Source organism: Vicia villosa, unplaced genomic scaffold, assembly GCF_029867415.1.
Source record: "Vicia villosa cultivar HV-30 ecotype Madison, WI unplaced genomic scaffold, Vvil1.0 ctg.000951F_1_1, whole genome shotgun sequence".
In the NCBI taxonomy this organism is placed as follows: Eukaryota; Viridiplantae; Streptophyta; class Magnoliopsida; order Fabales; family Fabaceae; genus Vicia; species Vicia villosa.
Window position 1 is genome coordinate 6,730 of NW_026705426.1, and position 72,089 is coordinate 78,818.

Here is a 72,089-nt window from a genome sequence, read left to right on the forward strand (position 1 = left end):
TGAATGAATGACTCTATTTTATGTGCCTTGTACAAAGCCCAAGGTTGTGGCTGACTCTAGCTAGGGAAAACATTATTTTCTGCCTTGTACAAAGCCCAAGGTTGTGGCAGACTCTTTTTTAAATGAATTGAGTATGGATGACTCTATGGGAAAAGATCCTAAGTGTTAGGAATCTTTGACACATGAAAGTATGGTTTATCTGCCTTGTACAAAGCCCAAGGTTGTGGCTACTGAGTGATGAAGAACTCACTGGGGAGACTCTATTATCTGCCTTGTACAATGCCCAAGGTTGAGGCTGACTGTTGACAGGGGAGTTTTATTGTTTGGGTGCCTTGTATGAAGCCCAAGGTTGAGGCTAACTGTTTTTGTTGGTTTTGACTCTACTGAGGAGATTTTATTTATTGAAAGACTGTTTTTTCCTTTGGAAGCTAACCCTTTCCAGGGATTTTGACTCAGCTGGAGAAATTGTCTATTAAAAGACTGGTTTTATCATGTTTTTTTTTTGGAGGCTGACCCTTTCCAGGGGTTTTGACTCTTTTGGGGAAATTATCTCCTAAGAGAAATGAATCTTTATTTTTTTGACATTAATTATTAATTGACTTTGTAGGCTAACCCTTTCCAGGGGTTTTGTTGAAATGATGGATTGGTTTTAATTGACTTTGGAGGCTAACCCTTTCCAGGGATTTATTGAAATGAAAGAATGTGTGGAAGCTAACCCTTTCCAGGGATTTTGTTGAAATGACTGGCAGAAAGATTATCTAGTGGAGACTTCTTGTTTAAAGCCCAAGATGTAGGCTGACACATGCTGAGGAGAAAATAAACATAGATCCTAGACTCTGCTAAGGAAGATTGATGAAGATAAGGGTGACAGAGACTGTCCATGTCTCTCATTCCAAAAATGTACTCAATGTAGAATTGAGACAAACTTAGCTTGTTTAAAGTCTGGTTTAAATTGGAAGAAACTCACCAGGGCAGGCTAAAAGGTGACTAAAGACCTGTTCCTATGTTTATAAGAAACCTGATGGGTCCTTGTATACAAGCTCAAGAGGAAGCTGGAAATGCTTTTAAGAAGCCTGTGGGTCCTTGTACAAAGCCCAAGAGGAGGCTAATCGAGGGTCCTTGTTATAGCACAAGAGAAAGCTATGTGGTTTTGAACTTATTTTGGCTCTAAGCAAATGGGTAAGAGGTTTCACCGGGAATAATTCCTCTTTGGGTGGATGTGTCCTATTATTTGTATTCTAAGGTTTTTACCAAGATGTTTCACCGGGAATAATTCATCTTGGGGTTTTGAACTACAGATCTCTAATTAGGAAAGAGCCTTCACCGGGAAGACATTCTCAATCCTAGGCCATATTCCTATAATATATATATAGTTTAACTGTCCTAAGGTTCATACTCAAACGTAGTTCTAAACTAATATATGCACAGTTTATATATTTGACAGTAATTTAAATAAAGACTGTAAATTGAAAGCTTGTAAAGCCTAACCTGGATGGAGTGGAGGCCTTTGAAGAAGTATGTACAGAGCCTCAACAGTAATTTTGTTGTTTTGTTGATAACAGTTGAATATTTATTATAAACAGTTAATGGTTTTTGAAAACAGAAGAAGTGAAGATGGACAAAGGTCACATAGGTATCTGAAGAGTTTCACCGGGAATAATGCCCTTCAAATACCAGAAGAATGTTTTGAAAACAGAAAGAAGATTTTGAAAATACAGTTTTGAAAACAAGCTAAGAAGAGAAGGTTTTTGGGACTTACACTCTATTAGAGGCCCAGTACTTTACAGTACTGGTGTAAAAGCAATTTTGAAAATGATTTGTGATTTTTGAATGATTACTGTTGTGAAAACAGTTGATTATTGATTTGAAATGATTACTGTTATGAAAACAGTTTAAGAGTTTTAGGCTTACCTCGAAGAATGAGAAATTGGATTTCTGAGTTTGAAGTGTTACCTTGATCCTCAAATGATATGCTTGGAATAAATTGGGATCTCAACAGTTATTAAGCATCCACACCAGGAGAAGAGAAATGTCGGATAATCTCACAGCTTACAGCATTTCATGATCTTCCAGTGATTGTTTATGGACTCCTACAGCAAATGGAAGACCAAACAAACAGACAAATCCAAAAGACAACAGAGAAATAATCTCTAAGTCTTGGATGAAGTGAGAAAATTCCAATAATATGTGCAACAGTAATCAAAATAGAAATTTAAATGATTAACCACACAAAAATTATATGAAAATATCAAATTCAAAAGAAATTAATCTAATAAAGATATTTTTTTGTGATTTTTCATGGAATAGGAAAATAATTAGAAACATAAATATAAGTATGTATCTAATATATATTTTTTGGCATTTTTAATAAGGATTAGAAAATTAAAACTAAATCCTATATTAAATTAAAATACTAAGTTTTATTTATAATAATCTTTTAAAGAGATAATAATAATAAAAACTAGTAATTGAATGGGCCAGGAGGTGTTTAAGAACACATGGGGGTGCAGCCCATAATGGAATAATAAGCTGACTAAAAGAAAAATGGACCGGACCGGGTCGGGTCAGATAGAACCCGGATCCGGTCGACTCTAGTAAACAAGTGGGTTGGAGAGAAACCCTAAAACTTGAAAGAAAAGAGGCAGCATTTATCCTCTTCCTTGTTTTCACGATTCTGGGAAAACAAACTTAGAGAAAAAAATCAAACTCTCCCCCCCTTTGCTCGTCATTTCCCTCACGGTTCTCTCTCGAAGCAACAACAACAATGACTTCACTCTCTTAGTCGCACTCGCGAGTCCTTTCTTCTCTCTCGTGAAAACAACAACAAGAACTTCTCTCTCGGTTTGCTCTCACTTATTCATTCTTGCCGTGAACAGCAACAACAACAACGAAGCTACTCTCGGATTCGCGGTGGTTCTGGGTTCAACAACAACAGCTCACACTCTCGGTTTCTCACGGTGGAGGACTCTCTCTCTCAGTGAATATTTTCGGCCATGGGAGAAGAACCAGAGGAGAAATCTAGGTATCACCTCTTAATTTTGTTTTCACTTTGATTTGATTTAACAGTATAGCAACAATAACTTATGCAATTTTCTATAATCTGGAAATTTTATGCTAACAGGGAACTATGTTTACAGCAGCAATAATATTTTGAGAGTAAGAGTGGAATTGACTTACCTACGGTGAGGAGATTTTCACCGGTTATTGTTGAAGGTATGTATTTTTGACTGCTACTGCTTCTGGAAAATTGTTGTTGTTTGAATTAACCGTGAACCGTTGTTGCTGTTGCGCTTCAAACATATCACAAATTGTTGCTGTTACACTTCTGGATTGTGGTTATGAATTTTGCTTTGAATTGTTGTTGAGCAACTTAGAACCGTGATGAACTGTTGATATTGCTGAACTTCTGTTGCAATTTGTCGTTATTACAGCTTCACCATAATTTCTGTTGCTGGAAGCGTCGGGTGCTGTGTTGAAGATGATGTGGGGCTGCCACTGAAGTTCGGAGGTATGGCTTCGACCCTCCTTTCTTTCTTCTGGAAATTTCGGGTGGTGTTGTTGAAGAACACCCTCGAATTGTTGTTGATTGTTGTAGAACAACTTTGAATTGTTGTTACTAACAACCTCTCTTTCTTTGAAATTGTTGTAGGCTTTTGATGAAGGTGATGCCACAACACCTCTTTGGACTTATGGGAGCGCCTTGAAGATGGAACTTCAAGTTGTTGGAAGCTTGAAGATGAAGATCTTCAAGAAAGGTATGAAGAACTACCTTTTCCTTCTTCCTTACTTTGTAACTAGAATGCTCACCTCCAATAGAGAATCTCTTGGCTTGAGAATTTCTTCTTGCCAAGAGGTCTATTGAACAATATATGAGCAATAGAGAGAAGAGAGAAAGCAAGAATTTAAGTTGCTTTGGTGTGATTTGTATGAAGGATAGCACTTCTATTTATAGGCAAAGAAAAGGGTATGTTAGGCATTATGTAACTTTGTAGCCAAGTTTGTGATTCTTGTAAGAAAGGAATATCCACTATGACATAAGAAAAAGATTCCTAAATGACATAAGCCATGTGAATATATTTTCATGTCATTTTATGATATCTCTAAGTTGTAGAAGTTTATGACATAAAAATCTTTCTTTGACTTTCTTTGACTTTTGACTTTTGACTTTTCCTTTTTCCCCTTTTTTTTCGAAAAATATGGCCTCCATGTGGGCTTTTGGGCTTTTTGAATTATTTATTTGACTTTTGCTAATTCCACCCTTTTTGTTTCTTTTTCATGTGAATGAGTATTCTTGAAGAGAAAGTATGAAGAAACTTGAACTTGAAGAATGTAAACTTGAAGATTGAAGAATTCAAGAAAGCATTGGAGACTTTTCTTTCCTTTTGTTCTTGTAATTCCAATAGAACTTCAACTTTAGAAGTTGCATGAACTTGAACTTTGTATGAATGGAAACTTTGGAATAATGTAATCCTTGAGTTTTTTTTGGATAAAGTCCACTTGTAGTTCATTTGAAATTTAGAACTTGCTCCACGTTAAAAGAATTCCATTTGTAATGCTTAAACTTCTTTTGGAATCTTGAATGAAAGTTGCTATTCAAACATGAAGTTTGAATATTCTTGAGTGAAATTGTTATTCAAGCATGAAGCTTTGAATATTCTTGAATGAATTTGAATTTAGAAATCCAATTCCTTTTGAATAGAAAATGATAAGAAATCCTTTGAATTTTAGGCCTTGAAACATGTTCTTTGCCATTGTGGATCTTTGAAATGATATTGAATTAAAATCCTTGGATCCATGGTCATGAACCATACTTGAAACAATTCTTTCAAAATGGATTAAAAATATTTCTTGCAATTTTGATGAAAATCCCATGAACGACCAAATAATTCACATGAGCCAAATTTCTTATCATGATGAATCCATAGATCAAGAGTTGCAAAATAAATTCCAAACACAACTCTTGAATCACACAAAATGGAAATGGCGCCTTAAAAATGAAATCCTTCATGAACATGAATTATCTTGCAAAGAATGACTGAATAAATGCAGTCTCGATCATGGCTTCCAAACCGATCAAGAAACATTTTTGAATTTGACGTCAATGATGTGACATCTCAGGGGGGGTCAAAATTAGGGTATGACACATGGGTTATTAATCGTCATTCTTAAAGTTTGTCGTATCTTTTATTTTCAAATAATGTACCGTTTATTTGTCGTACTGTTCATTATATTATGTAATATTTGTACTGTCAGTATTAAATGTCATACTATCTGTCGTACTATTGTTTAATTATTAAGATAATATTTTGTGTGTTTTCTTCCAGTTAAAAATTTATTTTTCTGTGCATTAAATGTTTTTCAGGGTTATTATCGGTAATTTTGTTCGCGTACAGTATATTTTATTTGTTTATTATGTCTGTGTTTTTCTAACAACTCATGTAAATAAATTTTCACCATTAACACAACAAAAAAACAAAAAGAAAAAAATTAACTTTGACTGTTGAATTTTCACTTTAACTGCTACGTTAATGCCTAAACAGTCAGTTGACAGTCAAACCCGCTGACAGTGCAATTCTCCGTGTTTTGTACCATCAATCAAATCAATCTTTTGCATTTCAAAATTCCAAGATTTTTGTTCTAGAAGTCTTCTGAATATCACATGATTAGCAGAGACTCAGCACTGCACAAAAATCAGGTACGCTTAACTGTCTCCTACACGAACAGTCCCTAACTAGGGTTTTTGTTTTTCTTCAGGAGAACAAGTTTTTTGAGACCTCAAATGGATTTCATGGACCTCCATATATCTCAAAGTACCACCATACAAATTTTCAAACTTCAATTCGCTCAGACGCACAGTCAGCAGCTCAAACAGTCAACAGACGACCAGTTTGACCAAAAAGTCAACAGACAGTCAAAAATGAAATTTTTTGTCAACATCCATATTTTTTCAAAAGATTCATCATTTGATCATTGGTTGATCATAATTCATCAAGGAAAGATCAAAAATCAACAAAACCCTAAGTTTCAAAATTAGGGTTTTCTCCTAAAAAGTCAACTGAACTTTGACTGGTCATAACTCTCTCATCCTTCATCCAAAAAATTCCAACCAAAGCTCATTTTGAAGGAAATTCAGTTACCTTTCAAATGCAATTGGTCCCATGGTCATTAGATTCACCATTTGTAAAATATGAACCAAGACATTACAGGTCATTTTCAAAGTCAACAAAAAGTGATTTTTTGTCAAAGGCCATAACATCAAGATAACTTCTCCAAATGAATTTTTTTTCCAAAGTGGCTTCTAGAGGACATCTTGAGGTTTCTAGAAAGTACAAGAACTCCTTCCTATGATAACAATTGAGGGATTTATGCCTTGTTGAAGTTGGCTATTTTTTGGGAAAATGCATGAAATCAACATTGATCAAAAATGTTTTTTTTCCAAAAGGGGCCAAGTTTTCATGATCCAAACATGTTCCCAATAATGTTAAGGGCCTCCCACGACCAACCTAAGGCCCATAACATTTTATTTCTTTTTTGGTTTAATTTTATTACATTTAAGATTAAATTGAAAAAGAAATGGTGAAGGATAATGTTATGTAGCTTTGTTCTTAAGCATGTGTCATCAAGAATCATTCAAAGCTCTGCCCCAAAGACATGGTACAACAGGAGGTTGAAGAAAATTAAGCCATGGTTGCTTGAATTCAAAGCTACACATTATTAAAAAAGTCAAAAATTCAACAAAGCCATCAAAGCTTGGTAGCTTAGTTTTTAAGTGCTTCTATGGCCTATAAATGAAGTAGAACACTTCATTAATCAAGAGACACGAATTCAGAACCATTGCTATGCTTGTAACACACTTGAAATTTTGCAAGAAATTTAAAATTCGAATTTTAAGTTTCAGTTAATTTCAATCCAAACTATGTATTCAAACACCATCTCCGAACTTCATTGAACCTATCCAAATAAGTTTTAAGCATCAAAGACTCACAAATCGAGCCACACAAGCCACGGTTTGTTCAAATATAAATCACCTCATATCTGATCATTCATGCATGTTTAACAAGATGTAGACATATATTTGAGTTTAATTTGATGTACTGATCGTTTCTGGAAGTTTAATTGAGATTTGGGTGCTTGTACACGAAACCACCATTTTAGGGTTCTTGATCTCAAAATTAGGGCTTCTCGAATTAGGCAAAATTACAGGTTCAAAGAGGTCTCATTGAATTCGTATGAACCAGACGAACTGAACCATGACATCGCGCCAAATTTCTTTTACGTTTTACTTGTATTCGTTATTTTCCAGTGTAATAGATTGAAGCTTTTTACACCACCTGCAAATGAACGGTGTAAAAGAGCATTTCTGATGAAGAAGACAAGACGTGGCGTCCTCTGGTTGGCCAGAACGCACGCGTCTTTATTTTTTTAATTTTTCTGATTCTATGTTTTGCAGCGTAGGAACAAGCCATGTGTCATGCATCCATGTCCATCAGATCAATCTGATCACTCCATCCAACGCATATGCTTCGCCAGTCCATACCATGGACTCTCTCATCCACCACACGTGATCATATTATTATTATTTTTTATTTTATTTGGTTTTCTTTACAAAATTAATTTAAAATAGTTTAAAAAATCAAAAAATATAATAAAAATATTTTTAGGCTTATAAAATAATCTATTAATTTTTGACATAAAAATATTTTATTTTTCTTAATAATTAAAATATTTTGTTTAATTAATTAATATATATTTATATATTTGCTTTTTAATTATTTCAACCAATCAAAAAATCAGAAAAAAATTGTTCTTTTTATTAAATTTAGTTTATATATTATAGACTAATTTTGTACATATTTAGGATAATTTTCTCTTTAAGTTTTAATTATTTGTGTAATTATTTGCATAATTATATGTTATTTAACTTAATAACTTTTAAAACAACTTCAAAAAATCAAAAAAATTAGTTTTACTTTAAAATTAATCAACAAGCAATATGAACATATTTTAGATTTAATTTTTAGGTTTAAATTTTATTTCTACCCTTTTCTCATTTTAATTAAATTAATCATGCATTAACCCTAATTAAAATCAACCATCTAAAAATCCAAAAAAATATTTCCCTTTATCTTATTGCAATTTAAAGTTCATAGATAAAGTGTATAGGTTGTCAAATTCATGTAAATAGCGTAGTTTACATTTCTCGCACAATCGATGTAATAGCGTAGATTTACTTTCCGCATTTTACATTCCCGCATTTTAATTCTAGTACATATAAAACTGCGTGTATGTCAAAGATAAAAAACTGAAGCGTTAAATCATTAACTTCAAAGATAAAAATATCTGAATCAAAAAACACAATCACACTTGCACCTCTTAGGGTAATCCCTCTGTTACTCTTTTCAAAAATCAAATTCTACTGTTTCAAATGCAAAATCGAACCTTTGTTTACATCCGGTAAAAGGAGAATTTTCTAAAGGAAATAGGAAAAGACCTTATAAACTAAGGGTAGACCTCCTAATTGCTTGCTCAAATCAAAACAAACAAATGTCTCATATATCATTGGTTTTCAAAATAAAACTTTCAAAAAAGACAATACTTGGTATATATCCAAACAAGGATCATTACGAAGTTAACGTTCTTTTTTTTTTCAAAACATCTTTCGAAAGATAAAACACTTTGTATACATCCGCACAAGGATCATTACAAAGTCAATTTACAAAGGTATTTTGAAACCACATACAAGCATTTCAAGGCAAGACAAATGATTCAAACAAGTGAGCTAAGCAATTAAGAGCCCATGGATAACCATGGATACAAAGGGTGCTAACACCTTCCCTTTGTATAACCTACCCCCTTACCCAAAATCTCTTAAAGGTCTTTTTCAGTTTCTTTTATAAACCTTTCCTTAATTGGATAAAATAAAAGTCGGTGGCGACTCTCTGATTTTCAAAAACACAAAAGCAAAAGAAGAGTCAGTTCGTATATCTCTCACGAGAGGTATGGTAAAAAACCGAGGGCGACAGAACTGGCGACTCTGCTGGGGACTTCAAAAACAAACTGTTTTCAAAAAGGGGTTACCTTAGAGTTTAGATCACTTCGATGTTTTCAATTGCTTGACTTGATTGCTCTATTTTTCAAAGGTTTGTTTGGGTATTTGCTTGTGTGAAAGATTCTAACCCGAATCTCGAGATACCTTAAGTATGTGACAATAGACCAAGGAAACTGTACGGCATGTACCGATACAGTTGATCTGGTAGTCACCTCTAGTGCGACACTTTGGTCTATACTGATATCCCTTGAAAACGATCAAGGAGTATGTTAGGCTTCCGAAATGTCATTAAACACTAATTTGTCTTAGAACCTTTAGTTGAACTTGACTTGTGGCCTATTAAGTGACTAGCTTTGAAATTGATCGAAGTTAGTTATCCTCGAGGAATATTTTGATCGGCCGTCCGAGCGCCGTATTGAGATGTTGTCTCCAAGGATCATAGAACCCGAATACTATTTTAGGACAGGTTTTAACCAACTCAACTTCAGTGGGGAGGGTATCACCTATCAACTTCATGCAAGCCTTTAAACCTAAGGCTATTGTTTGATTTGCTTGTGTTTGCCACATGTTTTGACATCATGACATCATAAGCATCATAAACATATCATTTTCTCACTAATCATTTCAAGGATCAAAGAGTTTACCTTTGTTCTATTGTTGCAGGTAATGGCTCCCGCTACCAGAGATTACATCCGGATCAACATCTCAACAGTACCATCTGAACTTAAGGATTTAATATCAGAGTTTCCCATAAATGTTCAATTTACCGAAAAGCACGGTCATTTACTCCATTTGGTTACCTCAAAATTTGAAGAAGACATGATACGGGTCTTGTTCCAGTTCTTTGACCCCGAACATCATTGTTTTACATTTCCTGATTACCAGTTAGTACCCACTTTGGAAGAGTTCTCTGAACTGATTGGATTACCTGTTCGAGATCAATTACCTTTCACTGGTTTAGAAAAGATTCCAAAACCTGAAATCATTGTTGCTGCCTTACACTTGCGAAACTCAAAAATTGAGTCCAATTGGGAAACAAAGAGTGGAGTCAAGGGTTTGCTTGCTAAGTTCTTAATGGAAAAGGCTCGATTACTACTAAAAAACAGAAGTTACCTAGCTTTTGAAGAAGTTGTGGCTCTTTTGATCTATGGGTTGGTTTTATTCCCTAATCCCGACCAGTTCATAAGTATGCACATTATCAACATTTTCTTAACCCGTAACCCGGTACCTACTTTACTGGGAGACATTCTACATTCTCTACACACTCGTACCATGAAGAAACGAGGAACTCTTATGTGCTGTGTACCACTACTGGCTAGATGGTTTACATTACACCTTCCCCGATTAGTGTTGAGAAATGAACAAAGAATGCAATGGTCTCGCAGGATTATGTCTTTGTCTCATTCAGATATCCGGTGGAACAACTTCTTTCAAAGAGACACTACTATCATCGACCATTGTGGAGAGTACCCTAATGTGCCCCTCCTTGGCATCAGGGGAGGCATCACTTACAATCCCTCTTTAGCTTTGCGCCAATTTGGATATGCACGAAGAAATGGTCCTCATGACATGATTATCCGTGGCATTGTATTTGGCTACGAAGATGATTCCCAAAGACATCGACGAAGCTTTATACATGCGTGGGGAAGTGTCTATAAAGTAGAAAGCAATACTTTAGGACAATGGAACTCTATTCCTATGGAGCCTTACCTCAAATGGGTGCGTGCTCATGCTCAGAAGTTCATCATGCCATATCCCGCTATTCTACCTGTGACTATTGAGTCAGAAGTCGAAGGGAGTGAACCTCGAGTTATTCTACATCCGGACATGCCAACTGACCTGGAAGAGCTGCAGAAATCTTGGGTTCAACTAAAAGAGGAAAGAGACACCTTCAAAGCACACTGTCAAGACTATGAGAGGAAAGTGTTGGAGCTCACCAGACAACTCCAAGAAGAACAGCAGATCAACACATTTCTGGGTGCGAAGAGAAAGCGTCCATGGGAGGCCTGAGGGATCCTTCATTTTCTTTATTTTATCTTGTAAGCCCGAAAGAGGCAAATAAAAAAAGAGAAAAGAAAAAAAAAGAAATAATTGTTTGACTAATAAATGTTTGTTTCTTTTTTTGTTTAAACAAATCTAAATTCCAACATCCTTGAAAACATTGCATATGCATTTCATTCATAAACATTGCATAACAGGTTCATTTGATGGGTTTCTCATCTCCTCGCTGTTTATTTCAGTCAGAAGAGATGGATTCCGAAACAAGCGTCAAGAATCTCGAAGCACAGAACGCCCAAGTTCAGGTAGCAATTCTGGAGCTAGCAAAAGGGCAACAAGAACTAAAAGCCCTGATAATCAAGAAGAAAAAGAAGCCCAAAGGATCTGTGGGCTTAAGGAAGGTCAAAATCCCAGTCAAAAGGCCCAAAAAGGCGCCGATCCCTGAAATAGTCGGTGAAGGTGAAGGAGACAATCACAGTAACCAGGGTTCTGCCAAACCCTCACTCTCTTCTAACGAAGAAGAATATCATTCTGAAGACGAACAAGGAGATGACAAATACCAGCAGTTGGAAGAACGCATGAAAGCTATGGAGATACAAAAAATACCTGGTTTAGACTTCAAAGATCTGGGACTCGTCTCAGATATTGTTATTCCTCCAAAATTCAAAGTTCCTGTCTTTGCAAAGTATGATGGAGTTTCTTGCCCAAAATTACATCTGAGATCCTATGTAAGGAAGATACTACCCCATACAGCATGTCATACCCCAAAATTTGCTCATACATCTTCTCCTATTCAAGTTCAAATCAAAACACAAAGCTCCTAGATACACTCTCTTATACAAGGCTCTGAAACTAGGGTTTGATTCATTCAAAAGAAAATCAGTGAATCAATGGCTCCAAGACATCTCATATGGCTCAATACATTTCACACTATCTCTATGACATGTATCAAGGCTCAATTCAAAGGAATGGTCACTCAACTGTTCAGAAAATCAATAGTCGACTATCTTGACCTAAAAGTCAACTGTGGTCAAAACAAAGTCAGAACTCCTGATTTTTTGTCAAGATCCTCATATTAAAGTATCATTCACCATTTTATCAAGAATTGATCATGGTTCATCAAGGAAAGACCAAAACTCAACAAATCAAAAAGTTTCTAAATTAGGGTTTTGTACAGGAAAAGTCAACTGAACTTTGACCAGCCATAACTCTCACATGGAACATCATAAATTTTCCATCCAAAGCTCATTTTGAAGGAAATTTGATTCTCTACAATTTTGTCTCTCACATGCCAAGTCTAAAAATGCTTTATTTGAGAGATATGGACTAAAACATTATAGGTCATTTTTAAAAGTCAACAAAAAGACACTTTTTTCAAAAGGACACACAAGGAGCATGGAAAATAATTTTGATATGAGACCAAAGGCACTGGTTAGAGGACTCTCTAAGGTTTCTAAAAAATCTTAGAACACCTCCATACCTCAAAAATTGAGGGAGATACGCCTTGTCAAAGTTGGACAAATTTGAGAAGGAAAATATGAAATAAAAGGCTTCAAATTGAGATTTTTTGCAAAGAAGCCCAACTTTCTATGGCCCAAACTTGATCTCCAAGATATCCATGGCCTCAAATCTGAATGCCACGAATATTGAAATATTTATTTAATTTTATATGCATTTTTAATCATTTAAAAGTGATTTTAATTCATTAAAATTAAGTAAAAATCAAATATTCAATCAAAAATCCAATTCCAATCAAATCCAATTTATATTTAACTCAAAAAACCAATCAAATTTCGTGCATATTTTAGTTATGGAAAAATTGGATCAAAACTTGTCCATAATTAGAAAGATTTTTTCAATCAAATTTCTCCAATTTCAATCAAAGATTCACTAAGATTTTCTCTAGTTTTATCAACCCTAATCACACACCTATAAGTATACAACAAATTCATATGCAAGGGTGAGAGAATTCTGCCTCCAAGAAGCCAAACCCGAGTTTCAAAAGTGATAGAAAATCAAAATTCCAATTCCGAGTTGCAGCCCGATTCAAGCCAAAAGGAGCATTCGAATTGATCTCTTGGTGTTTTCTGGACGTGAGCATACTCATCCCAACACTCAGAAGTCACAGAATCATCCTCTATAAGCTCAAGTTTGCGCCTTTCTGAACTTACTCGATCACTTTATAACATGCATTATAAGCCAATTTTAATTGTATATCTGTGTTTATCGTGATGTAATTATTGTTTCTGGAGCTTTAATTTGAATTCTGGGCTTGATAGCCATGATTAGCCATAAACGGAGTTCTAGGGTTTCTGTTAGGGTTTTCTTGCACAGGTAAAATTGAACCAAACCATGGCCATAGGTGAATTTGTGAGGCCCAGACGAATTCTTTGGTGGCCTCGCGAAAAATTTCTATATTGGTTTGCTTGTATTCGTAAGCTGCAGGGTTATAGCAACGGAAGCGTCCGTTGGTAAAAGCTTGGACCAGGGCTAATACGACGGACGGAGGTTGAAGACGCCCGCGTGTCACCTCCTCGTTCGCTGGTTTGCGCGCGCGTGTGGATTTCAATTCCAGATGGATCCAGCGCATCAGGACGTACGCGTATACCATGTGCCTCCAGCATCTCCACCATCAGATCATGGCATCATCTCATCCAACGTGCAGGGTACGCAAGTCCACCAAAGACCATCAGAGGCGCGCCACACACGATCATACGCTAAGTCCCTCAATTTTTTTTATATTTAATTATATAAACCCTTTTTTTTTATTATTTATATTTCTATGTGTATATATGTTTATTATTTGTTTTCTTTTTTTTTTACTTATAAAAAATATATTTATTTTATAAAAACTTTTATATAATAAATATTTATTTATTTATTTATTTTATTTAATTTACTCATTTTATTTAAATATTTGTGAATTTATATTTATTTATTAATACCTGACATTATATATTTATTATATTATATTATATCTATTTTATTTTATTTTATAATTTATTTATTTATTTATATAATTAATATTTATATTATTTTCTAACATATTTATTTAATTTATTTAAATTATATTTATTACTTCTGTTTATTCAAAAAATTCGTACTTACTTTGTTTTAATCCCCAAAAATTCATAAAAATCACTTTTACACTCGATTTAATTTTATTACCTCGATTTAATTAATTAGGTCGCAAGACCAATAATTAATTAAATCGTTTATATTTTCCTATTTAAATTCGTACCCTAATCAGGGTTTACGAAGACCATGCCCTACACTGAATACATTTCTTTTTTTCTGTGCCTTTCCAGGTTTGGCTTTACAAATACCTTCCGACTGCGCGCCACGTCAAAGAACGAAGCTAAGTTCTAATTTCTTCTTATTTAATATTTTTCGCCTATTATTTTGTTTTAATTAGGGTTTGATTGCCCCTGTCAATGAAATCCCTCTACACTCACTTCCTCTTATTTCTCTATTCAATTATCAGATGGTCAGAGTCAATGCTTCAAGCTACCTCCAATTCTCAACCTTCATCAATCGAAGCTAAGTTTCTTTTACCCTTTTTCAGTATTGTTATGTTTATTTTTAGGGTTAACCCTAGTTGCCTCTGAACAAATAATACACTCACTCTCTTCTGTTTATTCTTTCCTTTTCAATTTTCAGGGTTTGTTGACCGCCAAGGCTACGAGTGTTGGTAACCCTAAACCCTAACCTTAATATTTTATGCTTTATTATTACTTATGTCAAACCCTAGTAAGGGATCCGCTGGTTACAATTTCCTTCCCCCGTATTTGTTGATTATATTGTTTAAATTGCGTGGTTAGTAATTTAGGGAGTGCAATCTTGAACTGAATTAGAGCCACTTAATTACAAGATAATATATTTCGAATTGAATCACATGATTGGTGCACACACGCACACTTTTGGGTAACCCTCTCTGTTGCCTGTTGCCTGTTGCCTGCTGCCTTGTGTATTTTTTGCAGAATAGCCAGTCCCTCGAATACGAGGATACCTCAGCCATGTTGCCTCAATTAAAGGTCATGGTCCCTAATGATGCTGCCTTTGATACACTAACATGATCTCGACCCTCAAAAGTTGCCTACGAAAAAGGCTGAGGTATCTTCTGGTTGCCTACGAAAAAGGCTATTCTGATCCTTCCTCTTAGACTACCTGCCTCTCTATGGCATGGGTCAGTCTTTGGGCGAACGATAACTCGACGACCCTTCAACCTCCAAATGAAAGGCTTCCTGCCCTCTTATGGCAAGGATAGACCCTTTCATTCTGAAAGGCTAAAAGAGACCTATCATCTAAGTTCAAGGTAATTGCCCCTAATTGCTTTGCCTTGCTCTAAATCTTTTTCTATATTCTTTCTCAAAATTCTTCAAAAGGGCGATGCTTATTTACAAGCTAAAGTCCCTATCTCTTTCATCTACATTTTCTGAAAACAAAAGCGAGCAAAGCAATTAAGAGCCCATGGAAAACCATGGATGCAAAGGGTGCCTTACACCTTCCCTTTGCATAAATTACCCCCCGAACTCAGATTTCTTTAAAAGGTTTTTTTCTGTTTCTTTTAGCCTTTCTGAATTTGTTTGGATAAAATAAAAGTCGGTGGTGACTCATGCTTAACCGCGACATTCCGATTATAAAAGTTAGTTCACCGTATTACAGAACTGGCGACTCTGCTGGGGATTAAATTCGATAAAAGAGGGGTTACCTTAAAAGTTTAGGAATCACTTAAATGTTTTCTATTGTTTGCTTTGTTTGTTTTATTTTTCAGGGGCGTTTTGGGAATTAACTGATGGACGAATCCTATTCCCGGATTCAAGAACACTTAAGATTAGGAGTGGCATAGTCATGGCGACCTCTTTCACATATGTGGGAGATGAGTCAATATGAAGTTCACACTTGAGTTAGGACTCCATAGCATATGCACACCTTTCTCAAATGAGGGAGGTCTATGTATGTGTCTGTGGGTGCGCCGGAGCTCAAGGACCTTTAGTTACCCTTAACCCATCCTGGCCTTTAGGAACGTAATGGGGGGACTACTCTTGACAAATGTTAAGAACTAGTCGCTACCCGATGCTACAATTCAGATAGGTTCTTTCTCAAAGTATCATTGCATGGTGCAAATGCATCATGTCCGAGGGTGCTTTAGAAGGGCTGACAATTCTGGATAACTTGTAGAACTCGTTGCTGAAATCTCCTTATCCATAGACATACCCTTGGGAAGGACACCTGATCAGACTCCATGCAAGCCTTAAGCCAAAAATTGTGTGACTTGTTTGTGTTCACTACTAACCTTCATTTCCTCGCAGGTTTTGTTGAAAGGATTTGTTTGTCCTTACCATCTCGCACTAAGTCTAACGAACTGCATTCGCATAACATCATGACATCATGACATCATAAGCATAACATGATTTAATTAACCCTTTCAAGGATCTTAGGGATTTAGGGCGCATAATTTCAGGTGCTCTTATCAAGGACTGAATTCCTATCTAGGGGCAAGAGGATTTATTTTCCTCTGGCCACATGCCTTCCAATTCAGAGACTCAGTACCTATCAAGGGGCAAGAGGATTTATTTTCCCATAGCCATGTATCTTCAAGTTCAGAAGTATCCCGAATTAGAGGCGATGACCCACTCGATATGGTGAGCTTGATTCTCAAAGAAGGATGTTCAAAGACGAAATTCAGAATTCTTCAGACAAAGACGCGACTAAATCATTTCCTAATGTTGCTAACTAAATTCCTAAAGATCCTTGAAAATATTGCATTTGCATTCATCACATCGCATAACAGGTTTCTTACAATAGATCTCTCATCCAACATCGCTGTTTATTTCAGTAAGAAAATGGATCTCGAACAATCTGTCAAAAATCTTCAAGCTCAGAATAACCAGTTTCAGAAAATAATCTTTCATTTGGCCAAGGGGCAAGAAGAATTAAAGGCACTTCTGGCCGAGAAGGAGAAGGACCAACAAAGGGAGCAAGGTGTGCAAGATAAATGGAAACCCAAACCGAAGCGGTCATTCACTCCGTTACCCATGCCGCTGTCTCACACTCTGCAACAATTGCTCAATCAGAATTTGATAGCTCTATTGCCTCCATATTCAGTTCCCGCTAGTCCTACTCCTGGGTACAAGTACCATGCAAGATGTTCTTATCATTCGAATAGTCCTGGTCATGATACAGAGGATTGCTGGCAATTAAAGCACAAGATTCAAGACCTCATTGACGACAAGATCATTGACTATCATTCACCTAAGAAACCTCCTATGGCTAATATTGTGCACAACCCGAAAGATCGTAATGAACACAACCTATCCGCTGGGGCATTTCCACAACAACAAAGACGCAAGCCAAATGCACCTAAGCGTCAGTTCACGAAGATCAACATGTCACTGGCTCAGGCATTACAACATTTGTTGAAAGCAAACTTGATTACTGTGAGGGATCCTCCTGTGAAGCCCAACACTTCCGCTCCTAGCTATAAGCCCAATGCGAGGTGCGCATATCATTCCAATAGCCCTGGACATGATACAAATGATTGTTGGCCATTGAAGAATAAGATTCAAGACATGATCGATGCTGGTGAAATTGAATTCAATCATCCCAAGACTCCTGTAGTGATCACTGCTCCCATTCCTAGTCACGACAAGATTGATTAATGTTTAGAAGGATGAACTTTTTAGATCATTAGACTTACTTTCATTTGCGATTTCTTTTCCTGTTTGTTTAAACATTGGAATTATGATAGACATTATCTGTTTTAATAATCATCATCAGTGCATTGCATATGTTTGTCTTGAATAAATTATTTCGCTATCACTCATTTTAAATTATGTCTTTACTTTGCATGTGTTTTGTGATATTCAACTCCTGCTAAGCTGTAAGCCTTTTGAGGGAGGATGACGAAAACGATACCGCAACCTCATACAGTATGCTTTTGAACGGACTATGCTGATGATGTAAAGGCATTGTTTCAATTCCTAAACAGTGGAAATATAAGGATGATAATCCCTCGTCAACCCCTTTGAGCCTAAGAAGTAGAAGTTTCTTTCTTGTACTAATTAAAACCCTTGATCATAACCTGGGGCAGGATAGTTCTCAGTTAATTTGGTTGTGCATTCTATTTTAAGATAATCATTCAGTACACTTTTCAACAAAGATTTCAATCACAAGCGTTCATCCACACACATCAAAGAGGTGTTGGAGATGTCAATCAAAAGACAATGATGGTTCATCAATCATTAAACAAGGCAGTCAATATCTTTCAAAAAAGAAAAAAAATGAAAAAACGTATATACAAAGAAAAGCCTGCTAAGTCAAAAAACAAAAAGATGACTTAGGCAAAAATCAAGGCATCCCGCTGACTGCAAGCTCAAAATAAACAGTTCAGGCAAAAGTTAGGGATATCAGAAAGATGAAAAAAGAAGTCAATAAATTCCTAAACAACACAATGTTGTGACTACCAAAAGGAAGAAATGACTGCCATCTCAAAAGTTCTCCTTGCTGGCGAACCATCAACATTATCAAAGGCGCAAATCGAGAAATCTCTTGGAACCTGAATGCATAAGTTGAATTAACTGAGCCTAGGATCGAAGAACATCACGAAGAGGGGTGGGTATAAATAAAATTTGAGCCTTTATCCTTTGTTTCTTAAACCGTGAACCAAGCCACGTCACAACCTTTGAAAGTCCTAATTGAAGCATGGTTAGTTCGAAAGCATACTGTCACCAAAAAGGTATCCTGACTCCTTAAGGTTTACCAAAAATGCTGAGTTGATATTTCTTTTTTACAAACATCACATTGCTACAAATACCATGTTTTTACAAATACCACGCTTTTACATCTCCTGTTTTAATGTTTTTTAAAAAAAAACTCAAGACAGACGTATGCATTGCATCTCATGAATTCATTATTAAACATATTCTGCTACATAATTTAGAATGTTAGCAACAGAAAAAATTTCCACAGGGTACAACTAATGACTGAAAGTTATCCCGACAGACAAAATTACTCCAAGAAGCCATGTCTCTTACGTATACAAAGGGCGTGGCACGTTTTTCCCGATCAATCTGGGGCAATCAAGTCAAGATTCCGAGAATCTCTCAAGGATGCCAAAACTATTAGGGGCATCATCCTAAGTTTATGATTACTAGGGGCATGTCGCCCATAGTGCACATCTCATAAAGTCCTCGCGAGGCGAATCTTTCCAAAGCTCTTGCTAGCTGGGGCAAGGTTATACAAGGCATGTTCAACGCTTCGATCAATATCCATTGGCATGTTCTAATCAACACAAATCCAGGAATGGTAGTTACTATAATACTAGGGGCAACTTTCAAGACACCCATGTCTCCCCACAGATCCGGGTTCATACGATCATATCCCCACAGAGCAATCCTCAAGAAGATATCTTCAAATGCTCTCGTCCTGACAAAGACATGGCTCCCCAACAGAGTTTACATCTTCAACACTACTGGTTCTCCAACACTTTGCTCTTCTCCAATATGGTTTATTAATATCTCTAATCCCCAATCAGGGAATATCAAGTTACTGATCATCCCCAAGCAGAAATCATAAATCCCCAGCTGAGCATCCTCAAGATAAGATCAAATATCAAAATTACAATGACATGGAGATCCACCTTCTCAATCAAGATGTATCAAATAGCATAAATCATAAACATATTCATACAATTGCATCCATGTTCATACATAATACATAATGCATCGCGACAAACGCGTACATAACATGCAAGGTTCTCATTTATTTTGAGAACCCCATCTCATTTCATTACATACATCATAAATATTGCATAAAAAACTGACAATATATGACAGGTACATTACAAAGATTCGAATCTTATCCCAAACAACGCCTAACGCACGGTTTTCCAGACATCTGAGGATGCAATTAAGAATAGTCTGACGCACGACATATTCTTTAACCTAACACACGGTTTTCCAGACATCTGAGGATGCAATTGAGAATAGTCTGACGCACGACATATTCTTTAACCTAACACACGGTTTTCCAGACATCTGAGGATGCAATTGAGAATAGTCTGACGCACGACATATTCTTCAACCTAACGCACGGTTTTCCAGACATCTGAGGATGCAATTGAGAATAGTCTGACGCACGACATATTCTTCAACCTAACGCACGGTTTTCCAGACATCTGAGGATGCAATTGAGAATAGTCTGACGCACGACATATTCTTCAACCTAACGCACGGTTTTCCAGACATCTGAGGATGCAATTGAGAATAGTCTAACGCACGATTTATTCTTCGACCTAACACACGGTTTTCCAGACATCTGAGGATGCAATTGAGAATAGTCTAACGGATGATCTATTCTTCCACCAAACGCACGATTTTCCAGACATCTGAGGATGCAAATTGGATCTGATCTTACATACGACATATCCTTCAGCCTAACGTACGGTTTTTCCAGACATCTGCTAATGCAAACTAGACCCAGTCTAACGTACGACTCAACCTAAGTCTATTCCTCAGAAACAGTCTAACGTACGACACATTCTGATTCTCAAGTATATCAAGTCTGATGGCATCTTAAAGCCCATCTCCATCATACACTTTCTCCAAGAACCTGGATGGCACCTTCAAGCCCATCTCCGACAAAGGTCCCTACTTCCGCAAGGGCAAATTTCTTGGTATTCTAGTGTCCAATCATCGTCCACCTTCAGATACCGACTGGCATACAAACCACTCTACATCTTCAGGTTTAAGATAATTGAACAGGGGCAGCTGTCATACCCCAAAATTTGCCCATACATCTTCTCCTATTCAAGTTCAAATCAAAACACAAAGCTCCTAGATACACTCTCTTATACAAGGCTCTAAAACTAGGGTTTGATTCATTCAAAAGAAAATCAGTGAATTAATGGCTCCAAGACATCTCATATGGCTCAATACATTTCACACTATCTCTATGACAAGTATCAAGGCTCAATTCAAAGGAATGGTCACTCAACTGTTCAGAAAATCAATAGTCGACTATCTTGACCTAAAAGTCAACTGTGGTCAAAACAAAGTCAGAACTCCTGATTTTTTGTCAAGATCCTCATATTAAAGTATCATTCACCATTTGATCAAGAATTGATCATGGTTCATCAAGGAAAGACCAAAACTCAACAAATCAAAAAGTTTCTAAATTAGGGTTTTGTACAGGAAAAGTCAACTGAACTTTGACCAGCCATAACTCTCACATGGAACATCAGAAATTTTCCATCCAAAGCTCATTTTGAAGGAAATTTGATTCTCTACAATTTTGTCTCTCACATGCCAAGTCTAAAAATGCTTTATTTGAGAGATATGGACTAAAACATTATTGGTCATTTTTAAAAGTCAACAAAAAGACACTTTTTTCAAAAGGACACACAAGGAGCATGGAAAATATTTTTGATATGAGACCAAAGGCACTGGTTAGAGGACTCTCTAAGGTTTCTAAAAAATCTTAGAACACCTCCATACCTCAAAAATTGAAGGAGATACGCCTTGTCAAAGTTGGACAAATTTGAGAAGGAAAATATGAAATAAAAGGCTTCAAATTGAGATTTTTTGCAAAGAAGCCCAACTTTCTATGGCCCAAACTTGATCTCCAAGATATCCATGGCCTCAAATCTGAATGCCACGAATTTTGAAATATTTATTTAATTTTATATGCATTTTTAATCATTTAAAAGTGATTTTAATTCATTAAAATTAAGTAAAAATCAAATATTCAATCAAAAATCCAATTCCAATCAAATCCAATTTATATTTAACTCAAAAAACCAATCAAATTTCGTGCATATTTTAGTTATGGAAAAATTGGATCAAAACTTGTCCATAATTAGAAAGATTTTTTCAATCAAATTTCTCCAATTTCAATCAAAGATTCACTAAGATTTTCTCTAGTTTTATCAACCCTAATCACACACCTATAAGTATACAACAAATTCATATGCAAGGGTGAGAGAATTCTGCCTCCAAGAAGCCAAACCCGAGTTTCAAAAGTGATAGAAAATCAAAATTCCAATTCCGAGTTGCAGCCCGATTCAAGCCAAAAGGAGCATTCGAATTGATCTCTTGGTGTTTTCTGGACGTGAGCATACTCATCCCAACACTCAGAAGTCACAGAATCATCCTCTATAAGCTCTGGTTTGCGCCTTTCTGAACTTACTCGATCACTTTATAACATGCATTATAAGCCAATTTTAATTGTATATCTGTGTTTATCGTGATGTAATTATTGTTTCTGGAGCTTTAATTTGAATTCTGGGCTTGATAGCCATGATTAGCCATAAATGGAGTTCTAGGGTTTCTGTTAGGGTTTTCTTGCACAGGTAAAATTGAACCAAACCATGGCCATAGGTGAATTTGTGAGGCCCAGACGAATTCTTTGGTGGCCTCGCGAAAAATTTCTATATTGGTTTGCTTGTATTCGTAAGCTGCAGGGTTATAGCAACGGAAGCGTCCGTTGGTAAAAGCTTGGACCAGGGCTAATACGACGGACGGAGGTTGAAGACGCCCGCGTGTCACCTCCTCGTTCGCTGGTTTGCGCGCGCGTGTGGATTTCAATTCCAGATGGATCCAGCGCATCAGGACGTACGCGTATACCATGTGCCTCCAGCATCTCCACCATCAGATCATGGCATCATCTCATCCAACGTGCAGGATACGCAAGTCCACCAAAGACCATCAGAGGCGCGCCACACACGATCATACGCTAAGTCCCTCAATTTTTTTTATATTTAATTATATAAACCCTTCTTTTTTATTATTTATATTTCTATGTGTATATATGTTTATTATTTGTTTTCTTTTTTTTTTACTTATAAAAAATATATTTATTTTATAAAAACTTTTATATAATAAATATTTATTTATTTATTTATTTAATTTAATTTACTCATTTTATTTAAATATTTGTGAATTTATATTTATTTATTAATACCTGACATTATATATTTATTATATTATATTATATCTATTTTATTTTATTTTATAATTTATTTATTTATTTATATAATTAATATTTATATTATTTTCTAACATATTTATTTAATTTATTTAAATTATATTTATTACTTCTGTTTATTCAAAAAATTCGTACTTACTTTGTTTTAATCCCCAAAAATTCATAAAAATCACTTTTACACTCGATTTAATTTTATTACCTCGATTTAATTAATTAGGTCGCAAGACCAATAATTAATTAAATCGTTTATATTTTCCTATTTAAATTCGTACCCTAATCAGGGTTTACGAAGACCATGCCCTACACTGAATACATTTCTTTTTTTCTGTGCCTTTCCAGGTTTGGCTTTACAAATACCTTCCGACTGCGCGCCACGTCAAAGAACGAAGCTAAGTTCTAATTTCTTCTTATTTAATATTTTTCGCCTATTATTTTGTTTTAATTAGGGTTTGATTGCCCCTGTCAATGAAATCCCTCTACACTCACTTCCTCTTATTTCTCTATTCAATTATCAGATGGTCAGAGTCAATGCTTCAAGCTACCTCCAATTCTCAACCTTCATCAATCGAAGCTAAGTTTCTTTTACCCCTTTTCAGTATTGTTATGTTTATTTTTAGGGTTAACCTTAGTTGCCTCTGAACAAATAATACACTCACTCTCTTCTGTTTATTCTTTCCTTTTTAATTTTCAGGGTTTGTTGACCGCCAAGGCTACGAGTGTTGGTAACCCTAAACCCTAACCTTAATATTTTATGCTTTATTATTACTTATGTCAAACCCTAGTAAGGGATCCGCTGGTTACAATTTCCCTCCCCCGTATTTGTTGATTATATTGTTTAAATTGCGTGGTTAGTAATTTAGGGAGTGCAATCTTGAACTGAATTAGAGCCATTTAATTACAAGATAATATATTTCGAATTGAATCACATGATTGGTGCACACACGCACACTTTTGGGTAACCCTCTCTGTTGCCTGTTGCTTGTTGCCTGCTGCCATGTGTATTTTTTGTAGAATAGCCAGTCCCTCGAATACGAGGACACCTCAGCCATGTTGCCTCAATTAAAGGTCATGGTCCCTAATGATGCTGCCTTCGATACACTAACATGACCTCGACCCTCGGAAGTTGCCTACGAAAAAGGCTGAGGTATCTTCTGGTTGCCTACGAAAAAGGCTATTCTGATCCTTCCTCTTAGACTACCTGCCTCTCTATGGCATGGGTCAGTCTTTGGGCGAACGATAACTCGACGACCCTTCAACCTCCAAATGAAAGGCTTCCTGCCCTCTTATGGCAAGGATAGACCCTTTCATTCTGAAAGGCTAAAAGAGACCTATCATCTAAGTTCAAGGTAATTGCCCCTAATTGCTTTGCCTTGCTCTAAATCTTTTTCTATATTCTTTCTCAAAATTCTTCAAAAGGACGATGCTTATTTACAAGCTAAAGTCCCTATCTCTTTCATCTACATTTTCTGAAAACAAAAGCGAGCAAAGCAATTAAGAGCCCATGGAAAACCATGGATGCAAAGGGTGCCTTACACCTTCCCTTTGCATAAATTACCCCCCGAACTCAGATTTCTTTAAAAGGTTTTTTTCTGTTTCTTTTAGCCTTTCTGAATTTGTTTGGATAAAATAAAAGTCGGTGGCGACTCATGCTTAACCGCGACATTCCGATTATAAAAGTCAGTTCACCGTATTACACAGCAGATAACAAATTGTGGATTCATTTCTTCCAAGAAAGTCTGTCGGGTACACAACTCGAGTGGTACTACCAACTAGAAAGTACAAAAGTTCACACCTGGGAAGATTTGGCTGCTGCTTTCTACAAACAGTATCAATACAACGCTGACCTTGCACCAACCCGTACTCAACTACGGGACATGTCTATGGCACCAAAAGATAGTTTCAAAGGGTATGCACAAAAGTGGAGAGATCTGGCTGGAAGGGTTCAACCACCCTTATCTGATCGCGAGCTGGTCGACATGTTCATGGGCACTTTAACTGGCCCTTTCTACAGTCATTTGCTGGGAAGCTCATCATCAGGTTTCACCGACCTGATATTAACAGGAGAGTGTGTCGAAAGCGGCATTCAAAGTGGAAAAATTCAAATAGGCTCTTCCTCTGGTACTACAAAGAGGCCCATCAGTGGAAGAAATGAAGTCAATACAATGCACAGTCAAAAAGGTCGCAAAAATGAGCATCACCAATCTGTAGGGGCAGTTCTGATCTCCGCATCTGCACCTCAAAAAGATCTACTGCCAAAGTATACGCGTCGACCAGATGCACCAAGAAGAAATTTCACCAGAATCAATATGCCAATCTCTCAAGCATTGCAGCACTTGTTAAAAGCAGGTCTGATCACATTGAAAGATCCTCCAAAGAATGTCAACACTTCCTCTCCAAGTTATCGCCCCGATGCCACATGTGCATATCATTCTAACTGTCCAGGACATGACACAGATCATTGTTGGGCCCTGAAAAATAAAATACAAGACATGATAGATGCTGGGGAAATTGAGTTCGATCCTCCAGAGACTCCAAATGTCATTACTGCTCCTATGCCAAAGCACGACAAAACCATTAATGCTATCATAGACACTGTTTACATCTATGATGTGAGAGAGCTGTCAACTCCGCTCCTTGAAGTCAAAAGAAAGCTAATCCGAGCTGGTTACTTTCCAGGTTGTGATCCTGATTGCTTTTATTGTGCACACCTACCCAATGGTTGTGAGAATCTGAAAATAGGAATTCAAAAGTGGATGGATCGTCGTATCATTATGTTTGAGAGGCTCCCTTCCATGGACGATTTATGCGAAGTTTTTTCAAACGGGATGAGAATAGAGGATGTCTCAGTGGTTTCTAACATACCATTGAAAATCCCTACCAAAACTCCTTTCAAAATTTCTGCTGCACCCAAAGTGGCATCTGTAATCATCACCAGTCCGGCTCCATTTCCATACTCCTCAGACAAAGCTGTCCCGTGGAGTTATGACACTAATCTTTATGTCCATGGAGTTAAGCAAGATACCTTGACTGAAGAGGCCATGAATTTTACTACTCCAACTGTTGATAATATTGTGGGTACTAGTAAGATTACGAGAAGTGGAAGGATCTTTTCACCAGAAATTTCTCCAAATGTTGCTACTAATCCAGTCCAGGTCCCAGTTCCTAATCAAGATATCAACGCTCAAGGCAAAGAGTCGCTAGTTGAACCAGTTCAAGTACTAGTGGAAGTCACTGTTGAAGATCCGTCGAAGCAAGAAATGGAGGAAATATTGAAAATCATCTGCAAAAGTGATTACAATATTGTCGAACAACTGGGGCACACTGCTTCAAAGATCTCAATGCTGTCTCTGCTAAAATATTCAGAAGCTCATGCCAAGGCCCTGATGAAGTTCCTAAAAGCTGCCCATGTACCACAGGAGATTTCAGTCGATCAATTTGAAAATTGTGTTGCCAATCTAACAGTGAATAATGGCCTCGGTTTCTCTGATGTTGATCTAACCCCTGCTGGAAAAAATCACAATAAAGCCCTGCACATCTCTATTGAATGTAATGGCACCACTCTGTCTCATGTGCTGGTAGATAACGGTTCCTCTTTGAACGTGTTACCAAAAGCAGTACTGGAAAAGCTTGACTTCGAAGGAATTGTGTTACAACCAAGCGATGTTGTGGTAAGAGCCTTTGACGGGTCAACAAGAACAGTGTACGGAAAGGTGAAGCTTCCAATCAGAGTGGGCTCTCAGATCTTTGATTCTACCTTTTACGTAATGGAAATTCACCCAGCATATTCCAGTTTACTAGAACGCCCTTGGATACATGAGGCAAATGCTGTAACTTCTACCCTACATCAGAAGTTAAAATATCTGGTAAAAGGCATGGTCGTCACAGTTTATGGCAAAGAAGAGTACGTGGTTAGCCACCTGAGTAACTCCAAGTATGTTGAGTTGGATGACGAATTCATCGAAACTCCCTGCCAATCTTTTGAGGTGGTCCCTCCAGATGTCTCTACTACCAAACATATTTCTGCCACTCCTACAAAAATAACTCCAACTATGGCTTCTCTCAAAGATGCCAAAGCTGTGATCGAAGAAGGTGGTTGCACAGTATGGGGACAGCTCCTCGATCTACCTTACAAGTTCGATAAGCTAGGTATGGGTTATGCTAATGGAAATCAGAAGAACGATCAAAGTCCTCGTTCTGGAGGATTAATGTCACATTTCATCAGCCAAGGAGTGAATGCTATTGAAGACGATGAAGTGTTCTTGAACCATATTATTCAGCAATATCCAAATGAAGTTCCACCCGTTTCCATGGAAGTTTGGGATACTTTGGGAGAACCAAACCGCGGGTATGATTTTCTAGTAAAATACACTGCACCTCAGAGTTATTTTATTGCTATGGAAGACATTACCCTAACTGGATGGGGTGATCAGTTTGAAGATGGCAAAAGTTTCACAAGTTCCATTACTGAGCAATACCAAGGTCCACCTAGTCCAAAAGAAGTCTGGGATACACTAGGATAACCAAGTGGCAAGTATGACTTTATGGTGAAGTATTATGCTCCCCTGAGCTCGCAGATTGCCATGGAAGACATCACCCCAACTGGATGGAACAACCATTTCGAAGACAATATGACATTCACAAGCCCTGACGCTCCTGAAGAAGCATGGGAAACACCAAATAATGAGAATGATTTCCTGACACAATACATTGTTCCCCAGAATGCACAAGTCTCCCTTGAAGACATCATTCCGATCGGATGGGACGATCTTATCGGGTATCTCGCTCAGCCAACAGAAGTATCTCAGCCTGGGCTCTCGTATCCAGCAGAGTATCTTACTTATCCCGAAGGATCAATAGCTCATTTCCCTACCAAAGAAATCAATGTTGTGGAAGACGAAGAAGACAACTACAACTGGAGCAGTTGGATACTCCCTGCTCACAACAATGGATTGAACAACTGGGAAGCTGAGGATGTGATCTCCTTTGATCAGGAGTAAATGCAATTTCCTGTTTTCGTTGTTTATATGTTCAAAGATAAAAATGGTTCCTGTACTATCGAACCATGAACTTGAAAGCCGTGTGCCTTGCCCGAAGCACACTGGTCCTTTTAATAAGGGTTTGTCATATCATGATCATGTTCATTCAATAAAATCATGGGACGTTTGCATATTCAAATTTTGTGATCCTTTTTCTTTCTTTACTTTATTCATTTTCAAATAGCTATATGTTCTTACACACACCCACATAAATAAATGCAGATTCACATTCACTCTGGATCCTGTTGATAATAATTCTGCTATTGCCAGTCATGACTTTGAAAATCTGATCTACCAAACTGAGGACGAAAAAGAGGAAGATTGTGAAGTACCGAGGGAACTTGCAAGGTTGTTAGAAAAAGAGGAAAAGACTATACAGCCGCATGAAGAGCCAATCGAAGTCATCAACCTGGGCAGTGACGAAGAAAAGAAAGAAGTCAAGATAGGGGCTGATCTAGAAGACAATGTCAAGCAAAGACTGATTCAAATGTTACAAGACTATGTTGAGATATTCGCCTGGTCCTATGAAGATATGCCTGGCCTTGACACGGATATTGTGGTTCATCGCCTGCCAATCAAAGAAGGTAGTACTCCAGTTAAGCAGAAGCTACGAAGAAGTAGGCCAGATATGTCCAAGAAGATCAAAGACGAGGTCGAGAAGCAATTCAATGCTGGCTTTCTGAAAGTTGTGAGTTATCCTCCTTGGATAGCTAACATCGTGCCTGTGCCTAAAAAAGACGGGGAGGTCAGAATGTGTGTAGACTACAGAGATCTGAATCTGGCAAGCCCCAAAGATGATTTCCCTTTACCTCACATCAATGTACTGGTTGACAATACCGCACAATGCAAGGTATTCTCCTTTATGGATGGATTCTCAGGGTACAATCAAATCAAGATGGCACTCGAAGACATGGAAAAAACAACCTTCACAACACCCTGGGGAACCTTTTGTTACAAAGTAATGCCCTTTGGTTTAAAGAATGCAGGAGCAACCTATCAGCGCGCAATGGTAGCTCTGTTCCATGATATGATTGATCAAGAGATAGAGGTTTATGTCGATGATATGATTGCAAAGTCTGACACCAAAGAAGAACATCTGGGTCATCTGCACAAGCTGTTCGACAGACTCAAGAAATACAGGTTGCGACTGAATCCGAACAAGTGTACCTTTGGAGTAAGATCCGGTAAACTCTTAGGTTTCATCGTCAGCAGCAAAGGTATTGAGGTTGATCCTGCCAAGGTCAAAGCCATTCAAGAAATGCCCATACCCCGTACCGAGAAACAAGTCAGAGGATTCTTGGGACGTCTGAATTACATAGCCAGATTTATTGCCCACATGACTACTACTTGTGTGCCAATCTTCAAACTGTTGAAGAAAGATCAAGTGGAAAGATGGAATGACAAATGCCAATTAGCCTTTGATAAGATCAAGGAATATCTCCATAAACCGCCAATCTTGTTACCACCAATGGAAGGAAGACCTCTGATAATGTACCTAACTGTGTTAGAAGATTCAATGGGGTGTGTACTGGGGCAACATGACGAGTCCGGCCGAAAGGAGCATGCAATCTACTATCTTAGCAAAAAGTTTACCGATTGTGAAACAAGATACTCACTACTCGAGAAAACTTGCTGTGCCCTAGCATGGGCGGCTCGCCGACTAAGACAGTATATGCTAAACCATACCACTTTCCTGATCTCCAAAATGGATCCTATCAAGTATGTGTTCGAAAAACCTGCTCTCTCTGGAAGAATAGCAAGATGGCGAATGATCTTAACAGAGTATGACATCCAGTACACTTCACAAAAAGCAATCAAAGGGAATGTGGTAGCTGATCATCTGGCTCATCAAGCAGTGGATGATTATCAAGCATTGAACTTTGACTTCCCAGATGAAGATATTATGCTAGTCACTGACTACAAACAACCAGGACCGGAAGAAGGACCCGAGCCAGGATCCCGATGGACTATGGTTTTTGATGGAGCTTCTAATGCACTTGGCAATGACATCGGAGCTGTGATCATTTCCCCTGCAGGAGGTTATACACCATTCACTACCAGATTATGCTTCAACTGCACTAACAATATAGTCGAGTATGAAGCATGTATTCTGGGTCTCATAGCTGCAATCTGTAACACCCCGTTAATTCTTGTTTATTAATTTAATTATTATTATTTTTAATTAAATTATTAGAATTAATAATTTTTGGGAATTATTTGGAAAAGGATGAAATATTGGCATTGGGCCTAGAGTGGTGGTTAGCAGTAAGGGAGTGTTAGCTAAGCAAGCCCATTATAATATTTTATTTTATTTTTCATAAAATAAAAGGAATTGGGAAAGGAGGAGAAGAAAAGGAGACAGACTCTGAGAAAGGAAGAACACGTGAAAGAGAGAAGAGCCAAAGGGGAAGAAGACCTTCGAAGATTCGACTCTGAGGTAAGGGGGGATTCTTCGGGTTAGTGATCCTTATGCGATTGTAGGTAGTATGATTGATTAGGATTGTTGTCTAATTCAATCGTACGTGTCGGGTTTGGGAATTTGTTAGGTTTTGATGAATTTGTATGAATTACATGATTCTGTTAATACTCATGATATATGCTGTTAATACTTGGATAAAACTTGTCTGAAATGTGTGATTATGTGAAAATTGATGGTATTTGTGTGCCATGTTCGTATGTACATGAAATTGGGGAAATGGGATAGGGTAAATGCTGTCAAAATGGTGAATTTGGCTGTGCAGGTACGTAGGAACCGGTTCCCATGTGGGACAACCCGGTTCCCCATAGTAAAAATCAGAGGCGTGTTTTGGGAAGCAGCCAGGAACCGGTTCCCATGTAGGGACAACCCGGATTCTGCAGCATTTTTCTAAAAATGTTTTATTTTCAAAAACCCATAACTTTTGATCCGAGTATCCGATTTATGTGCCGTTTTGGGCGTTGCGAAGCTAATTAGATGCTTTATTTGATAAAGTGATAAAATGGGCAGTGGCCGACTTTATTTTTAAAACTCGATTAAAATTGTTGATGAATGGAAATATGGTGTATGTATATGTGCTTATATATATATGACTATTGGTGCATGTATTTATGTTGGTGATGGGATTATGATATCCAATGAGTGATGTTGTTATATGACATGTCGTAAATAATGCATGTTTTTGTGATTATACTGTTGGGTGATTTTGGCAACTTATTACATGGTGTGTAATGATGATAGATGTAACGATGTATGATGATGGTGATGATTGATGATTGTGAATATTAATATGTTGTTAATATTAATATGTTGGTTATGGTGAATGTATGTGAATGATTGAATGATGCCTATACATGTACATACTTGTTGTGATGTTATTGGTACGAGGTGATAAGCGATGTTAAGCATCGGAATGATGATGATGTATGATGATGTAAGTATGTGTCATGTGTGCATTATTCATAAATCATTTGCATTGGAAGGCTAATTCCCATTGTGCGGAGATTAGCGGGAAGTCATCGTGTGCCCATGTGGGGTGTGAGCGATGAGGCAGTAGTCGTGTGCCCATGTGGGGTGTGAGCGACTAGAGGGCAGTATCAAAGAGAGAAGTCTTGTGAATGTGATTCACGAATTTTGGTACCACATGCATAGTGTCAGTTGAATCATATGCATTGGTTATAACATGATTGGATGAAATCCAGTGTTATGCCTTGGTGTGTTTATGTGATTGATGTATTAAGGAGTTGTTGTTAATATAACTTGATCATTGATGAAATTGATGAGTTGTGGGCTGATGGCCAATATTGTTGAATTGATGTTTGCTTGTTGTGATGACTCCGATTATATGTATGTTTGAGTGGATGATAATTGCTATGAGATTTTATTGCTTATGACTGCATAATGGTTATTAATTCGCATGAAACTCACCCTTACTTTGATGATTTCAGATTAAGGATGTAGCGGCGTCTTGATTGGGTGAAGATAGCTTGTAGGCTAGCCCGTAGTTCGTGTCGAGTCATGCTCTGATTTGTAACACTGGGATCGATTAGTCTTAGCGTTACTTGTTATACATTGTTGCCATTTTGGCTATGGATTTATGTATTGAGTATTTGTGTGGAGATGTTTCCTAATACTGCTGAATTAAGTTCCGCTGTGATAAACACATGTTTGATATTGGTTAATTTCTAATAAAGCATGACAATCGACTTGATGTTTTTATTCATCTAATAATTGTAGCATCCTTGATGTGTTATTACTCTGAATATATTATATTTTTCCGCGGGGGTTTAGAAGGGTGTTACACAATCGATCTAAGAATCAAGTTCCTGGAGGTCTACGGAGACTCGGCGCTTGTAATTTATCAAATCAAAGAAAAATGGGACACGAAGCACGCGAATCTAATTCCATACAAAGAATATGTGCTGAGTTTGATTCCTTATTTTGAAGAAATCACTTTTGAACACATCCCGCGCGAAGAAAATCAACTGGATGATGCCTTAGCTACCATGTCATCTATGTTCAAAGTCAGGTGGGACAATGAGGCGCCAATGATCACCATTTACAGACAGGATGAACCAGCCTATTGCAATGAGATCGATGCCGAAGGAATGGAAGAAAAACCATGGTTCCATGAAGTAAAAAGATATCTCGAAGCTCAGGAGTACCCTGAAGGGGCATCCATTAACGACAGAAAGTTTCTAAGAAGATTTGCTGCTAAATTCTTTCTAAGTAATGGAATCCTGTACAAACGCAACCATGACTCGACTTTGCTTCATTATGTGAACAAGAAGGAAACGGAACAGATTATGGAAGACATACACGATGGTGCTTTTGGTACTCATTCAAGTGGACATACAATGGCTAAAAAGATCTTAAGAGCAGGTTATTACTGGTCTACCATGGAGACAGACTACCATCGTCACTCCAGAACCTGTCATAAATGCCAGATATATGCCGACAAAATACATGTACCTCCAGTCCCGTTAAGCGTCCTAACGGCTCCTTGGCCTTTTGCAATGTTGGGTATTGATATGATTGGAGAAATCAAGCCTACTGCCTCCAACGGACATCGTTTTATACTGGTCGCTATTGATTACTTCACAAAATGGGTAGAAGCAGCTTCGTTTGCTTCAGTCACCAAGAATGTTGTGGCCCGGTTTATCAAGCACAATCTCATTTGTCGGTATGGCATCCCTGAAAGGATCATCACAGACAATGGCACAAATTTAAACAACAGAATGATTACTGAAATCTGTACACAGTTCAAGATCAGACATCATAATTCCTCTCCATATCGACCAAAGATGAATGGCGCCGTGGAAGCTGCCAATAAGAACATTAAGAAGATCATGACAGTAACCTACAAAGACTGGCATGAGATATTACCTTTTTCTCTTCATGGTTATCGCACATCAGCACGTACTTCAACAGGGGCAACTCCATTTTCCTTAGTCTATGGTATGGAGGCAGTTCTCCCAATTGAAATTCAAATTCCTTCCCTAAGGATTATGAAAGAAGCTGATCTAGATGAAGACGATTGGATTCAGACTCGGTTGGACCAGATAAACTTGATTGATGAGAAGAGGCTCGCAGCTATTTGTCATGATCAGTTGTACCAAAAGCGTATGATCAAAGCCTTCAACAAGAAAGTCAAAAGTCAGGCATATTAAACCGGTGATTTGGTTGTCAAACGCATCATCCTACCACAAGGTGACCCTAGAGGCAAGTGGACTCCCACTTATGAGGGACTGTTTGTAATCAAGAAAGTATTCTCCGGCGGAGCCATGTTGCTTACCACTATGGATGGCGAGGATTTCCCACACCCTGTAAATGCGGACATAGTCAAAAAGTACTTCGCTTAAAGAAAAAGCTCGCTAAGTTGAAAACCTGAAAGGGCGACTTAGGCAAAAAAATGAGCGTCTCGGTGGATTGGAAACCTGAAAGGGCGATCCAGGCAAAAATTAGAGACTAAAAATAAATATTATCCCGGTAGGCTGAAAACCTGGAAAGGCAGCCTAGGCAAAAGTTAGGGAATAAAGCGTACGATTATGTCCCGTTTAGCTACCTACTCACCTTCAAGATTCAACACATCAAAGGCACCGATCAGTCCAATTACTTTCTTCCAACAAGTGAGGGATGAGATGCTCGAAGACAGATTGGCAATAGCAGAATTGAAACTTGACTGGATTATTTTCACATAGCTATTTCTCTTTATATACTTTTCAAAGCTTTATGACAATTTCCTACTACTAGGATTTTTGTCTCCTTGAACTAATCAGCCTATTATGGCTCTTTTTCAAAAATCAATACAGATCATGCTCAAAATCAATGTTTCCACTTTTTCTGTTTTGGATACGTAAACGTCCCAAATGATAATTTTGAATGAACATATGCATTTGAATATGATTGATGTTTACAAGAAAAACAGGAATATCATTCAGGTAATGTCCCAATCATTTGGACATCATCCCGAAACCAGCATCAGAAGAAAAATCCCCAATAGAGATGCATTTCTCAGCAAATTCCTCAATGAGATTTTTCTCTCCAATGAAGTGATTCGAGAAAACTTATTCCCCAGCAGGGCTGTTCAAGAGTGCTATCCCCAGAAAGTGTGGTCTCCACACCAGGACTTGGTCAAATAGTGCATCGGAGGATTATGCATCTTTTTCATTCCCATTTTAAAGGGCATCAAAATCAGGACTTTCAAATTACCTTTCATCCCCAGGCAGTAGTCAAAGATCCCTCAACAGAGTACCCTGGTCCGTAAAAAGGTCCCCCAGCCGAGTATACTCGAACAAGATAGCAAACATCATCAACAATCACAATGCCTTCATTTCCAAATGGCTAGCAGAGATTTATTTTCCCAACCAGAAGTTTGATACGCTCTAAACTACATAAGTCATACATCATACGCATATTCATACACAGCATATAATGTTTCATGACAAACGCATACATAACATGCACATTTCTCATTTAGTTTGAGAATCTCAACATATACATTACATGCATCATAACATTGCATGTCACTAACTTGATTTTTTCAGGTGGACGAATAGCTTCAGATCACATGCAGTGTTCCCCTGGATTCTATTCAGACAGACATTTCTCTCAGATATAATCAAGCCAAAGATTCATTCTGAAAGGATCTCTCTTTTCAAATCACCTATCAACTCAAAAAACAAGCAACATAGATCTAAGTCGATACCTTGAACGGTTCCTTCATGATCTACCTTCAGATCAAAGTCGATACCTTGGACGGTTCCTTCACGATCTACCTTAAAGATCTAAGACGATACCTTGGACGGTTCCTTAATGATCTACCATCAAAGATCTAAAGCTGATACCTTAGACGGTTCCAGAACGATCTACCATCAAAGATCTAAAGCTGATACCTCAGACGGTTCCAGAACGATCTACCATCAAAGATCGAAAGCTGATACCTCAGACGGTTCCTCATAGATCAACTTTCAAAATCTAAAGCGAAAAAACTTTGGACAGTTCCGTAACGATCATCCTCCTAGACTTAAAGCGGTAACCTCGGACGGTTCCGAAACGGTCAGCGCAGAGGTTTTCAAATCCTTCATCAAGATATAATCAATGGATTCATTCTGATGAACAAACCATCAATACATTCAATAGATGGCATCTGAAAGCCCATCTCAGGTAATGTTTCGATCTGCCAACAACATTTCTCAGACAACACTCAAATGCAATTTCCAACATCTCTTCCGGTGGAGGTAAGTGCAAATTTTCAGGGCATCTAAAATATTCAATCATCTTCTACCTTCAGATTCCAAACAGTCTCTTCAGGTTTAAGAAGATTGAATAGGGGCAACTGTTATACCCCAAAATTTGCCCGCATCTTTTTTCAGAAAGAAGGCAACAGATTTCTATCTAAAAATTAAGAGTTTCATATAATCTTGGATTTTATTTCCTGATTTTATGAACACTCGGTTTTTAGAATATTTCTTATACGGTATTTTGGTTCGCTGTTGAATTTATTCTTACACAAACGCCAAGTATTGTTTATCATTTCACACACGCTATTTATTTGAGATTTATTTACAGATAAATAGTACTGACGCAATTGGTACAGAATTAAATCTTTTTGCAGGCGCAGAGTCCGGGGATTCAGACTGTACTGGTAACAAGTAAATTATTATTAATTTTTGTTTCCCACTAATTTTTGTACTATATTCTATTATTTTCAAAATCTTTTTCTTTCTCTTTCTTTCAAAATCAAATCTTAACTTTATTCTATACGTCTCTCTTTTCAAACCCTACCATACAATTTCTTTCAAATCCTACTACCACTCAAATTTTCCTTTTTTGTACGGAATCACTTCATTCCCCAACGTCTCTATCCTTCTTTTCACTCTATAAATACCTCTCATTTTTTCCATAAATTCTCACATCAAATTTCAACTCATCTCTCAAATTTCTACCTCATATTCATTTTCTTTTCTTCCCCGGCAAAAATGGCGAAATGGATGGATACGTGTTTTCTTATGGTCATCACCGTCGTGGTGGTAATCATGTCCTTTTTCTGTCTGCATAGTCCTGAAAAATGCGGACCTGGGTTATTTACACTCCCAATCATCTTTATGTTATTATTTATAGCATGGGTTATTAATCGTCATTCTTAAAGTTTGTCGTATCTTTTATTTTCAAATAATGTACCGCTTATTTGTCGTACTGTTCATTATATTATGTAATATTTGTACTGTCAGTATTAAATGTCGTACTATCTGTCGTACTGTTGTTTAATTATTAAGATAATATTTTGTGTGTTTCCTGCCAGTTAAAAATTTATTTTTCTGTGCATTAAATGTTTTTCAGGGTTATTATCGGTAATTTTGTTCGCGTACAGTATATTTTATTTGTTTATTATGTCTGTGTTTTTCTAACAACTCATGTAAATAAATTTTCACCATTAACACAACAAAAAAAACAAAAAGAAAAAAATTAACTTTGACTGTTGAATTTTCACTTTAACTGCTACGTTAATGCCTAAACAGTCAGTTGACAGTCAAACCCGCTGACAGTGCAATTCTCCGTGTTTTGTACCATCAATCAAATCAATCTTTTGCATTTCAAAATTCCAAGATTTTTGTTCTAGAAGTCTTCTGAATATCACATGATTAGCAGAGACTCAGCACTGCACAAAAATCAGGTACGCTTAACTGTCTCCTACACGAACAGTCCCTAACTAGGGTTTTTGTTTTTCTTCAGGAGAACAAGTTTTTTGAGACCTCAAATGGATTTCATGGACCTCCATATATCTCAAAGTACCACCATACAAATTTTCAAACTTCAATTCGCTCAGACGCACAGTCAGCAGCTCAAACAGTCAACAGACGACCAGTTTGACCAAAAAGTCAACAGACAGTCAAAAATGAAATTTTTTGTCAACATCCATATTTTGTCAAAAGATTCATCATTTGATCATTGTTTGATCATAATTCATCAAGGAAAGATCAAAAATCAACAAAACCCTAAGTTTCAAAATTAGGATTTTCTCCTAAAAAGTCAACTGAACTTTGACTGGTCATAACTCTCTCATCCTTCATCCAAAAAATTCCAACCAAAGCTCATTTTGAAGGAAATTCAGTTATCTTTCAAATGCAATTGGTCCCATGGTCATTAGATTCACCATTTGGAAAATATGAACCAAGACATTACAGGTCATTTTCAAAGTCAACAAAAAGTGGTTTTTTTTCAAAGGCCATAACATCAAGATAATTTCTCCAAATGAAAAACAGTTTCCAAAGTGGATTGTAGAGGACATCTTGAGGTTTCTAAAAAGTACAAGAACTCCTTCATATGATAAAAATTGAGGGATTTATGCCTTGTTGAAGTTGGCTATTTTTTGGGATAATGCATGAAATCAACATTGATCAAAAATGTTTTTTTTCCAAAAGGGGCCAAGTTTTCATGATCCAAACATGTTCCCAATAATGTTAAGGGCATCCCACGACCAACCTAAGGCCCATAACATTTTATTTCTTTTTTGGTTTAATTTTATTACATTTAAGATTAAATTGAAAAAGAAATGGTGAAGGATAATGTTATGTAGCTTTGTTCTTAAGCATGAGTCATCAAGAATCATTCAAAGCTCTGCCCCAAAGAGATGGTACAGCAGGAGGTTGAAGAAAATTAAGCCATGGTTGCTTGAATTCAAAGCTACATATTATTAAAAAAGTCAAAAATTCAACAAAGCCATCAAAGCTTGGTAGCTTAGTTTTTAAGTGCTTCTATGGGCTATAAATGAAGTAGAACACTTCATTAATCAAGAGACACGAATTCAGAACCATTGTTATGCTTGTAACACACTTGTAACACACTTGAAATTTTGCAAGAAATTTAAAATTCGAATTTTAAGTTTCAGTTAGTTTCAATCCAAACTAAGTATTCAAACACCATCTCTGAACTTCATTGAACCTATCCAAATAAGTTTTAAGCATCAAAGACTCACAAATTGAGCCACACAATCCACGGTTTGTTCAAATATAAATCACCTCATATCTGATCATTCATGCATGTTTAACAAGATGTAGACATATATTTGAGTTTAGTTTGATGTACTGATCGTTTCTGGAAGTTTAATTGAGATTTGGGTGCTTGTACGCGAAACCACCATTTTAGGGTTCTTGATCTCAAAATTAGGGCTTCTCAAATTCGGCAAAATTACAGGTTCAAAGAGGTCTCATTGAATTCGTATGAACCAGACGAACTGAACCATGACATCGCGCCAAATTTCTTTTACGTTTTGCTTGTATTCGTTATTTTACAGGTGTAATAGATTGAAGCTTTTTACACCACCTGCAAATGAACGGTGTAAAAGAGCATTTCTGATGAAGAAGACAAGACGTGGCGTCCTCTGGTTGGCCAGATCGCGCGCGTCTTTATTTTTTTTAATTTTTCTGATTCTATGTTTTGCAGCGTAGGAACAAGCCATGTGTCATGCGTCCATGTCCATCAGATCAATCTGATCACTCCATCCAACGCATACGCTTCGCCAGTCCATACCATGGACTCTCTCATCCACCACACGTGATCATATTATTATTATTTTTTATTTTATTTGGTTTTCTTTACAAAATTAATTTAAAATAGTTTAAAAAATCAAAAAATATAATAAAAATATTTTTAGGCTTATAAAATAATCTATTAATTTTTGACATAAAAATATTTTATTTTTCTTAATAATTAAAATATTTTGTTTAATTAATTAATATATATTTATATATTTGCTTTTTAATTATTTCAACCAATCAAAAAATCAGAAAAAATTTGTTCTTTTTATTAAATTTAGTTTATATATTATAGACTAATTTTGTACATATTTAGGATAATTTTCTCTTTAAGTTTTAATTATTTGTGTAATTATTTGCATAATTATATGTTATTTAACTTAATAACTTTTAAAACAACTTCAAAAAATCAAAAAAATTAGTTTTACTTTAAAATTAATCAACAAGCAATATGAACATATTTTAGATTTAATTTTTAGGTTTAAATTTTATTTCTACCTTTTCTCATTTTAATTAAATTAATCATGCATTAACCCTAATTAAAATCAACCATCTAAAAATCCAAAAAAATATTTCCCTTTATCTTATTGCAATTTAAAGTTCATAGATAAAGTGTATAGGTTGTCAAATTCATGTAAATAGCGTAGTTTACATTTCTCGCACAATCGATGTAATAGCGTAGATTTACTTTCCGCATTTTACATTCCCGCATTTTAATTCCAGTAAATATAAAACTGCGTGTATGTCAAAGATAAAAAACTGAAGCGTTAGATCATTAACTTCAAAGATAAAAATATCTGAATCAAAAAACACAATCACACTTGCACCTCTTAGGGTAATCCCTCTGTTACTCTTTTCAAAAATCAAATTCTACTGTTTCAAATGCAAAATCGAACCTTTGTTTACATCCGGTAAAAGGAGAATTTTCTAAAGGAATTAGGAAAAGACCTTATAAACTTAGGGTAGACCTCCTAATTGCTTGCTCAAATCAAAACAAACAAATGTCTCATATATCATTGTTTTTCAAAATAAAACTTTCAAAAAAGACAATACTTGGTATATATCCAAACAAGGATCATTACGAAGTTAACGTTCTTTTTTTTTTTCAAAACATCTTTCGAAAGATAAAACACTTTGTATACATCCGCACAAGGATCATTACAAAGTCAATTTACAAAGGTATTTTGAAACCACATACAAGCATTTCAAGGCAAGACAAATGATTCAAACAAGTGAGCTAAGCAATTAAGAGCCCATGGATAACTATGGATACAAAGGGTGCTAACACCTTCCCTTTGTATAACCTACCCCCTTACCCAAAATCTCTTAAAGGTCTTTTTCTGTTTCTTTTATAAACCTTTCCTTAATTGGATAAAATAAAAGTCGGTGGAGACTCTCTGATTTTCAAAAACACAAAAGCAAAAGCAGAGTCAGTTCGTATATCTCTCACGAGAGGTATGGTAAAAAACCGAGGGCGACACCAGTTAATAGAGACATTCAAACCAGGCATAAGCCTTTGTCACTATTTTCCAATCCAGGCCGTCACAAAAAAATGAAAATGTATGTGACTCGATGAATGCAACATCACATACACAACCAATCACAAATTCATCGCGAGGCATACGCCTATATCACCGTTATTACCAACAATCGGTGGCAATTTTCACAAGATAGTCGCATCACAACATCACAATATATCACAAAGAAAAATAGAGGCATCAAAATATTCCTGAAAACAGTCCCTGCTAACACACTGCATAGCCATATAATTTATGCTACTAAATTTTCTATGTGTGGTCTCTACTACTTACTATCCTGTTCAATGTTTATCTCTTTTAAATTTAGCATGCACCCCATTATTCACACATTACTCTCCTATTAATATTTCTATTATGCTACTAGGACTTATACTGATATTTAAAATTAAATCACCAGCCTATTACTGAAAATCCTACCTTAACATCTGCTATATTTCAATCGCTGTCGATTCAAGCTTCCAGTACTGTGTCGATTTTTTGTAACCCATTCTGCTAATTTACCTATTATGCTTATACTATTTTGATGCTATTTTTTATTAAAAGGCAATTGGAAATCTCACTAATTAATGATACAATATTACATACTAAGAAAATAAATACTAAAGTGCTACACTACAGTACCATCCATTAAAGTATTAATGTGTGTGGCCCCCGTCCCTTAAACAGATGGCACCCGCCCCCACCCTTTAAACTTTAGGGGCGCCCACCCTGGGCATGTGGGGCGCCCGCCCCTTGCATGTGGTGGCCCCCGCCCCACTTTTCCTCTTTCCCCCAATTTCCTTTCTTCTTTCTTGTACTCAATTCTACAATTCTCAAACCCATAATTCATCCGATCTAAATTTTCCAACGAACCAGTAATACAATAATCAACAATCGCATGAATATCATTCACATTAAATCAAAATAACAATATATACCATTACATAAATAATAATTCATGCTAAACAAACACAACCGTTCATTTCATAGAATGATTTCCTATCGATTTCAAAAGCACACAACAAACAACACCAAAGCACAGTAATAATTTTAACAACCCAAACCCCACATATTATCGATCATATTCCTAGTTGTAGAGCTAGAACCCCACCCCTTACCTTAGATTGAAGGCCACTCTAACGATTTCTGGCTCGATCTAGCTATTTGCCTTTGATTGCACTCTACGTATTCTCCTTTTCCAAACCTTGTGCCTCTTCACTCGCACTGCCTCTTTTCTACCAAAACCCCTGCTCTACTAAAACTGAATGTCACTACTGCCACTTTTATTCCCTTCTTATTCAAAACCTAATAAAATATTCTATTATTCCATTTGGTCTTTTTGGGCCTACTAGTCAATACCTCCAATTACTACAACTCCCACAACCAAGCCCTATATAAATAATCATCTATAATTCTACTAATATTACTGATATTATTTTATGCAACTTCATCAATCCATCAATTAAATTATACCTCATAGCAATAAGCCGATAATTCCCAAATCCAACTTATTTCAATAAATAAATCCTTAAATAATTTAATTAACTAATTAATTAAATTACGAGCGTTAAAACTCTCCTCCACTTAGGATATTTTCGTCCTCAAAAATCTACTCGACACAACTATTCTTAACTTCATTTCCACATCTAACTTTCTGATTCCTAAGTCGCGTTTGGCAACATTTCGGCCACTACTCCCTCGACATAACCGAACTCAACAAGATTTAAATATAATATACACATTCTAATCATTTAACCAAATCAGAAACAATGAAACAACTAGCAACATTAGTATCAATAATAGTAATTAAAGAAGTACTATTAATGAAACACGTACCTTCGATAATCCGGTCCTTATTACTTGTCGATGTTCCAACCAACGCGAACACTTTTCCACTACCTGGTGCCTTCTTTGGTTTCTGACACTGACTACTAATATGCCCTTCTTCACCGCAGTTGAAACAAATAACTTCTCTATGCTTACAATCAGGAGTTGTATTTCTAGTCTTACCACAACGGAAACACCTCTTTTCCTCAGCAGTACACACATTATTCTTGTGACCAGCTTTCCCGCATTTAAAACAACTCACATTAGCAGGAGCATCTTTCTCACTCATTTTTTAACCCTCAACAACTTCCTGTTTACCTCTACCAGCTGGAGCATTCATAAGGCTTACTACGATTTTGTTGGTTCTTACCCTGCCTCTCACTGACAATCTTATGATGTGCATTACTATCCTCCTCATAGATTCTGCAACTATCAACTAGATTAGCAAAGACTTGAATCTTATGGTAACCAACTACCTTATTGATCTCAGAGTGCAACCCATTCTTAAACTTGATGCACTTTGAAAATTCAGCAGTCGCCTCACTATAGTGCGGATAAAACTTCACCAGCTCAACAAACTTCACAGCATATTCAACGACTAACTTATTCCCCTGCTTCATCCTAAGGAATTCAATTTCCATTTTTTCCCGAATATCTTCAGGATAGTACTTCCTCATGAACTCCCTACGGAATACGAACCAAGTGATCTCCTCACATGCAGTCTCCAATCTCTAACAAGTCTCTAGCCACCAGTCATTAGCCCCGACTACTAGCATATGAGTTCCATATCGAATCTTCTGCGCTGGAGTACAATCCATCACACGGAAGATTCTCTCAATCCCCTTCAACCAATTCAATGCTCCATCAAGATCATAGGTACCCTTGAAGACACGTGGATTCTCCCTCTAGAAGCTCGCCAAACATCTAGACGCAACATTCTCATCAGCGTTCGGCTGATTCCCCATTGCTTGAGCCATAGCCTCAAAAGCAGCAGTAATTGCAGCATCATTCCTTCCAGCCATTTCAACTTATTATTGCAACATAAACAACGGTTAGAATTAATTAACAATACTCGATTGTTAATCGACACTACGACTCGACAACTTGGTCGGACGAGCCGACCTTCTTTGATACCACTAATGTAACACCCCATTTCTACCCGGTAATTATAACAAAAATCAGAGTATGAAAATTCCAATCGTCACATGGGATATCACATTTATGACTTAAATCACAACAACATAAACTCCTTCAAAATAGATACATAACACTTTTAAAATGAACGAACTTATAATGTATTATTTAGTCTTTAATAATAATAATCAAGTTAAATTATCACGCAGTGCATTCATCACTTTAAAGCTTCAAATAAAACATAGCATCTTGCCTTATCACAAAATAGCTTCAAAAGTCACAAATCTTAACGAAACAACACCAAAAATTCAGCAACAGAAACAAATAAACAAATAATTAAAAAAGCATGCGTTCCTCCCCTCGAGTGCTAGGTATCAGAACGACAACCGACTCAAACTCACGACAACTAAGTCTTCACTCACAGCTGTCACCTGCACGTTACCAGTATAAAGGCAACGAACAACAAGAAAAAGGTGAGATATCTATCAATATAAATAAGATTATGATAAATAATATATTAGAGTTAGATCATAAAAATTACCACATCGTGGTATATTCGTCACAATTCACTTCACATCATTATATTCAACAAAAAGGTCCAATTCACAGTACAAGTCACAATAAATCACATAAAATATTAGTCATGCATTATGGGATGATATTTAACAAATGCACATGCATGTGGTACCTAGGGCTTCAGCCCCCATCCCCAATTGCCAGTTATTAGAGGCATTCAAACCAGGAATAAGCCTTCGTCACTGTTTGCCAATCTAGGCCATCACAAAAAATGCAAATGTATGTGACTCGATGAATGAAATATAACATACAAAATTGTCATACCCCAAAAGTTTTCTATCATATTTAAAGATACTTTGACTCACAGGACTTTCAACTGCTCAAGACTAAACAAGAAATAGGCATGAGTATCTGTCTCCGAAGCAATCAACTCACAATTAGGGTTTTGATTCGCTCAAGGTAAATTAAGGTTCTGAGACTTCAAGTGGACTACATAGCATCTCATATGTTTCCAAGAATCCTCATACGAAGTTTCAAGTCTTAGTCCACAAGTTTGCTCAATCAAATATTTAAATGATCAACAGTCGACTAGTTTGATATAAAAAGTCAACTGTGGTCAACATACAGTCAAAACTCATGATTTTTGGTCAACACTAATATTTTGAATTTACATTCATAATTTGATAAAGGGTTGATCATGATTCATCTAGAGAAATTCAGAAATCAACAAAACTCATAGTTAGGGTTTTGTAGGTGAAAGTCAACTGAACTTTGACCAGCCATAACTCTCACATGGTTCATCAAAAATTGTCCAACCAAAGCTCATTCTCAAGGAAATTCAATTCTATACAACTTTTATGTTAGGCCCAATTCCAAGAAATGCATCATTTGAGAGATATGAGCAAAACATTACAGGTCCTTCCAAAAGTTCACAAAAAGCTATTTTTTGTCAGGACCAATATCATCAAGATAAAATCTCCAAATACAAAAAAGGTTCCAAGGTGGTTTGTAGAGGACATCTCGGGCTTTCCAAAAAGTCCTAGAACACCTTCATATGATAAATATTGAAGGAGTTATGACTTGTTTAAGTTGGCAAATTTTTGAAGAAGCATTAAAAGCATTAAAAGATTCAGATGAAAAAGACACACAGAGTGAAGAAGATAGAATTTCATTGATAAAAATACCAGAAGATACAAAATGATAAAAGGAGATAGAAGAAGATGCAAAAAGAAAGAAAACAAACTAAGACAAAAGACAGACTACGACTGGCTAAGCCTAGAAGCTAAGACAGCTAGAAGGTTCTTAATCTTAGCAGAGTCTTCCTTATGATCCTTGATGAAGGATCTGAACTCCTCATGAGTATCCTCGTGCTTGTCCAGACGAGTAGCCAAATCAACTTGATTCTGTTGAAGAGCCTTCATAGTGTTTATCATATTAGAGACAGAAGGTCCAGCAGAAGAAACATCAAAGCTATTGTCCATAACAGGAGGATTCTCAACATTAGCTTCAGACACAAAAGTATCTTCATGATAAACAGGAGCAGGGACCTCAGCGTCTTGATGTTCAAGAGCAAGAAGTATTTCCGCCAGATTCTCAGAAGGTGTTGGAGAAACAGGTTCTGGTGGATATTCAACTTCTGGATATACCATATTTGGTGCTTTAACAGAGGGATTCTCCCTAAGCCAGTTGAATAGAGACTGAAAGTCTCCAATCAGAACATTGTATTAAGGCTTCCACACAACCATAGCCAGAGGATGCACTTCTTCAAGCTCATCAATAGACTCCTTCTCTATTGCTGGATTCCAGTTTGTAATTGGATGATAGTACTTACCATCATCTAACTCCAAAAAGTAACCAGAAGGTGGAGGATCAGCCAAGCATCTCTTCTTGATATCCAGAAAATCAACCTTAATATCCTTCTCAAAGATTTTCCACAGCTACCATTAACTCACAGATGACTTCCAACTGATCCAATGGAATCGAACATGTTATTGGTGGAACAAGTTGTTGCTCTTGTTCTTGTTTATGTTGTTGTGAGAAGAAGAACCAACATTCTGAGTAGAAGGGGAAGCCATGGAAGTTCTTCTGAGATTTTTGGGTTTCTATTTAGGGTTTGAGAAAAGAGAGAAAAGGTTGCAGAAACGCATAAACTTAGAGAGAATGAATGTGAGAAAAGAGAACACGTGTTCATCTTCTGGAATAGCTGGTGACACCTGTTTTGCTATAAAAGAAATTCTGAATTAACTTAGACATATGAAACATTAGTAATAACAGAATCAGAACATCTAACTGATTAATACGTTCAGAACTTCTGATAAGAAAATAAATAATCATTTTAAATCTAATTCATATGTTAGAACTTCTCATCCTTTCACTCTGGGCATAAATCCATATTGATATTCTTCAGAATGAACTTAAACCTATCTTCAGAAAGGGGTTTTGTAAAGATATCAGCCCATTGATGGTCTGTATCAACAAATTTTAAAGATAGAACGCCCTTCTGAACATAATCCCTAATAAAATGATGTTTGATCTCAATATGTTTAGCTTTGGAATGAAGAATTGGATTCTTAGATAAATAAATAGCAAAAGTATTATCACAGAAGATAGGAATTTTACTCTCATATATCTGATAATCTTCTAGCTGACTCTTCATCTAGAGTATCTGTGTACTACATCCAGCAGCAACAACATATTCTTCTTCTGTTGTAGAGAGGGAAATTGTAGCTTGCTTCTTGCTATACTAGGAGATCAGATGACTTCCAAGAAACTGACAGCTTCCAGAAGTACTTTTTCTTTCAACTCTATCTCCAACGTAATCAGCATCACAAAATCCTTCTAGGTTGTAATCTTCAGATCTTCTATAGACTAAACCAACATTAGTAGTACCTTTCAGATACCTCAGAATTCTCTTAATAGTTGTTAAGTGAGATTCTCTAGGATCTGATTGGAATCTTGCACACAGACAAACACTGAATAAAATATCAGGTCTAGAAGCAGTAAGATATAGAAGAGATCCAATCATACCTCTGTAGAGCTTCTGATCCACCTTCTTACTTACCTCATCCTTTCCTAAAACACACGTTGGATGCATATGAATCTTTTCTTCTTTGCTTTCTAAAAGATTAGACTTCTTCAGAAGTTCTTTCACATACTTGGTCTGATGAACATAAGATCCTTCAGAAGTTTGATTGATCTGGATCCCAAGGAAATACATGAGTTCTCCCATCATGCTCATTTCAAACTCAGCCTGCATAGACTTAGCAAACTTCTTTCCAAGTGTAGCATTAGATGTTCCAAATATGATATCATCAACATAAATTTAGCAAATTAAAATATTCTTTTTTAAAGGTTTTACAGAAGAGTGTTGTATCCACTTGTCCTCTAGTGAAACCATTATCCTGAAGGAAAGAACTTAATATCCTTCCTCATCTATATAACCATTTAAGAAGGAACTCTTAACATTCATTTGATACATAGTGATGTTATGTTGAGTGGCAAAAGAAATTAATAAGCGAATAGATTCTAACATGGCCACTGGTGCAAAGGTTTCTGTATAGTCAATGCCTTCTTGCTGACTATAGCCCGGAGCAACCGGTCTGGCTTTGTTTCTTACAACTTCTCCTTTTTCGCTTAGCTTGTTTGTGAAGACCCACTTAGTTCCAATGATGTTAAATCCTTTTTGTCTTGGTACAAGATCCCCAACATCATTCGTTGTAAATTGATTTAGTTCTTCTTGCATGGCAATTATCCAGTCAACATCCTCCAGAGCTTGATCAACAGAAGTTGGCTCAATTAGAGATACTAGACCAAATTGACATTCTGCATTGTTCTTAAGGAATGCTCTTGTTCTGATAGGACCATCCTTCTTTCCAATGATAACATCTTCTGAATGAGCAGAGTTGAGTCTAGGAGATCTTCTGATAGTTGGCTCTTCAGAATTTCTGAGATTCTCTAATGAAGCAGCAACTTGATCTTCTGATACTTTGCTTCTGGGTTCTTCAGAGTCTGAATTAGAGATTTCTATATCTGCAAAATTCTCAAACTGCTTTGGCTTTTCAAGACCAAGCTTATCATCAAATCTAATATCGATTGATTCTTCCACTACAAGAGTTTTAGTATTGTATACTCTGTAGCCTTTTGAGCGTTCAGAATATCCAAGTAGAAAACACTTCTGAGCTTTAGAATCAAACTTATGAAGATGATCTTTAGTGTTCAGAATATAACAGACACATCCAAATGGATGGAAATAAGAAATGTTGGGCTTTCTGTTCTTCCACAATTCATAAGGAGTCTTATTTAGAATAGGTCTTATAGAGATTCTATTCTGAATGTAACACATTGTGTTAATTGCTTCTCCCTAGAAATGCTTAGCCATATTGGTTTCATTGATCATGGTTCTGACCATTTCTCGTAGAGTCCTATTCTTTCGCTCTATAACTCCATTTTGCTGTGGAGTTCTAGGGCAAGAGAAATCATGGGCAATACCATTTTATTTGAAATAAATCTCAAAGAATTTGTTCTCAAATTCGCCACCATGATCACTTCTGACCGTTATGATTTTGCATTCCTTCTCAGATTGAATCTGAGTGCAGAAGTCAAAGAACACAATATAAGACTCAACCTTGTGTTTCAAGAACTTTACCCATGTCCATCTGCTATAGTCGTCTACGATGACTAACCCATATTTCTTCCCTCTGACAGATGCTGTTTTGAATGGGCCAAACAGATCAATGTGCAGAAGTTCTAGCGGCCTAGAGGAAGAGACAACATTTTTAGACTTGAATGCAGGTTTTGAAAACTTCCCTTTCTGACATGCTTCATAAAGAGCATCTGATTTGTATTTCAGACTAGGGAGTCCTCTGACCAGATTAAGTTTGTTAATCTGAGAAATCTTTCTCAAACTAGCATGACCTAATCTTGTGTGCGAGACCCACTGCTCTTCACTAACAGACATAAGGCAAGTAACCTTCTGATTCTTAAGATCTTGAAGATCAATCTTGTAAATGTCGTTCTTTCTCTTGCCTGTAAATAGGATAGAGCCATCCTTCTGACTAATAGCCTTGCAGGACTTTTGATTGAAGATAATGTCATAACCATTGTCACTTAATTGACTTATGGACAATATGTTATGAGCTAATCCATCTACTAAAAGTACATTGGTTATAGAGGGAGAGTTACCAATACAAATGGTTCCAGAACCAATGATCTTGCCTTTTTAGTTCCCTCCAAACTTGACTTCACCAGCAGATTTAAGCTCCAAGTCTTGGAACATAGACCTTTTCCTGTCATGTGTCGCGAGCACCTAGAGTCCAGGTACCATGAAATGTTTTCCTTTGTCTTCTTGGCTGCCAAGGATATCTGCAACAGGGATAATCTTTTCCTTAGGTACCCACAAATTCTTGGGTCCTTTTTTGTTAGTTCTCCTCAAGTTAGATGTGAGCTTTATATCATGAGAATGGCCAAACTTGAATTGATCATATAGAGGTTTGTATGTGATTTTCATCTCATCAACTTGTTCGAGTTTATACGGGGTTTCACCATCATATCCTATGCCAACTCTTTTGTTTCCACTAACTGCATATATCATAGAGGCAAGTTGACTTCTTCCAATACCTCTAGATAGAAATTTTCTGAAACTCAAGTCATATTCCTTAAGAATATTGTTCACACTTGGAATAGACTTTTATGAACTAGAAGATGACTCAGCATCTTTAGATAATTTTAAAACTTTTTCTTTGAGTTCAGCATTTTCTATTTCAAGCTTCTTAGTTTCAGATGCAAAGAGCATTCTCAGCTTTTTGTATTTGATACTAAGTTTAGCCTTGATTTCCAAAATTTCAGTTAAGCTGGAAACTAGCTCATCTCTAGAAAGTTCAGAAAATACCTCTTCAGAGTCTGAGTCTGATTCTGATGTAGATTCTGATTCATCACCAACAGTGGCCATCAGTGCTAGGTTTGCCTGCTCATCTTCAGAGTATGACTCTTGATCAGAAGAATCTGAGTCATCCCAAGTAGTCATAAGGCCTTGAAGGATAGAAAAACACTTAGAAATGGGGGGTTTGAATAAGTGTAACTTTAAAAACTCTTAAGATAAAAACAATTGCACACAGATTTTTATCCTGGTTTGTTGTTAACGAAACTACTCCAGTCCACCCCCTTAGAATGATTTACCTCACCTGAGTATTTAATCCACTAATCAACCTTGATTACAATGGTTTTCCACTTAGATAACTTCTAAGTCTTCTAGAGTATTCTGATCACAACTTGATCACTCTAGGAAATCAATGCTTAGATACCTTCTAAGACGTCTTGAGAATCCGATCACAACTTGATCTTCTCTAGTTCCTTTACAAATGAATGTGTCATACCCCAAATTTGCCCCACTTTTCATATGTTTTTTTTCATATGTTTTACAATTCCATTTTATTACGAATATATAAGATAGCACAGTTGGCAAAGGAGAATGTGTAAGTATGAGAGGTCATGAGTTCAAGTCCTGCCTACTTCATATTTTTTTAATTATTTTGGCTATTTTCTTTTCTTTTTATTTATTTATTGTTATCATTATTAACATTATATTCTTAATTATTAGAATTTAGATTTTTATCTTAGTTTTATATTTGTGATTATTAGGAATTAGCTTTTTATATTGTTAGTTTATGTGAGGTATATTTTAAATAATTAAGATAGCTATTATTATTGTTGAAACAATTTTATTTTTTTATATTATCATCTTAGAACTATATAACTAGAAGATTTATTTTAATTCTCCGTTTAAGTTATTTTTATTAATGTTAGATTTAGTTATTTGTTATGAATATTTATGTTAGTGGATGTCCATCCATCTCCTAGTTCTTCATCTTCCTATTCCATACTTAATATGTGTTTAATATGTATGATTTTCTATCTCCCTTGAGTCCTATAAATAGAGACTCATATTACAATGTAAAGCACACTTGAAATAAGATAAGATAATATTGCTCTCTTTCTTCTCTATCTCTCTTTGATCTCTCTATTGTTTTAGTTAGTTTTATAACACGTTATCAGCACGATACTCTACAACGCGAGTCATGATATAGTCAGGTTCTACGTTATTTTCTAATCTTAATATATTTGAACCAATATAATATAATTCATGATTTTGTTACTATTTTTTTTCTTCATATAAATATGTTTATTTTTTTTATATATTTTATAGAGAAATTTATTTAACTTGTACAATAATATTAGATTTCTTTGATAATTCTTGTTAAATTCCAGAAGAATTTAACATTAAAGCATTTCTATATGTTTGTCCGAAATTGAATTTTAACACATAAAAGTGTTAATTTAATATTCAAGCATCCCTGAAGGATTGCCCAAAGAATAATTTTTCTTGACTGTTGTTTATGGAAATAATTTGTGATGTGATATTTGTAGAACTAAAGATTATTATTATTAAACTATCTCCAAATTATTATTCAAAGATTGAGTTTAATCGAGTATTGTGTTTATCAATAATTGATGAATTTCAGAAGAATTCAAAGTTCGATAATCTTTAAAAGGTCGCATCTATAATATTATTGAATCCCAGAAGGATTTCATAATTTTTTTTTGTATCGATCTAAAAATTCATAACTTGTAATATGCTCATTAAAATATTGTCATTCTAGAAAAATGACACAAATAATTTTAACGCATCCCAGAAGGATGGTTATATATATTTTTTAGATTATTGTATATAACAAATTATTTTTATAGTTCCTGAAGAACTTATCAAGCATCCCTGAAGGATAGAAAAATAAATTATTTTTATAGCTTTTGAAGAACTTATCCATCCCTGAAGGATAGTAAATCAAATTAATTATATGACGATATAATTTTAGTGATATAATATTGTTTGATTAAATATGTTTAATTTTATAAGGGGTAATTGTTTGATAATTATATGATAATATGTTCATATGAATGTGTTTGATTAAAGTGTTTAATAATGAGATACTATTATTATATTGGTTTTGAATTATACTGGAGGTATTGAATATCTTTGTATTACACAAATGAATTTGGACATAAAATGTATAATAGAAAAGCTACCGTCTTTTTTTCCTTGGGCTTGTACTACACTTATATTAGTACAATTTAAGCACATGTCATTGTAAACCAGTAGTTTACAAATTACACTTAAATGTGTCGTTGGTAAAACCGGTTGGGTCATCTCGGATATAATATGATGCGAATAATTTGTATTGAAGAACCAGAAGTTTCTTCAATCCATTAAATTTTTGTGTGTTTCTAAAAGAAAATAAAAATTTGAGAAATTGCGTTTTTATGTCATTAACTGTTGCATCGACTAAAATATCATGCATATGTCTCTATTCACAACTAGAAGTTTGTGAAATTATTTTCTCACCTAATTAGACTAAGATCTTGTTTTCTGAACTTTTTTTTATAGAAATTCATGTATAAGTATCACATATATATTATTAAAATTGATATTGAATATCATGTAATATATGTTCATAAAAAGAAAATGGACCCGAAGATCCATTCTTTAGACGTCTAAAGTTAATTATATGGTTGATACTTATGAGATCATCAATTCTAAATTATATATTTGAAACACCCAAAGTATGATATTAAGATATTTATTCGCATTAAGCCAACAGTATACTATATCTTAGTCCTCCCTAATGTATTCTAATATTTCTCATCTTAGTGAACATTTGGATGTGTTGTGTATATTCCAATTGCTCCAATATAATACATTAAGATGAGTCATGAAAGAATATTGGAAAAATATAATTAATATGAATCTCAATTTTGAGGATATAATTTGAGCAAATAATCAAATACTTGATTGCAGCCCAGTAGGCTGATTATCACTTGATAAATTAATTTTCCCAATATTAGGGGGAGGGAAATGAACAGCTGAAATCATGAACAAGAAGTTCAAATGAACAAGTTAAAATAAATTGTTGTATTGATCCTCGTACAAATCAATATGAACCAAAAGTTCAAAATATTATTCATTTGCAAAGTTTCTGAAATAAATTATCAGTTGGTATTACTCCACTCAAAGTGGATTCTCCTATTGGATAATATAATATTACAAATGAGTTGTAGCTGCGCCTGAAGCGTGGTATGAAAGTCGGTTCCAATTTTAAAAGTCCTCTACTAAGAAAAGAAACTAAAGATGACCCAAGTGAGGATATGAAAATGCTAAGAGCACTTTGATCTAATTTAATTTTCAGTTCCAAGAGAACAAATCAAGTACTTGAAATATGAAATAAAGAGATCTCGATAAATTATATCATGGATGAAATGCAATGGAACCGAAATTGAGATAACCAAATAAAGTCAATATTGACAATGTCTTTGTATACAATATAGCGCTAAAAGTGATCAATGATAACGAGGATCATGAGTCAAAGTCTATTAAAGATTGTAGACTAAGTGAGAATTGGCCAAATGAATATATTTAATTACAGAAGAATTAAACTCACTTTACAAGTGACTCACTTTTGAACCTGTAGTCCGAACACCTCAAGGTGTGAAACCAATTGGATATAAATGATTTTTATGAAAAAGAAACATAAGAATTGTTATAAAATTAACCAAAACAATATAGAGATGAAGGAGAGATGAAGGAGAGAAAGAGTAGAGAAAATGTAATATTGTATTATCATCTTTCAAGTAGTTCTCTTTACATTGCAAAGTGGTATCTATTTATAGGACATTAGGAAGATGAAAAATCATAACCTTACTATACCACTTAATAAGGAATATGAAGATGAAAGATAAGAATATATATGGACATCCACAATATTTATTCATAACACTCCCCCTTGGATGTCCATTGAGGATATGCCTCGTTAAAACCTTACTAGAGAAAACCCAGTGGGAAAAATTCTAGTGAAGGAAAAAGAGTACAATATCCCTTGAATGTGAATTGCCTCGTTAAAAACCTTACCAGGAAAACCCAATGGGACAAAACCATGGTGAAGGAAAAAAGAGTGCAAAACATATGTATTTCTCCCCCTCACGCAGACATTTACATGTGAGACGATATTCTTTGTAGTCGTTGCTTAAAATGTCTTCTTCGAAGTGACTCCATGTAGTGGTAATAGTTATGCAGGATTTTATGAAGTTATTTCCATGATTTGTTTCATAGATCTCCATGAAATGGTTGTACCATCACATGTAAATAAATAACCTCTTTCTGATCTACCATTGTGAGAATCTGACAAGTAACCTGCATCTCTAAGATAACGAAGTATATGTTTGACCGCTTTCCAATTTCTTCGTATAGGTGAATAATTCTATCTTACTTATAGATTGACCGCAAATGATATATCATGATGTGTATATTTAGCAAGGTGCATTAGTACTCCAATTGCACTAAGATATGGTACTTCTGGACCAAGCAATTTTTATCCTTTTCTCGAGGCCTAAAAAGATCTTTCTCCACATCTAATGATCTAACAACCATATTGGAGTAGGAAACATGTGACATTTGTTCATATAGAATCATTTCAACACTTTTCTATATAGCCTTTTGATGTACAAATATTCTTTTGTCCACATGCTCAATTTAGAAACCTAGACATATTTTGTCTTTTCTAAGTCCTTCATCTCAAAATCTTTATTTAAACAATTTGTAGCTTTTGGAAGCTCTTCAGGAGTTTCAATAATACTAATGTCATCCACATAGACAACTATTATTGCAAATACTTTTCCACACCATTTTATGAAAATACAAGGACAAATTGAGTTATTAGTATATTCGTCATTTAGTAAATATTCACTGAGGCGATTATACCACATGCATCCAGATTCTTTCAGCCCATAGAGAGACTTGTTCAATTTTATGTAGTAGTTTTCTCGAGATCCACAACTACGTGCCTCTGGTATATTGAACCCTTCAGGGAGTTTCACATAAATGTCACTATTAAGTGAACCATATAAATAAGATGTCATTACATCCATCATGTTCAAATTAAGTCCTTCATGTGTTACAAGACTAATTAATCAAAAATTGATTGAATCCACTACAGGTGAATATGTTTTTATCAAAATCTATCTTAGGTCTTTGTGAAAATCATTGAGCAATAAATCAGACTTCATATAATTCTTATTTTTCTTTTTCACAAAAACTCATTTATATCCAATTAGTTTCACACCTTGAGGTGTTCAGACTACAGGTCCAAAAGTGAGTCACTTGTAAAGTGAGTTTAATTCTTCTTCAATTGAATATATTTATTTTGGCCAATTCTCACTTAGTCTACAATCTTTAATAGACTTTGACTCATGATCCTCGTTATCATTGATCACTTTTAGCGCTATATTGTATACAAAGACATTGTCAATATTGACTTTATTTGGTTATCTCAATTTCGGTTCCATTCCATTTCATCAATGACATAATTTATCGAGATCTCTTTATTTCATATTTCAAGTACTTGATTTGTTCTTCTGGAACTGAAAATTAAATTAGGTCAAAGTGCTCTTAGCATTTTTATATTCTCACTTGGATCATCTTTAGTTTCTTTTCTTAGTAGAGGACTTTTAACATTGGAACCGACTTTCATACTACGCTTCAGGCGCATCAACAACTCATTTGCAATATTATATTATCCAATAGGAGAATCAACTTTGAGTGGAGTATTATCAGCTGATAATTTATTTCATAAACTTTGCAAATGAATAATATTTTGAACTTTTGGTTCATATTGATTTGTACGAGGATCAAGACAACAATTTATTTTAAATTGTTCATTTGAACTTCTTGTTCATAATTTTAGTTGTTCATTTGAACTTCTTGTTCATGATTTCAGCTGCTTATTCCCTCCCCCTAATATTGGGAAAATTAATTTATCAAGTGATAATCAGCCTACTGGGCTGCAATCAAGTATTTGATTATTTTCTCAAAATATATCCTCAAAATTGAGAGTCATATTAATTATATTTTTCCAATATTCTTTCGTGACTCATCTTAATGTATTATATTGGAGCAATTGGAAGATACACAACACATCCAAATATTCACTTAGATGAGAATTATAAGAATAAATTAGGGAGGACTAAGATATAGTATACTGTTGGCTTAATGCGAATAAATATCTTAATATCATACTTTGGGTGTTTCAAATATATAATTTAGAATTGATGATCTCATAAGTATCAACCATATAATTAACTTTAGACGTCTAAAGAATGGATCTCCGGGTCCATTTTCTTTTTATGAACATATATTACATGATATTCAATATCAATTTTAATAATATATGTGATACTTATACAGGAATTTCTAAAAAATCCAAAAAACAAGATCTTAGTCTAATTAGTTGAGAAAATAATTTCACAAACTTCTGGTTGTGAGTAGAGATATATGCATGATATTTTAGTCAATGCAACAATTAATGTCATAAAATCGCAATTTCTCAAATTTTTATTTTCCTTTAGAAACACACAAAAATTGACTGGATTGAAGAAACTTCTGGTTCTTCAATACAAATTATTCGCATCATATTATATCCGAGATGACCCAACCGGTTTTTACCAACGACACATTTAAGTGTAATTTGTAAACTACTGGTTTACAATGACATGTGCTTAAATTGTACTAATATTAGTGTAGTACAAGCCCGAGGGAAAAAGACGGTAGCTTTTCTTTTACACATTTTCTGTCCAAATTGTGTTGTGTAATACAAAGATATTCGATACCTCCAATATAAGTCAAAACCAATATAATAGTATTTCATTACTAAACGTTTTAACCAAATACATTCATATGAACATATGATCATATAATTATCAAACAATTACCCCTTATAAAATTAAACATATTTAATCATACAATATTATATCACTAAAATTATATCGTCATATAATTAATTTGATTTACTATCCTTCAGGGATGGATAAGTTCTTCAGGAACTATAAAAATAATTTATTTATCTATCCTTCAGGGATGCTCGATAAGTTCTTCAGGAACTATATAAATAATTTGTTATAAACAATAATCTAAAAATATATATATATATATATATAACCATCCTTCTGGGATGCGTTAAAATCATTTGTGTCATTTTTCTGGAATGACAATATTTTAATGAACATATTATAAATTATGAATTTTTAGATCGATACAACAACAAAAATTTATGAAATCCTTCTGGGATTCAATAATATTATAGATGCGACCTTTTAAAGGTGATTGAACGTTGAATTCTTCTGGAATTCATCAATTATTGATAAACACAATACTCGATTAAACTCAATCTTTGAATAATAATTTGGAGATAGTTTAATAATAATAATCTTTAGTTCTACAAATATCACATCACAAATTATTTTCATAAACAAAGGTCGAGAAAAATTATTCTTTGTGCAATCCTTCAGGGATGCTTGAATATTAAATTAACACTTTTATGTGAAGAAATGCTTTAATGTTAAATTCTTCTGGAATTTAACAAGAATTAACAAAGAAATATAATATTATTGTACAAGGTAAATAAATTTCTCTATAAAATATATAAAAAATAAACATATTTATATGAAGAAAAAAAATAGTAACAAAATCATGAATTATATTATATTGGTTCAAATATATTAAGATTAGAAAATAACGTAGAACCTGGCTATATCATGACTCGCGTTGTAGAGTATCGTGCTGATAACGTGTTATAAAATTAACCAAAACAATATAGAGATGAAGGAGAGATGAAGGAGAGAAAGAGTAGAGAAAATGTAATATTGTATTATCATCTTTCAAGTAGTTTTCTTTACATTGCAAAGTGGTATCTATTTATAGGACATTAGGAAGATGAAAAATCATAACCTTACTATACCACTTAATAAGGAATATGAAGATGAAAGATAAGAATATATATGGACATCCACAATATTTATTCATAACAAGAATGATATAAAGTTTGATTTATTGCTCAATGATTTTCACAAATACTTAAGATTGATTTTGATAAAACATATCCACCTGTAGTGGATTCAATCGATTTTTTTATATTTAATTAGCCTTGTAGCACATGAAGGGCTTAATTTGAACATGGTGAATGTTATGACATCTTATTTATATGGTTCACTTAATAGTCACATTTACGTGAAACTCCCTGAAGGGTTCAATATACCAAAGGCACGTAATTTTGAATCTCGAGAAAACCACTCCATCAAATTGAACAAGTTTCTCTATGGATTGAAACAATCTAGACGCATGTGGTATGATCAATTTGTCCTTTTATTTTCATAAAATGATGTGGAAAAGTATTTGCAATAATAGTTGTCTATGTGGATGACATAAGTATTATTGGAACTCGTGAAGAGCTTCCAAAAGCTATAAATTGCTTAAATAAAGAGTTTGAGATGAAGGACCTAGAAAAGACAAAATATGTCTAGGTTTGCAAACTGAGCACGTGGACAAAAGAATATTTGTACATCAAGAAGGCTATATAGAAAAGTGTTGAAATGATTCTATATGAACAAATGTCACATGTTGCCTACTCCAATATGGTTGTTAGATCATTAGATATGGAGAAAGATCTTTTTAGGCCTCGAGAAAAGGATAAAAATTGCTTGGTCCTGAAATACCATATCTTAGTGAAATTGGAGTACTAATGCAGCTTGCTAAATACACACATCATGATATATCATTTGCGGTCAATCTATAAGTAAGATAGAATTATTCATCTACACGAAGAAATTGGAAAGCGGTCAACCATATACTTCATTATCTTAGAGATGTAGGTTACTTGTCAGATTCTCACAATGGTAGATCAGAAAGAGGTTATTTATTTACATGTGATGGTACAACCATTTCATGGAGATCTACGAAACAAATCATGGCAACAACTTCATAAAATCCTGCATAACTATTACCACTACATGAAGTCATTTCGAAGAAGACATTTTAAGCAACGACTACAAAGAATATCGTCTCACATGTAAATGGCTGCATGAGGGGGAGAAATATATATGTTTTGCACTCTTTTTTCCTTCACCATGGTTTTGTCCCATTGGGTTTTCCTGGTATGGTTTTTAACGAGGCAATTCACATTCAAAGGATATTGTACTCTTTTTCCTTCACTAGAATTTTTCCCACTGGGTTTTTTCTAGTAAGGTTTTAACGAGGCATATCCTCAATGGACATCCAAGGGGGAGTGTTATGAATATTTATGTTAGTGGATGTCCATCCATCTCCTAGTTCTTCATCTTCCTATTCCATACTTAATATGTGTTTAATATGTATGATTTTCTATCTCCCTTGAGTCCTATAAATAGAGACTCATATTACAATGTAAAGCACACTTGAAATAAGATAAGATAATATTGCTCTCTTTCTTCTCTATCTCTCTTTGATCTCTCTATTGTTTTAGTTAGTTTTATAACATTATTAGTTTTGTTTATTATTTTCTTAATATTAGAATATTAGACCTCATTTTTTTATATTAGAGACTTTGGTCTTAAGTACTAGTTTAACTCTATCATTATCATTACTTTTGATTTAGGTGTTGTTTTAGGAATATATCTTTACCATTATTACTATATTATTATTAGCACTTTCTATAGATAGTTTCACTTTTAATTTGCATAAATATTGTGTCTTCCTCATTAATTTGGACCATGAAATAATCATTCTGAAAACGGCAACAAAGGAGGGAGGATTTCTTCTATCCGTTCCCTTTCATATTCAAATCTGTAAAAATCTCAATATTCCCATTTGAATCAAATATCCACCCTAAATTGAACGAAATCACAAACTCACATCAATCGGAATCAATACCAAATCTTCCAAGAATTGCACAAAATCATTCTCCTATTTAATTTCAAAACCGAAATTCCAACTATATAAAGAACGAGAGATTAACAGAAAAAAAGGAGAATTCTGGCTGCAATAAACCACCATAATACTCAACCTGTGAATTCCTCCATCACAGAAACCTGAATAAAAAAAACATTACCACTGACAAAATCCATGTAAATCAACACAAATACTAGCCAACACTAACGCCATCAACCTTAAACATACACAACCTCAACGAAAATCCCAATAACGAATAAAATTACAATTCGTAAAAAACAAACAACGGAGGCATAACAAAATTCCGAAACGATAAGAAGAATTTTTCGCCGCTAAAACTCGCCGACGAATCTGTCAAAATACCGCCGCGTGAAGCACTCATCTCCGACCAGCAATCCGCTCAAACCAAGAAGCATACAACACGGCCATCACAACATCGACCTGTATTCCGATCCCGATCTGGTACCCTTTCTTTCTCTCTGTTTTTTTTTTCTTCGAGTTTTGCTTTATGTGTGGCTGGAGATTGATTTATCGTGAAAAAACAAGAGAGAACGAAGTGTTTACTGCTTTGGTCAATAGTTTGTTTTTACGAGAGAGAAAAGAGTGATTGTGTGGTTCATGTCCTTTTAATTTGCAAAATTAGTTTAATGAATTTAATTTTTTTCAAATTTTGTTCTAATAATTATTATTCTATTATTTTGTTTTTCTTATAAAGAATAAGAACAGTAGGGACCATTCCCCTTTTTGTTCTAAAATTTGTTATATTTGCTATAATTTTATTTTGATATTTTGGTTTTTATTTAAATAATATGTTTTTTAGACAACTAATTTCATTTAGGTTCCATTATATTTATTCATACTCGCTAAGTTTTTTTTATGATTAGCCATTATAAATAAATACAGAAACATATAGAAATATAAAAATATAAAAGTATTTAATTAACTAAAATACAAAAATATACATTTATTCTGTTTAGATAGATTTATTATTCTACATATATTAAAATATTTTTTTCAAATAAAATAAATTTCAACCTACGATGGGTGAGTTTTAAATTCACCGCATCTTTGAATTGGTCGACTCCTGATGTCGCACCAATCAATTATTCAAAACGATTAAAATTCATGCAAAATTTAGTTTATGCCTAGAGCAATTATCAAACGCTATCGCTCAAAGCGATAAATGAACAAAGTCAAATTTCTTCGCCTCGAGTGAATTAATTCTGATAAAGATCAAAATCTTTATCAAGACTCAATTGAATCAATTACTTCACCTAGAGCGACTTAATTCTGATGGAGACTTGACCTCCGTCGACAATTCAAAATTAATATAAAACATATAACTATTCTAATTCAATTAAAACCTTAGTTATTTAACACATTACTAATTTTTCAATACATTATAAAAAAATACAAAAATACGGGTTGTATGCAATATTATTTTTTACTCATAACTACGAACTACGTTAACTGCGAAACTACGTAAAACACATTCAACATACAACAATAATGGTGTACAACCCCATAAAAAACACCAACAAATACGAACTACGTTGACTCTGATCCTCCATTAAGGAGGTACGTAGGCATCTGGGCAACCAGAACGAGTCCCCTTCCCCAAAAATTAAGTAGGTTTGAGATTTTATTTTCTACCCTACTGTGCACTTTTAACCGCAATCTTTTTATAAACCTTACCGTAATACTCTTACAAACCTTAGAGACATATAGAAAACCTTAAGGAAGGGTCAAGGGTGCCTAACACCTTCCCTCGACCCTAATTTCTCGACTTACCTAGAAACTCTTAATTAGGTTTTTCTCTTATGTTTACCCTTATCCTTAGGATAAAATAAAAACATAGGTGGCGACTCTGTTAATTTAGGTTTTTAAACTAAAATTTAAAGCCGGTCGTAACAGAATGTAAACAAATTCTTACAAGAGTTTTACAATGCTTCTTAATAAGCTATAATCACAACTGTGATATTTCTCTTAAGTTCTAAGCTTAATCTCACTAAGATATTACAAAAGTAATGAAGTGAGGTTGAAGATGAAGTTTTGAGAGCTTTTGAATTTGACAGCGTTTCTGTATTTTGCGTGAAAGTGTTGTATTCAGCTTCTCATCAGAACTTCTATTTATAGGAGTTTTGAGAAGATGACCGTTGAGAGCATTTAATGCGTTGCGTGATCCGTACAGTATTGTATTTAATGTTTAACTCTTTTGTCAACTACCTCGAGCCTTGCTTTTCCTGCTTTATTTGACTTTGCCATTAATATCTTCTAACGTTCCTTTTGTCAGTCAGTGTAGCCTGCTGTAATACGGTGAACTAACTTTATCGAAATGTACGGTAAGCAAGAGTCGCCACCGACTTTTATTTTATCCAAATTAAAGAAAGGCTAAAAGAACAGAAAAAACCTTTTAAAAGAAAACTGAGTTCGGGGGGGTAATTTATACAAAGGGAAGGTGTAAGGCACCCTTTGCATCCATGGTTTTCCATGTGCTCTTAATTGCTTTGCTCTTTTTTTGAAACCAAAAGTTTAGAAATGTAGAAGAAGAAAACAAGGACTTTAGCTCGTAAATGAGCGTAGCCTTATTGGAGTTTTTTGAGAAAAGAGTAGAAAAGGGAATTTTAAAACAGAGCATGTAATTAAGGGCAAATTACCTGGTTAGATGAAAAATGTTCTTTTAGCCTTTCAGAGCTATCCATACCATAGGAGGGTAGGGAAGTCCTTTTATTTGGAGGTTAAAGGGTCATCGAATCATCATTCTCCACAAGACTGTCTCTGCCATAGAAGGGCAAGTAGTCTAAGGGATGGATCAGAATAGCCATCATTTTTTAGGCAACCAGAGGACACCTCAGCATTTCGTAGGCAACTTCGAGGGACGAGATCATATTAGCGAATCAAAGACAACATCATTGAGACTTATGATCTTAAGAATGAACCGAGGGCATCGCTGAGGTATCCTCGTGTTCGAGGGACTTGGCTATTCTGCACTGAAAAACACAAGGCAACAAGGCAACATGCAACATGAAACAGGCAACAAGAGAGGTTACCCCAAAAGGTGTGTGGGTGCACAATCACGTGGTTAACTTCGATTACATTTATCTTGTAAAATTAGTGATACTATATTCAGTTCATAAGTTATCACTCCCTAGAATTACTAACCACGCAGTAATAATAATAAAAATAGCAGTGTTAAGTGCCTTCAAGGCCACACAATACAACCAGGAAGCAGTTACAAAATAAACCACGGGGAAGGGGAAGAAAAAGCAATAAAGATAAAAACCCCACAAGGCATATAGTTTTGACATATGTAATAATAATAAAACAGAAATTAAAATATGGTGAGTTTTAGGGTTACCGAACATTCGAGCTTTGACCAGTTGGCTAACCCTGAAAATTGGAAAAGGAAAGATAAACAACAAAGGGTGAGTGTAGGAGGAGTTCATTAACATTTGAAAGTAAACCCTAATTTATATTTTATAAGGCAAAAATAAATAATATTTAAAATAATAATTAAATAGGGACTTAGCTTTTTGATCTGATATGGCGCGTAGTCGGAAAACCCTGATGGTAACCCTGAAAAACTGCATAAGGAAAAAAAAAAAAGGAAATTTCAGTGTAGGCATGATCTTCGTAAACCCTGATTAGGGCACAAGTTACCATGGTTAATAGAATAAATAAAATCAGATTAATTAATTATTGGTTTTTAAACCTAATTAATTAAATCGGTGAAAATAAGGTTTCGATTAAATATCCTAACCCTAATATTTATTTTTAATCAATTAATAAAAATCTTTATAATTAAATAATTTAAACAATTTAAACCAATTTAAATTAAACAAAATTATTAATTAAAGTAAATATTTTTATTTTTTAATCAATTAAATCAAAATAGAAATTAATATCAAAATAATGATTTTGTGAAACAAAATAAAATATCAAAAGATTTGTTAAAACAAATATTAATAATAAAAAACTATATAATGAATATATATATATATATATATATATATATATATATATATATATATATATATATATATATATATATATATATATATATATAAGCAAATAAAATAAGTTCATGTAATAAAAAAAGAAAAAATTTAAAAATACTCAGCTGGATCCTGTGTGGTAGGCGCTGAGGGTGCATGGTGGATGCGCAGCCTCATGGACATTTGATCAGTCCGGATGATGATCTGATGGTGGCAGGAGCGAGGGTACATGGGGCACGCGTGCGTCTTAATGTGTTGGATTGTTGGATTTTGAAAGAGGGATAGCGCGCGTTTTCTGGCCAACCCGGAGGAGCCACGTAGCCTTCTTCTTCCTTTCTCCGTCGTTTTAGACCTGTAACGACTTTTACCCACGGACAGTGTCGTCGCCATAGGTCCCGTGTTTACGAATATGGCCAAAACAGAACAAAAATATTTCGCGACCTGGTGGACATGATCGTCCAGGCCCCCTAAGCATAATGGTACCTGTAATTTACCCTAATTTTGCCTAAAACGCAAACCCCTCATTGGAGGTTTCAAACCCTGACAATGGTGAAATACTCGTAACAGTGTATAAATGCAATTAAACTTCCAGACAACATTAAAACATCATCAGGATCAATAATATGTGGTTGAATTTCAAGAATGATGCATGAACGAGCACAATCGAATTCAAGAAAAGTGGCGACTTACCTTGCTTAAACGGAGGTAATTCTGGAGGTGTTGATTGCGTACAATGATCCAAACAGTTTCACTTTACTCCTAGGAACGTGTATCAATGCTTAGAATCCTCTGAAACGTCCCCAATCTTCAAAATCGAGTTTGAGTATTTTTGTGTAAAACTTGGTACTTGAATAGGGTTCTTGGTTGCAGAAATTCGTGAACCCTTATGCATGAGGTTTTGTCAACATATATAGATGGAATTAGGTTGATAATTTTGGACCAAATCCTTTTAAATCAAGCAATTGGAAATTGATTGGAAATTATCTTTAAGTCTTTCTAAATTAGCACAATTTCAATCTTTTTTCCATCAATTTGCTTTGCACGAAATTTTAATTATTGAGAGGTATAATTTGATTGATATTTGGCTTAGAATCAAAGCAAAATCATATCTTCTATTTAATTTACTATTTTATTAAATAAATTATGATTTAAATGAATAAAAACCATAAAATAATCAATAAAAAATAAAAAATAGAAAGATATATTTTTGGGATGTGCATGGGCTTAAGATAAAGATTGGATGAAAAGAATATAGGCCCATTTGGAAATATTTGGAGTTTTGGACTTTTTCTCTTCATACATGCCCTTGAAAATATGTGAACTTGTGCACCTTTCCATTTCGTCATACTTCAACATTTTTTCAAGTTCTTGGACTTTTTAAAAACCTTGGAGAGTCCTCTAACAAATGTCCTTGATCCCATGTCAAAATAATTTTCCATACTCATTGTATGCTCTTTTGAAAAAGATAACTTTTGGTTGACTTTCAAAAGGACCTATAATGTTTTGAGTCCTATCTCTTAAATGAAGCATTTTCAGACTTGGCATGGGAGAGAGAAAGTTGTAGAGAATTCAATTTCCTTCAAAAATAGCTTTGGATGGAAAATTTCTGATGTTCCATGTAGGAGTTATGGCTGGTCAAAGTTCAATTGACTTTTCCTATGAAACCCTAATTTAGAAACTTTTGGATTTGTTGATTTCTGATCTTTTCTTGATGAACCATGATCAATCCTTGATAAAATGGTGAATGATACTTCAAAATAAGGATGTTGACCAAAAAATCAAGAGTTTTGACTGTACTTTGATCACTGTTGACTTTTAGGTCAATCTAGTCGACTATTGACTTTATGAGCAATTGAGTGGTCACCCCTTTGAATTAGAGCCTGAATTTTGTCATGGAGATGGTTTGAAACATCATAAGCCATATGAGATGCCTTGGAGCCTTTGGTTCATTGATTTTCTTCAGGAAACCACAAACCCTAGTTTCTTGAGCCTTTGTTTAGGAGGGATGTCTTTGAGTCTTGAACTTTGATAGGAGTTTGATTTAAAAGAAATAAGATGGGCAAATTTTGGGGTATGACAGCTGTCCCAGTTCAATTTTCTTAAACCTGAAGATGTAGAGTGGTTTGTGTGCCAGTCGGTATCTGAAGGTGGAAGAGGATTGAACACTAGAATACCCAGAAATTTGTACCATCGGGGACGGGCTTAGAGATGCTCTCCGGATGTTTAGGATTTGATTGTGATGGGCTTAAAGATGCCATCCAGCTTTGATAAACTTGGGTGTTAGAATACGTCGTACGTTAGACCGTATCTGGAGGATATGCTTAGGACGAGTTATATGTTAGACTGAATCCGCTGTAAGTGTCAAAGTAAGTCGTACGTTAGGCTATACTTTTTAGAACGAGTCATACGTTAAACTGGGTCTAGTTTGCATCGATAGATGTCTGGAAAGCCGTGCGTTAGGTTGGAGGATGGATTGTATGTTAGACCGGATCCAATTTGTATCGGTAGATGTCTGGAAAGCCGTGCGTTAGGCTGAAGGATGAGTCGTGCGTTAGACCAGATCCAATTTGTATCGGTAGATGTATGGAAAGCCGTGCGTTAGGTTGGAGGATGGGTCGTGCGTTAGACCGGATCCCTTGTCAAAATACACCATACGTCAGTTTGTATCCTAGGATGAGTCGTGCGTCAGACTAAATCCTTTGTATTGGAGAAATAACAGAATGAGCCGTACGTTAGGCCGAGCTTTGACGAGTCGTACGTTAGACTGTATTTAATAATTTGTCGGAATGAGCTGTACGTTAGGCTTTGCTTTGAACAAGATTCAGATCTTTATAATAGACCTGTAGGATATTGTCAGCTTTATGCAATGTCATGGTGCATGTATTATGTGACGAACTTCTCAAAATAAATGAGAAACTTACATGTTATCTATGAATTTATAATGAGGTAATGTATGCAATGTATAAATATGTTTATGATATATGATGTATGACTATGATTCCTGCTATCTAGAGTATCTTGACTGAGCAAATAAATCTCTATGTCTTTGTGACTTTGATGTCTGGTCTTGTTTTGAAGATATAAGCTGGGGATTTATGATTTCTGCTTGAGGATGAACAGTAACTTGATGTACCCTGACTGGGGATAAGAGATATTAATAAACCATGCTGGAGGAGAGCAAAGTGTCGAAGAACCGACAGTGTTGAAGGCGTGAATTCCGTTGAGGAGCTAAGTCTTTTGTTGAAAGTATTTGAAGATATCTTCTTAATGATTACTTTGTGGGGATTCCTCCAGATTATTGACTCTGAGGGAGGACTTCTGGATTACTTTAGACATTGTCTATTTGCCTATCTTTTTACTAATCATCGAATATTTTGCAAAAGAAAAGATAAATGATAATCATGTTCATATGCATATGTTCATTCAAAATTATCATTGGACGTTTGCGTATTCGAGGAAGAGAAAAACTCGGAAAAATAGGAAGGAAAATAACTTGTATTTAAGAAAAAGCCATGAATAGGCGAAATAATAATAGAACATTTGTGTGTTTTTAGAAAAGGTACAGAAGTAAAACAAAAGAAAAATAGCTATGTGGGAACAATCCTATTTGAGTTTCAATTATGCTATTGCTAATATGTCTTCGAGAATCTCATCCCTTGCTTGTTGGAGAAAGATGATTGAACCGGTCCGTGCCCTTTGAACTTGATATTATCGATGGAACTGAATGATGGATGATCTGAACGAGTCATAGTCGTACGCTTTAATCCTTAACTTTTGCCTAGGCCGCCCTTTCAGGTTTTCAGCCTACCAGGATACCCTTTTTTTCCCAAGTCGCCCTTTCGGGTTTTCAACTTGCCGGGTATACATTTTTATATATATATCCCTAACTTTTGCCCGAACCCTTTTGGTTCGTCGGGATGCCCTTACTTTTTCCTAGGTACGTCGATCTAGCGGGTCGTATTTATGCGTAGTATTTTTTGACTATGTCTGTGTTCACAGGATGTGGAAAGTCTTCGCCATCCATAGTAGTGAGTATCATTGCTCCTCCAGAGAATATCTTCTTGAATATAAATGGTCCTTCATATGTGGGCGTCCACTTTCCCCTAGGATCTCCTTGTGGTAGAATAATTCTCTTTATAACCAAGTCACCAGTCTGGTATTCTTATTGCTTGACTCTCTTGTTAAATGCATTGATCATACGTTTCTGATATAATTGTCCATGACAAACAGCTGCAAGCCTCTTCTCGTCAATCAGGTTTATCTAATCTAGTCGAGTCTGAATCCATTCGTCTTCGTCTAACTCTGCCTCTTTCATGATCCTCAGAGACGGAATCTAAACTTCAATTGGTAACACAGCTTCCATGCCATAGACTAGTGAGAACGGGGTTGCCCCAGTTGAGGTACGTGCTGAGGTACGGTAACCATGAAGAGAAAATGGTAACATCTCATGCCAATATTTGTAAGTAACAGTCATCTTCTGTACAATCTTCTTTATGTTCTTGTTGGCGGCCTCCACTGCGCCATTCATCTTTGGTCTATAAGGAGAAGAATTGTGGTGCTTGATCTTGAATTGCGTACAAAGCTCAGTAATCATCTTGTTGTTCAGGTTGGTACCATTGTCTGTGATAATCCTTTCGGGGATGCCATACCGACAGATGAGGTTATGCTTAATGAATCGGGCCACCACATTCTTGGTAACGGAAGCAATGAAGCAGCTTCTACCCATTTGGTGAAGTAATCAATGGCCACAAGGATGAAGCGATGTCCGTTGGAAGCAGTAGGTTTGATTTCCCCGATCATATTGATGCCCCACATTGCAAAGGGCCAAGGAGCAGTCAGGACGTTCAATGGAACTGGAGGTACGTGTACTTTGTCGGCATAGAACTGGAACTTGTGACAACTTCTGGAATGCTGATGGCAGTCAGTTTCCATAGTGGACCAGTAGTAACCCGCTCTCAGAATCTTTTTAGCCATAGTATGTCCACTAGAGGGAGTTCCAAAGGTACCGTCGTGCATGTCTTCCATAATCTCTTCTGCTTCCTTCTTGTTCACACAACGAAGTAGAGTTGAATCATGATTGCGCTTGTATAGGGTACCATTACTCAGGAGGAATTTTGAAGCAAACCTTCTCAAGAACTTCTTGTCATTGATAGATGCCCCTTCAGGGTATTCCTGAGCTTCGAGATATCTTTTTACTTCGTGAAACCATGGTTTTTCTTCGACCTCGTCAGTAGCTATCTCGTAACAGTATGCTGGTTCGTCGTGTCTTTCAATAATAACTACAGGAGCCTCGTTGTCCCATCTGACATTAAACATGGATGACGTAGTAGCTAGGGCGTCTGCCAATTGATTCTCTTCTCGGGGAATATGTTCAAAAGTAATCTCTTCAAAGTGTGGAATCAGAGATAGCACTAAACCTTTGTACGACATAAGATTAGGATGCTTCGTGTCCCATTCTCCTTTGACCTGACTAATTACTAGGGCTGAATCCCCATATACCTCCATGAATTTGACTCTTAGGTCAATAGCAGCTCTGAGACCCAAGATACATGCTTCATACTCACCCATATTGTTGGTACAATTGAAACACAGTCTTGCTGTAAATGGAGTGTGTCCACCTGCCGGAGAGATAATTACAGCGCCGATACCATTACCAAGTGCGTTCGAAGCTCCGTCAAAAACCATATTCCATCGGGATCCTGGTTCAGGTCCTTCATCTGGACCAGGTTGTTTATAATCAGTAACAAGCATAACATCTTCGTCTGGAAATTCAAAACTCATAGATTGATAGTCGTCTACAGCTTGCTGGGCCAAATGGTCTGCCAACACACTTCCCTTGATCGCCTTTTGTGTCGTATACTGAATGTCGTATTCTGGTAGTATCATTTTCCATCTTGTTATTCGTCCTGAGAGAGCGGGTTTCTCGAACACGTACTTGATAGGATCCATTCTACAGATCAACAAAGTGGTATGGTTCAACATATACTGTCTCAGTCGGCGAGCAGCCCATGCCAAAGCACAGCAAGTTTTCTCGAGCAGTGAGTATATTGTTTCACAGTCGGTAAACTTTTTGCTAAGGTAGTATATTGCATGCTCTTTTCGACCAGACTCGTCATGTTGCCCCAGTACGCACCCCATTGAGTTCTCCAATACTTTTAGATACATAATTAGAGGTCTTCCTTCAACAGGTGGTATCATAATCGGAGGTTCTTGAAGATATTTCTTGATTTTGTCAAAGGCTTCTTGACATTGGTCATTCCATTTCACTGCTTAATCTTTCCTCAGTAATTTGAAGATTGGCTCACAAGTAGCGGTCATATGGGAAATAAACCTGGCAATGTAGTTCAAACGTCCCAAGAATCCTCTAACTTCTTTCTCATTCCCTGGAACCGGCATTTCTTGTATGGATTTTAATTTTGCAAGATCAACTTCAATGCCCTTACTGCTAACAACGAACCCTGGTAGCTTACCAGACCTCACACCAAAAGTACACTTATTTGGATTCAGTCTCAACTTGTATTTCTTCAACCAATCAAATAACTTCTGCAGGTGGACCAGATGTTCTTCTTCGGTATTGGACTTTGTAATCATATCGTCAACATAGACCTCTATCTTTTTGTGAATCATATCATGGAACAGAGCTACCATTGCACGTTGATATGTTGCCCCTGCATTCTTCAACCCAAATGGCATGACTTTGTAACAGAATATGCCCCAAGGAGTAGTGAAAGTCGTCTTTTCCATGTTTTCGGGCGCCATCTTAATCTGATTGTAACCTGAGAAACCATTCATGAAAGAAAACACTTTGCATTGCTCAGTACTATCAACTAGGATGTCAATATGTGGTAAGGGAAAGTCATCTTTAGGGCTTGCTCGATTCAAATCTCTATAGTCTATGCACATTCTGACCTTTCCGTCTTTCTTAGGTACTGGTACTATATTGGCGATCCATGGTGGATAACTCACAACTTTCAGGAAACCGGCATTGAACTGTTTCTCAACCTCTTCTTTGATCTTCTGAGCCATATCAGGCCTGCTTCTTCATAACTTCTGTTTAACCGGAGGACTGTTTTCTTTGATAGGTAGACGGTGAACCACAATACCAGTGTCGAGCCCAAGCATGTTGTTGTAGGACCAAGCAAAGATTTCAACATTGTCTCATAACATCTGATTTAACCTCTGTTTGACAACATCCTCTAATTCGGACCCTATCTTGATTTCTTTCTTTTCTTCGTCAGTACCTATATTCACAACCTCAATTGGCTCTTCGTGCGGTTGTATAGTCTTTTCTTCTTGCTCTAGTAATCTAGCAAGTTCTCTGGGCGCTTCACAATCTTCCTCACCTTCCTCCTCAGCTTGGTAGATCGAATTTTCAAAGTCATATTTAGCAATAGCAGAGTCGTTATCAATAGGATCCAGAGTGGATATGGATCTGCAGTGCATTATGTGGGTGTTGAAGGATAGAAAAACACTTAGAAAGGGGGGGTTTGAATAAGTGTAGCTTTAAAAACTTGACAGATAAAATAAATTGCACAGTTATTTTTATCCTGGTTCGTTGTTAACTAAACTACTCCAGTCCACCCCCGCAGAGATGATTTACCTCAATTGAGGATTTAATCCACTAATCGCACGGATTACAATGGTTCTCCACTTAGTCAGCAACTAAGTCTTCCAGAGTCTTCTGATCACACACTGATCACTCCAGGAACAACTGCTTAGATACCCTCTAAGACTTTCTAGAGTATTCTGATCCACACGATCACTCTAGTTACAACCTGCTTAGATAACCTCTAAGACTTCCTAGAGTATTCTGATCCACACGATCACTCTAGTTCCTTACAACTTAATGTAATCAATTCTAAGAGTATTACAATTGCTTCTTAAAAGCTATAATCACAAACTGTGATATTTCTCTTAACGTTTAAGCTTAATCTCACTAATATATTACAACAGCAATGTAGTGAGCTTTGATGAAGATGAAGATTCTGAGCTTTGAATAGAACAGAGTTTCAGCAAGTTAATATGAGTTGTTTTTGTTCAGAATCGTTAACCTTGCTTCTCATCAGAACTTCATATTTATAGGCGTTGGAGAAGATGACCGTTGAGTGCATTTAATGCTTTGCGTGTTCCGTACAGCATCGCATTTAATGTTATACGCTTTTGTCAACTACCTCGAGCCTTGTTCACGCTGTGTCTACTGACGTTGCCTTTAATAGCTTT